The sequence below is a fragment of the Gobius niger genome (genome assembly GCF_951799975.1).
Source record: "Gobius niger genome assembly, chromosome: 7".
NCBI classification, from domain to species: Eukaryota; Metazoa; Chordata; class Actinopteri; order Gobiiformes; family Gobiidae; genus Gobius; species Gobius niger.
This window is the reverse complement of record NC_136858.1, coordinates 12,120,019-12,176,979: the sequence shown is the minus strand read 5'-3', so window position 1 is coordinate 12,176,979 and position 56,961 is coordinate 12,120,019. Positions and strand designations below refer to the sequence as shown.

The window sequence follows — 56,961 nt, the reverse complement described above, 5'->3', positions numbered from 1 at the left end:
TATTTGCGCGCACAAACTTTCCCGCCTTTTTTTTGTGTGGAAACAAATCACGGCTTGGGCAAACACTCTGACATCTGCTTACCAGTGGACATCCTCTCATTGTCAGCCGCCACAAAGGGAGAGGCCGAGAGGAAGTTCTTCCCACTGCTCCACTTTCTTAGACCACCAACAGTTACACATTCAGGAGACACAGAGACAATGGATTTAGACATAACGTTTGCATAACATTGGGGGTATTAAAGGGCCTATATTATCCTAAACCGACTTTCTTTTGGCTCACTTTGACCATGCTATAATATCACAAGAACATACATGGAGTTTTGTAATTGTTTGACTCATGTTTGAGCAATGCTGCATTTAGTTGGTCTTTGCCTCCAAAATATTTCTTGAAAATAGCAAAAAAAAAATTTTTTAGAATAATTTAAACTGAATCAGGTGTTTTATATCCTCATAAATTTGGGCTTAGCTACTTGTAACAGTTTATACATCGTTTCTTTGTCAAAAACAAACCTGGAGATGTTTTTTCCCCCTCTTTTTTCACTGTAAATGTCCTATTGATTTGTATTTTCTGGATTTGTTGTTTATCAGATAGTCTAAAATCATTCACCGGAGCCGCCTATTACGCCGCCCTTGATTTGCTAGCATGCTGTCACCCTGAAATGAAAGCTTGTAAAGTCAGACAACTACCACGGGTGCCTGCCGAGGGCGTTCCAACCAAACAATGGTATGCAAAACAACACAGTTCCTTGTGATAAAGAACCATTTCCGTACACAGACACTGGATGTTAACAAAATGAAAAGAATTAACGCTGAAGTGCAGGTTTACAAGCCCGATTATGCATAACATGGACACTTTTCTACAAAACACGTCCAAAAGTATTTTCCAAAGCCAGAGTTTAATGTAGGCCCTTTGAAGCCACTGCAATGTTGTCCAAATGTCACCAATTCCCGTCTTCCGCCGCATTTACCTGTCACCCTCCTCTTCGTCGGTCTATTTTAGTCCAACTAAAAATGGCTCCGCTGTTGACGTCACTCGACACATTTCAGCGTGAATCGTAGGGCATGCTTTTTCTGAATTTCAATGTTTCTCCCCTCCCTCCTCCTTTTAAAGCTTTAGCAGCCCCCGGAGAAGTCTTCCTCATAATCCTGCTCCTACTGCTTTAGCGGTAGTGAGATGGCATGCCTGCACGTCTTTATATCGGGAGAAGTAGGCGACCAAATGCACTGGCGGTTCAGAGAGAGAGAGGGAAAGAAAGGTTTTATTTTACTAAGAGTATATGGGTGTAGTGACAAAGGAATTCTGTATAATGGAGGAAATGTTGTATATTTTTATATAGCAGTTGAAGATATTTTGTCGTAGTGCTGGTATCCGTGTGGGTTTACTACAAATATGAAGAGTATTCTACAGTATCTATTGCATTAATGTCACAGTTCAATTGAAAGGTCACTGAATAAAAAGGAAAGGGTTGGACTAACACTTTTGCAAGCTTTCTTACAACAGTTTTTCCTGATAAGTTCTGCAAAAGTCTGATTCATGAGCTGCTAAACTAATGCAAGGATCCCATGCATCTAAACTCAAGTCCCAATAACGACCGAATGTTTTGTTGGTTCTAAAGGACATTGCACTGCCTAAATATATGCAGTTTTTGAGATTTGATATTGCAGCCATTCAACTTGCAATTCCAATACAATTGAGATGAACGTCAAAGTCCTCAGTGGGAGAAAGAGAGGCTTTCAGACCTGGGTTTGAAATCCGCGTCACGACCGTTTGGTAGGATTCAAAGCATGTTGTGATAGAGGTGCAGGTGTAAGAAAATATAAAGAAAGAAAATATATGAAACTGTTTGCAGCTGGTATTATGGGCGCAGTTCTGTGGTGCCTAACTGCCTTTTCACAGGCAATGTTATCTCTCCATGAAAAATGTACAAATATTTGATTTTATTCATTTAAAAAAAAAAAAACTGCCTCATTTGACCCATCCTTCGATACCGCTAAAGACGTAAACCTTTCACAGCAAGAAGTAAAGCGATCATTGTTTGTAGCTTATAGGAAACTGTCCTAAAGCGATGCACAATGAGGCTAAATGCGCTAAGAAGCGTTGTTAGCAGCCTCCAAAAGGACTGCATTAATCATTCAGAAGATCGTTGTTATGCGTATCAAGCAGGAAGGTGAAAGATCTACTGCTGACTTGTGCTACTGCAAGTGAAAAGAAGGGAAGGAGTTGAGCAGGCTGTGTGCGTTCGTAAGGAAGCTCGGCGAATTTCAATCCGAGGTCTGAAAGCACCTGCTCGGACGATCAATGATCACGGGCGTTTTCAGTGACCGCTCATTTGCCGTCATATCACAACTCCTTCAGCATTCTGTTTTTGTGCACGTTATGAGTTAAATAATTGCATGTGGGACTTCGGCACATGATCGGGACATTTTCGTTTGGCCTGGACGGTAAACTAATCATTGCAGCCTCAGTTTTGTGCCTCAAATAGGTTGGATTTTGGGGTCAAAATTTAAGATAGAGGGAAGAGGTCAGTCTCTTGTCGCTGTTGTGAGAAAATGATTTGACCATTTGTGCTGACAGAGATATTAAACTTGTAGCAGTTTTGTTTTGTTTTATGTGGATAGGCAGTTCAAAGGCAAATTCTGGTGTAAAATGTGGCGGCCATCTTGTGATTGTCTCAGTTACCAAATTCTAATTGAGGAGAGGTTATTTCATTTAATTAACATTAAAAAAATCAAATCAAATACAGGCACAGTTGTGGTTTGCTTCTGATAACGTATTCAGTCTTTTTTTTACAAGTCATTTCCGCAAAACAAGAACATGAGTTGTAGCCCAAAAACACGGCACTGGACTCATGTTCACTTTATGGCTACATCCATCGATAATCAATACATTTTACACCAATTTGTATGAAAGCTGACTTTTATATACTGATATTCATATATTTTCCGAGGTATTATCGCAATTTTATGGTTGAACCTGGATGTTAGATGTCCACAACATGGCCGCTAATTCTGGAGTTAGCCACTTTTAGTTTTTGGTGTTGATTTTGAATAACTAATGAATCTTTTAAAGTTGACCTTTCATATTTTTAGAAAAGTAACCGGAGGCAACACCATACATACTGTTATGTTTTTCTTATATACAAAATGGGCAATTGCGCTGTTCATTTAAGGCACAAACTGAAGCTAATGTTGCTAATGCTATCGCTAACCTCAAACAGACTGTTACACAGATGCAGCACAGCTATATTGTTTTAAAATGAATAATCAAGTATTACCACTAAAACACTGTGCGCTTCTACGCCATTTCTGTAAATATGTAAAACACGAAATAGTATATCAGAGCGGACATTGTATTTTATTTAGACAAAGATATATTTCAAATGTAGCCACTGTGACTAGACCAAAGCGACTTTTGTTTCTGTGGCATTCGCTCATCGAGTCCATCTCCATCAACTCATCATGTCTGTATATTTTTATGTGCATATTTCCTGTACAAATACTGTGTTTTTAATTAAATAAGTTGTCACAGCATAAAACGCCTTGTGATTTATTTTCTTTTAGCCATTGGGAAAACAGTAAATAAAGCTGTTTAGGTCGGCCTGTTAGGTTAGGATAAGAAACCAAAAGAGAACCATTTAGAGTTGTATTATGATTGTGAGTGTGAAGGCATGACAGAGGCTAACAACTATGTGCTAAGTACAGAATACTGTATGAAACATAAATTATATAACTTTATATGTGAATAGTGTATTTGACTTTTCAGTGATTCAGCAGCTGTATGAGAGGTCAGTATGGCACCTTTGTTTTCCATCACAGTAGCCTGGTAGGTTTTCACTGCTGATGGAACCATCTCCATGGTTACGCATACATTTCAAACCTATCAGAAACCCTAAAAACAATTGATCCTTGAGAGTTGTAGCAGCCAGTGTGATGGAAAGCAAAGGTGCCATGGTGACCTCTCGTACAGCTGCGGTGTCACTGAAAAGTCAAACACTCACTAATCATTTCTGCATAAGAAGTTATATAATGCACCTTTAAATTACTGAATTGATCTGAAACTTTATCAATCTAAAAGCATGTTGCATGTGGATTGTGTATTTAATGTTATGTTCATGTGGAACAGGGAGCTAGTTTTCCCGAGACGTGACATCATTGCTCCCAGTTGGTTTGTGCTTTTTATGTGGGAAAGTGGGGACGTCATCAAATAAAAATGGACTCTTCTCACTGTTTAGGCCTTAACTCAGCTAATCATATAAATGTGTTGTTGGCATCTCAAAAGCTTAACCGTAGTTTGTGAATAAAAAAAAAAAGTCATATAAATTCACTTTTTGTAAGCATTGATGTCAAGCATTTCACTAACAATTTTGTTGGGGTCAGCCCTATGTTCCCCCGTCCATAGAAGTGGGGGAACATAGATGTATTGAGATTAGGCACCAGCCCACTGTCCTTAAGGTTAGTGGCTAGGGCAGGGTCAGGGTTAAACCGATTGATATTTGTATGACGTTTCACTCTCTCATGACTTGTGATTGGTTGATGTACAAACTCACCTACAAAAAAGAATTTGCACACAGGGAACATAGGTACATTTTGTTACTCACACTTTTACTGTACGTTTAAAAAAAAACAATTCAGGCCCGGAAGTCGGGAAGCTCGTTTTGACCCGAGTTTCCCAGCCGTTTTCCTTGGTGTGGCGGTGCAGCGGTTAGCACACATGTTTCACAGTAAACAGGTCCCGAGTTGATCAAAAATTGCTAACAACATGGAACCAACATGTTCACTAATGGCCATAACTTTGCAGATTTTGTTAAGTCTAATCCAGTAATAAAAACATATGATTGTGAAAGTTGAAAACATCACACACGATGCCTTGTGATCGGCTGTACTCATTTTAGATGCAAAATATTGTTACCAAATCTGCAACGCACTTTGATAAACCACCTGAACTGACTGGTGTATTTTTAGCCCAGTGTGGTGTGCAGAAACAAAGGCACTTGTTCTCTCTTCTGTCCCATCTCCCTACCTCCTCATGGCTGCTCAGACAAGTGTACCACGGGCCGGGCCGGTGTGTCCCGCACTGCTCCCTGACATGCTTCTCCTCTGCTCCATCTCTGCATAAGGCACAAGCCCCTCCAGCCGCAACATGGTGTAATTAAGCCTCTAAAGTGGCGGATTGTACTAAAAAAAACTGTCCTAGCATCTCTGCCAATGTGAGCACAGAAAATACTGAGCAGCAATTTGTAATAATCCCCCTGGACATCCGCTAAATTCTGACATAGCACCCACGAGCTCAATCTGAGAATAAATCTATAAATCTGGTAATCTCGCTCTGGCAGGACAGCTTCTGTAGATGTAGATAACTAACTTGAGTGTCACAAAGTAGTCCAGGGTCAGGATAAGGTCATGACTTGTGGCACCGTTTGAACTAAAGACAGGTTTATCTGCAGCACTGATTAGACCTTGGCCTGGCTGGGTACATCGGGTCAGTTGTAGATGGATAAAATGTGAGAAGATTGTCTGAAGTATTAGTTAAAGTGGACATTCTGTATCATGCAAATTCTACTTTTAAGAGCTTCAAACCATGGTACTGTATACCCTAACATGCTCTCGTCATACCGGGAGTAGTTCATTGTCATATCGCCCGGCTGATATTTGGGTATAATATCGGCAATCATCCGTTTCAATGCCGATAAAAGATTCAAGATTCATAGATTTTATTTGTCAATTCATTTCACAATGAATCAAAATGGTTCATTCTCTCCTTTGTTGTGGAGCAACACAAGACCAATATCTCCGGAACAGATAGAAACTTCCCATTTTTGCATCGGAAAGAGCTCAGTTAGAGCTTTAAAATGAGCCACCTACAACTTCCTAGGCCACAAAGGAGCCGAGAAACACTGCAATGAAAATTGTTCACAAGTTTGTACACCTGTATTGTATTTTTTATATTTTTATGTTGGAGACTTATAATTATGAAACGATAAAGAGATCGAGACTTACCATTTTTTGTTTTGGAATCTGCTGTCTTTAAAACTAGCTCTGAAGTACAGTTAGATATCCCTTGCATCTGTCATCCAGTGCTGCACTGATGTTTCTGCTTTGTGAGTCATGAGGAAAGCAAAAGAATTGTCAAAGGATCTGCAGAAAAGGTAGTTGAACTGTATAAAACAGGAAAAGGGTATAAAAAGATTTCCCAGGCGCTTAGTATCAGCCGTGTTCAAACTCTGATAAAGAAGTGGAAGATTAGGGATTCTGTTGAAACCAAACCACGGTCAGGTCGACCAATAAACATTTCAGAAACAAGTGGCAGGAAAATGATTCGGGATGCAAAGAAAAACCCACAAATAACTTTCACACTCTTAAAAAAAAGCAGTTTTAAGATGCACAATAAGGGGACACTTGATGAAAAATGGGCTGCATGGCCAAAAAGAAAGCCATTACTTTGCAAATGCCACAAAGTATCCACTTACAATACGCCAAACAGCACAGAGACAAGCCTCAACATTTCTGAAACAATGTCTTTTGGAATGATGAAACCAAAATGGAACTTTTTGGCCTTAACCATAAACGTTATGTGGCAGCACGGGTGGTTAAGGTGGTAGAAATTAAACATAATATACTTAAAAGTAACTAAAAGACCAACAACGCCAGCTTGAATAAACAAGCACTAAAGGACACACAGGTTCGTAATTGAATAAGAGGCGTGGACAGTTCCATTAAGAAAATATAGTATTTCATTTATTTACTTTGTATTAGGTTCAATAAATTATTTTGTTTCATTTGTTCCCTTATACCCAGTACCATAAAAACATACAGTTCACAATCTCACGTTGGTTTGACAAACGTGGGCACCATCGTTCATTTAGTTTGTGGTAGTAGCAGGTACAAAGCAGGAGGACAAAAAGGCGAGAAGGCGAGACAGCCATGGTGTTGGGGTGTAGATCTATTCAAAAAAAGAAACATTAGGCTACGAAATTATCACGTTTACCACGGCCTTGATCAAAACAAACACGTACCTCCTCCGAGCGCAGAGGCACGCGCTGTCAGGACAACCGGAGGAACACACACGAGGACAAAAGCTAGGCCATCGGCCACCATAGCCAGCCTCTGTACACCGCGGCGCAGGCCGGAGCTAAAATTGATACAATCGCTTGAACAACTAGTAAGATACGATAGTTATGAAAAAGAGAGCTATACTGATTACCTGTGAGCCGCCCGCAGCTAACGCTCCGTGACTACCCGGAAGAGGGACGGTGAGGCGGCGTATGTGGGGGCGGTAACAGTGAAAGCAGAGGACGGTAAAGCTAAAGCAGGGGCTATTTATATTTTAGGGCTGGCGCCATCTAGTGGCAAGTCCAGCCTACTACAGTTACATTTGGAGTCAACAAGGCGGTGGATCACTGATGTTTTGGGGATGTGTGAGCTTCAGGGAACTTGGTGAAAACTGATTTCTGGATGAATGCAGCATGTTATTAAAGAATATGGAGGAAAAGCATCACTCATCCGCCTGGAAGCTGCACATGGACGTTCCAACATGACAACGATCCAAAGCACAAGGCCATGTCGACCTCTCATTGGCTACAGCAGAATAAAGTGAAGGTTCTGGAGTGGCCATCTCAGTCTCCTGACCTCAATATCTTTGAGCCACTCTGGGACTCCCCAGACGTACAGTTCATGCAAGACAGACCAGGAATTTACAGGAACTGGAGGCTTTTTTCCAAAAAGAATGGTCAGTTTTACCATCCAGGGAAATAAAGAGGCTCATCCACAACTACCACAAAAGAATTCAAGCCGTCTTTGATGTTAAAGGGGGATGTACATTTTTGATCGGGGTCATTTTGGCAGTTTCTTTTTTCATTATAAGTCAGTTTTTTCACACAACCACTAACTATGAGTGAAAAAAAATTGTGTTCTCTTTCATATTCTTAGAAAAATCTAAAATTTGGCCATGGTATGTTAACTTTTGTGCACAACTGTATCTAGATATGAATGTCCTAAATAAATCATCCTATGCCCCTAATACAGCGCCCCCTGCTGTCACAGTTCAACACTGACACATTTTACAGTTTAGAAGCATCATACACAGGATTATAGACATTTGGAAAAAATACCGGCCGTGCGCATCGGCCTTAGAAAAACTCATATCGATCGACATATCGGTTCGACATTATCTCAGTTTCTAAAATGTCAATGTTGCAGAGCCCATAAAGTATGTTTCCAAGCCACAATAATGCAGGACTTATACTGTATTTCATCTATTATTTGACTACAAAATGCTCCTATAAATCTATTCTGTCTCACCAACAAACATCATAGACACTTTCCATACATCTGCAGTTATTGTGTCCCTCGGCAGCCGGCTGATTTATGCCAGGGAGCATTGGGACCGCGCCGTTACTTTAATATATTCAAAGCGAAGGCCAGTCACGAGCGCGCACATAAAGTCTCCCCTTCAGTACAAGGTTGTTGCAAACGGAGACTCGCGGGTGAGGCGGGAGGATACCAGTGAGAAGCGGAGAACGGGTAAAGCCCAGAGGAGCCCAGGACTTCCTGTGATGTCACGGGAGGATACACCTGCCTCGCGCGCTCACCGTCACCAAAGGCCAGCGGTCATTGTGCAGAAAACGTTCACTCCTTTTCCTCTCTCTGTTTCACTCTTTCCTTGTTATTGTTATGTTGAAAAGTGAAATGCTGCTGAGCTGGACGAAGGAGCAGGTTTGTGGTGTTTGTGCCGGCTGCTAGCAATAAGTGAAGCATGCTGACAGCAATATAATAGCAAAAGCACAAACGGAACCTGAACTCTATCAAAAAATATTTATACTCACGAAATGGTCTCAAGAGAGATTCAGTTCCATTTCACCAAACTGGCGATTATACAGTACGTTCGCTCTTAGTTGAAATAACCACATTAATCTGCACTGTCCACTTCCTCTGGAACCATTGGAAAACACATCCCCCAAAATATCCTGGGTTGAAACAATGCGGCTGTTACAATGTAATTCGACCTCTTAAGCGAGTGCATTTTCCCCAGTTCCACTTTACCCAAATCTAAAAACTTCTTGTGTGTAATGTCTCATTTGAAAGCTAAGGCCTACAAAACTGATCATAAGTTTTATGTCACATTGTCGTCGGGTTTTTGTCCCATATCAAGCGTTTTCGTCATGTTTTTGTTGCTTTGTTGCTTTTCTGGCACGCTTTTGTCATTCTTTTGTTGCTTCTTTTGTCAATCCACCAATCAATATAAAATCTATCAATCTATCAATCAATGGCCCAATATCACAACAGGAGTTGCCTCACAGGGCTGCACCGAACATTATGGCAATAAAACAGAGCAGTAAATAAGACATTGTAAAGTTCAGACAAATTAAGTATCCAGGCATGTCCGATGTCCAAAAAAGCGTCGGCAGCAGGTGGCGACGACGGCAAGGAAAAACTCAAAAACCGAGGGGAAAAAACGAGAAATCTCGGGGAGAACCACAGAAGGAGAGATCCACTCCCATGGACGGACACAGGGCCAAAGGGAGTCCCTCACGGGCCAAGATCTCAGAACGTCCAGTCCTTGGTGTCCAATTCCAGGCAGGGTTCCTCTGTTCAGCCGAGGTCCTCCGTTCCATCTAGACAGGCACTCCCGAGGGGGGGTGGGACATAATAGTGATGAACAGACTACAGATAAAAGAAATGTATCATAATAAGACAAAGTCTGCAGTAAGAAGAAGAGGACAGCGCTCAGTGGACCGTACATCCCACAGCAGTGTCTCTCCTAAGGCAGCTTTACTTCAGGCTGTGGGTCAGAACTGACCTGATCATGAGCTAATTCGAAGACGTACATTTTGATGTAGGGACTGTGTCTGCCTCTTTAATGTGACAAAAAGTTTATTGTCAAACTGAAGAAACTATCCTTGGTTCAGGTGGGGATAAAGAGGTTAAAAAAATGTAACTGAACTCATGTATGTAACTAAAATGTAAGTCATGTAACTGAAATCTTAAAAGTGCTCCTCCATATTGATTAGCATTGACACTAACTCAGCATTCATCATGCCTAACTGCTGCAGATGGATGATGTTTCCAAAGGATCACCATACTTTCTCTGTATTCATTACGGGCCCTCCTATAGCTGAGGAGGCTCGGCGCTTGTCCTCACATGACACGCTGCAGAGGAGCGGAGTGTAGAGGGACAGTCTAATCCTCGGGGTCTGCACACGCTCAGACAATGGCCTGATACGGAGTTATCATATGGCGCGGCGGAGACAGGAGAGTGCAGGTTTAACGCCGCGCTGGCCTGAGCTGACTTCCCCCCCGTGCAGATAAGTGCGGGGCCGAGCTCAGATATGGGACAGCTGCGCACGGGAGGTGTGAGCAGGAAGGGGAAATCTCCTTTTATAGTCTGCTGTGTTGAAATGTAGCGCACTGTATCTAATACGGAATCACAAATGTCCTTTGGCTATATAAATGAATCTAAAAAAAGTAGTATATTATGGTTTATTTTCTATTTTAGAATTACTTGATAGGCTACACGTTAGCCTGTAGTACAACTTTAAAGGGACTATACAGCGTTTAAAAATGTTAAAATGATGTATTTTCCTCCCCCTACATGTTCCAGCCATGTCCTAATGTGTAGAATGAGCCCAGACCTGTTCACCACAACTGCCTCTAAAATCCTGCACTGACACTCAAAAAGTTGTTATTTCAGGTCTGAAGTGCCGTCATGCACGAGCTTAATATAGAACCTGCAGTTACGCCAAAGACCTGAGGTGGCAGTAGTGAGCATAAAATGGCCAACTTGCATCTAGCCACTTTAAATAACACATTTATGAGGAAAATGCCCCAAGGTCTAAAGATGTTATTAAATGTATGGTGCGAGATATTCGCTAACATATCCGTCCGAATATGAAAGCACAAGTTGAGTTTTCAAAGGTTTTATATGAAATATAAATCAGACATTGAGTAAAACAGTTAGAAAAGTGCAGTTTAAATCATCCTCTTTTGTCTAAACCAATCAGCACCAAAACATGTAAGCTATTAACCATATCAACTTCAAGTCAAAAATATTAGTATTTTTTTTCCGCTAGAACTGAGTTGATTATAAAAAGTATTGCGATACATGGATTCTGACATGTATCATGACAAAGACGATATTTTGTCCCCGCCCTTTTCTACAGTGACCACCACTGAACACACCTCGCTAACACTGCTAAACCCTTCTGGGTTAATGCCAGCTAAAAACTGTTCACACTATGTCATAGAGTGGTCTTTTTAGTACATTGACCACTAGGGTTGTCTTGATTATTATTATGTCAACTTATCGTTCAATAAATGACAGATAAACAATGCTACGTAGTAAGTTGTGTCTCGGTGTATTTCATGTTCATTGTGGGATATTTTAAGATCAAGTACATTTCGAATAGAGCTTTAGAGTTAGTTTCTGCATTAAAGGGTCTTCAATAGCATCGCGATAGTTTCCTGCCTCAATATATATCGAAATTCAAATTTTGTTTTCTGACAGGCCTAACCACCACTGCTCCTTACACCAGGTCGTTTCCGTAGAGAAACGAAAATGCTTTACTTTGATAACTAAAGTAGCAATATGTGGAGGATCATGTTTGCACATTGCCGGCGTGTTCGCGTCTGTATCAGAGTTTTAGGGCACGTTAGGGTCGTGTTCCGCAGAGTGGCTTTAATATTTCACAGCCAACTCATTTTACACACTAATCTCCCCCACCAGCTTTGAGAAGTGTCTGTGGTCAACTGCATAGACAGAGGGTACGCAGATCCTAGTTGAATAGTACGGACAAATCAAATTATAACACAAGAATAACATTGCAGACATGGCCACTTTGCTATGTTATGACATCACATGCACGAGCTGAGCAATACATTAGCAGGACTGTACGTGTGCACCTCATCAATAATGGAGTGCATGGAGCTATTGGAGATGCTTCCCCTCCACTCATCGAACTCATCTCCGCTCTGTTCCTCACTTCAGCCCGCTGTCAAAGGCCCAGTGCTTAGAACCACAGCTCAGAAGCACATCTAACTTTCACTTTGCTCTGATAGCTGTGTGGATGAATATCAAAAATTGAAGCCTTCATAATTTCAAAGGTTTTGTATCTATTCTCTTAAACAGAGGTATTTGGATAGTTGAAAACTACTGTAAGCATAAATAAATAGATCAGATTTTCACAACATATGTAATTTAATATAATACATATATTTGGGATTTTCCCAATAATCCTTGTGAAATCTGTGACGTTAGAGCAGCGGATGAAAAAACACATGCTGTTGCCCAGGTGTCCCGGGCCGTGGTGTGGAGGGGCGTCTCTATGCAGCTTGTATGAAAATAGATCAAAGTCTGTGAATATGCTCGCCATAGCCTAGTTTTATGCATAAAGCACCAATACTGATTATATGGAAAACAGCAATCCATATCCTGCTGTTAAACACCTTATCCTGTACGGTTTAGCAGTTGAAATGGATTTAAGACCAAAACAATTACAAAGGAACATAATAAAGGAACATAATAAAGACTGTAGGTGAGTCCGGGGCTATTTGTCAGGAGGTGTAATTTGTCAAATTGCTTTTCTTAGCCACACTAGAGGGCGCTGTACTGATATATAATATATGTAGTGGTATTCTTCTTCTCTTCCAATCATAATTTTCGTATTTGGACTGAAGACATGAGGAGAGGACAACTTTGAATTCTTTTTATTAGTTTTTAATTAGTCTTCATTTAACTTTCATTTGAAGTAGCAAATGCTAACCGCTGCAAAACTTAACTAGATTTGGGAGCCAGCGCACAGAATATTCATGTAGCAAGGTTAATTAGTCAAAGTTTATTCATTGACAACACTTAAGTTCATACAGAGCTTTTCAATTTATAAAAAACAAACACTAAGCCGGCCACAAATACCCTCAACATAGAACCGACATGTTCATTAATGATTTTGCTAAATCTAATCCAGTAATAAAAACATATGACTGTGAAAGTTGAAAACATCAAACACGATGCCTTGTGATCGGCTGTACTTATTTTAGATGCAAAATATTGTTACCAAATCTGCAACGCACTTTGATAAGCCACCTGAACTGACTTGTGTATTTTTAGCCCAGTGTGGTGTGCAGAAACAAAGGCACTTGTTCTCTCTTCTGTCCCATCTCCCTACCTCCTCATGGCTGCTCAGATAAGTGTACCACGGGCCGGGCCGGGCCGGTGTGTCCCGCACTGCTCCCTGACATGCTTCTCCTCTGCTCCATCTCTGCATAAGGCACAAGCCCCTCCAGCCGCAACATGGTGTAATTAAGCCTCTAAAGTGGCGGATTGTACTAAAAAAAACTGTCCTAGCATCTCTGCCAATGTGAGCACAGAAAATACTGAGCAGCAATTTGTAAAAATCCCCTTGGACATCCGCTAAGCCCGACTATCAGTTCTGACATAGCACCCACGAGCTCAATCTGAGCATATATCTATAAATCTGGTAATCTCGCTCTGGCAGGACGGCTTCTCTCAGAGTCACAAAGTAGTCCAGAGTCAGGATAAGGTCACGACTTGTGGCTCCGCTTGAACCAAAGACGGGTTTATCTGCAGCACTGATAAGACCTTGGCCTGGCTGGGTGCATTGGGTCAGTTGTAGATGGATCAAATGTGGGATGTAAAAGTCCACAAGCTGATCACAAAAAGTGTTAGTTACTGCAAATTACATGTTACGGTTATTGATCTTTTTTAGTTTGGTCCAAGTTCTAGGCTTTTGGTTTTTGGTTATAACTGTAAGGGGATTGCATAGAAATACTAAAAATGCTCTTCTTTCTACTCAGCCTTTAAGTTCTGATTTTCCATTGGTGAAAGCCTTGCATAGAAGCTTTTTTTTTTAATCATTGGAGTCTGAAATATGAACTGCTCGATAATGCAAGGATCACAACATGTTTGAATGGATTTAGGGGATAAACCGGCTTTTATACACAATACATTTTAATGGAGACCAATTTAAAGACTAAAGAAACTGCAGCCTTGGCAAGTGAAGCCCCTTTTTCTTATTTCAAGTAAAATACAATTTATACATTATTTTGCAGCAAATGAGATATTTAATGTTATATTGTGCAATGAGATGTTTTTTTCTTTCTTATTTTACACATGAAAAGATGTATTCCATTGGCAGAGAAGTTTCCTTACCTTCTCAAATATTGTTATATAAAGAAAATGTAACTTCATTTGATTATTGCCGAGTGTTGTCAGGTCTCAGAAGCCAAACCCACCAAAGAACATATGACGCTGCAGGAATTTTCAAAGTACTTTTCTTGTTTACAGAGACGCTGTGCTACTCGATATTTTGTATTTGAAATTGTGATTTTTATCAAGAAATAAGATGAAAACAGATTTTAAAGCAGAATACTGAATACTATTTTAAAGCAGTACTAAGTAACTCATGCCCCTAGAGGCCACAAGCCCCACTGCAGGTGTCGTAACATGTTACGTTATTTTTACTCATTAATTGTCCGTGAGAGTAAATATTACACTGACAGAAAATGCAAAGGGAGAGAGGGATATTGTACATCCAATTACACATTTTTTTCACTCAAACTTGGCTGTAAATGCTGTTTAAGTGGCACTAGCCTCAGTTAGCCTGTTAGCTTCTTCTCCGTGATTCTATTAGTGTATATTGCGCCTCCGACCCGGAGCACGGAAAGCTGCAAGTGTGTTTTTCTGGGCGAGAGAGACACCAGGGTGAGACCCTCCAATGATCCCATTAACACTTGTATTACCCCCAGAGGGACTACGGAAAGGATTTATTAAGGTAAACAAGTTACTTAGTACTGCTTTAAATAGAAATCAACATGGGAAAATCTGAGAAAGTCGTCCAATTCCCTACTAAAACAAGTAGCCTTTTCTCTAATCCAGCGATTAATCAAAACCTCCTTTGATGAATGTTTTGAAAATGACATCAGACCCATGGTCATTGCAGCCCCGTGTCTGCGTAGGTGTCCTCTGGGCACTGTGGTTTCCCCTACCACTGAAAACAGGTTCCAGGAGTGGGAGACAAAGGATGCAAATTAGCCCATGGCTACAATCCAGTGTGGTGTGTTCATTAACATGCACTGTCCCGCCCAAAGAAAAAAATAATAAATAATGTTCCCAATGCTAGTCAGTCTTGTTTCTCCCCCCAAAAAGGTAGAAATTAATTGTAAAAAATGTTTGCTGCTTTAGGACGTCCAACCAGGTAATGAGGAAATACTACTATAACATTAACGATAACAAGTATGAATGATTAAAAAAAAACATGAAAATATATTGTGTCTATTCATAAATAGATGCATTGTCACAAATCTTCCCAATAGAAAAACACAATCTGTGTATACTTAATAAAATACTGCAAGAGCTAAAAAAAAAAAACATGTTCAGTCATAAAAAAGTTGTGTCCATTTGTTACTGTGATAGCTGTCCTCCCCTTGGGGCCAATCCATTCTAACTAATGTCCCATAGCACCTTTGGGCGTCCTTTTTGCTGTAGTGCCACACAAAGGCACCCTGAGGTCAGTCGGCTGGTCTCCGGGGGCTCTTGGGGGTGCTGGGGCCCCGGGGCACCTTCACTACAAAAATCATGGGGTCTTTGGCCTTATTGCTGAAGGAGCGGCGTATGACGTCCACCGCTTGCTGGTGAGTGGCTCCGTGTAGGCTCTCTCCGTCCACTGACAGCAGCTCATATCCGGCCTGCAACGGAAACATGAGGGTCAAAACATGAAGTCGAAAAAAGAAAAAGCTCAAAGGAACAAATGAGCACCTCACAAAGCACATCACAAAGACACAAAAGAAGGAAAGCTTTATGACAACACAGTAGCTGTCGTATGAAATGCCTTTCCTGAGCTCAGGCATTCTGTAGCGGCAGAATGAACTCAAACATCGAAAACTGTTCAGCCTGAGGTCCTGGTTAGCTTCAACACTTCCACAAAAAGGAGCTCCACCACCTGTCTGTAATAAAGATTGGCTCATGATCACCTGGCTCCACCTCCTGGGCACCACCCAACAGACCCAAACAGTAACTTGTAATCCACTAAACACATACATAATTCAATAAAGTTATGAAAACACAGACACTATCGTCAAACCCAGAGTTTTTTTTACTCAGGAGTGAACCAATGTGAGCAGAGGTGGATAGACTCACCAACAAATTTACTCTTACTTAACACCTAAAGAATTCTAAAGATATTACTGAAGCCGTGGATAGAAGAGGCAGTGAAGAGGTGGAGGTGGGTCGCAGCACAACTTAACTGTGCGGACGTCGAAGTACTCCAAAGTACTCCAAAGGTATTATTACGCCATACAATACATTGTCGTTCCTGACTGTGATAGGGGGCCGGGCCGGGTTGGCTATAACATAGAAATGTATATGACCCTGACCAAAATGCAGCAGGCCTCACTGTGAAGTAGAGATTACTCGCCTGGCACAGTCGTCCCCACTACTATATCCACAAGATCAACACTTGATTCCAGGCACATATTTGTTTCACTGTAGTGGTTTGCAAAAATAGTAATCAAGTCTTCACACTTTGTTTCAATTTGAAATATGTTTATATCCTGTTCTCTTATGTCAGTGGCCCTGCTACACGTGTGGAATTCTTTTTTATTTATCTATGTTGCCCCCTAGTGGCTGGAATGGGTATACTGGTTATTTAGTAAAAAATCATAACTCCACACAGGAATGAGCTAGAGACTTACTTTTTTTTTTGACATACTCAGGGATCTGTGCTCTACAAGTCAGGGGCCGGATTAAATCATCTCACGGGCCGAATTTGGCCCGCGGGCCGTAGTTTGAGGACCCCTGCTTTAGATTATGAGAAACAAGTAAGTTAGTGCTTTTGACCACCATGTTTTTGGAAGTATAGGGGAAACCATAGCACCCGGAGGAAACCCGGCTGGCTGCCGTAAGTGCTTCTGTGATCCTCTGACACGGTGCAGCGCCTCTTGGGTTTGTCCCGGTTTCAGAGCATGGTGTCCTGCACTGGTCAGCTCCACCTCCTTCCCATCCCTCCTGCACAGCTCCCTCCGCGCCACAACAGTCTTTCACCATCTTCTGGGAGGAGCTTAGCAATTGATCTGTTTTATTCTACAGTGAACATCCATTAGCCAGAACCATAGAAGGCATGTGTGGATTAGCTGTGAGTCTTGCCCGGATACCTCCTCGTTTGTCCCTTTTTTGTTTCCTGTAGCGCCCCCTGTTGTGAGTGGGGGGCTCTTGGTGTCTCTTCAGTGTTCAGTCTCCAGTGTAGCTGATTGTTTACTTTTAATCAATATGAAGAATTACGTGAACAAAACACAAAATTCATTCTTCATACTTCGAGTCAAAATAAAGATTCGTCACTTAAAGATTTACTCACAGTACCACAAGGTGTTTTCTTTTACTCAAGTACCAGTACAGATACTTCATTTTATTATTACAAGTAGAAGTAAAAAGTACTGTAAGGCAAAAGAACAGTTACTTCAACAGGTAAATGTAACGGAGTACTACCCACCTCTGCATGTGAGCGACTCATTGCAACCGTTTTAAGTGACCAAATAGAAGCGGTAACGCGAGTCGACCGGTTAGGTGTGTGCGCACCTTAAAAGCATCCCTTAAATAGGACCTTTATTACATTTTGGTAGCGATGGTTACCTTAAGCTCCTCGTTTGTCGATGCTGCTCCGCCTGGGAAGACCTTTTCGATCTTGATCATAGGCTGCACTTTGGACTCGATGCCTCCAGATACACTAATCCCTGTAGGAAAACACAAAGGATAAATAATGTAAGATCACATCATGAAAGGCAATGATATCAATGGCTGAGAGCTTCTATGTTTTATACTTCTCATCCATAATCTATGATTTACAGTCCGTGTGCCTGGCTCTCGCTTAGTAAAGAGAGCACTGACCTCTACTGGTCATCCAATATAACAAAGCAAAAACAACATGCAACTTAGATAGTGCTTACAGCTGATTTTTCTTTATTTTCAGTCCTGGTTTAGGTATTATTTCGCCCACTTCAGGTTTATACACAATTTAGACTTAATTTAGTCTAACTCTGAGCTCTTGAAATAGCTTTTAGACACAGTTTTTCTCCAGGGAATTTCCTCCGGAACCAATGAAATGTCTTGAATGAGAGGCAAAATGTTTCGAATTAAACAAAAAACAACAACATACTTCAGATGACCACTGTGCTGCACACATACTGACCCAGTGACTGCTTGGCTTTAGGTATCGTCAGCACAGTGATGTCATAGTCCTCAGCCAGGACAGGGGGGCTCCTTATCACCATGTTGGGCACGTGTCCATTGACCAGCAGGACGTCCCCTCTGCTCCCGGCTGGACTCCTGTCTCTGAGCAGGACGTCCCCTCTGCTTTGGGCTGGACTCCTGTCTCTGAGCAGGACGTCCACTCTGCTTTGGGCTGGACTCCTGTCTCTGAACAGGACGTCCCCTCTGCTTCCGGCTGGACTCCTGTCTCTGAGCAGGACGTCCCCTCTGCTCCCGGCTGGACTCCTGTCTCTGAGCAGGACGTCCCCTCTGCTCCCGGCTGGACTCCTGTCTCTGAGCAGGACGTCCCCTCTGCTCCCAGCTGGACTCCTGTCTCTGAGCAGGACGTCCCCTCTGCTCCCGGCTGGACTCCTGTCTCTGGGCACCTCGAACACGTCTGCTATGGACGCCCTCTCTCTGTGCGATGGCGGGGGCACGTGCACGCTCAGCTCCGTGTAGCCCCTGTATCGTCCCTGTACGCCCTCGTCAGGACTGGCCTCTCTCACGGTGCTCCTCCGCACAGGCGAGCGACCGCGCTCCGGGACGGTCTCCCTTTGCTCCAGCCTGGAAACCTCCTCGTAGGTCCGGAAGGCGCTGCTCTCCCTGCGCTGCGGGGACAGGAGCGGCTGGCCTCTGTAGGAGCTGTAGGCGGAGTCGCTGTGGAGCGGGCTGGGGGAAGGGGAAGGGCTGAGGGACCGCGAGCGCCCGTAGCTGTCCACAGGTACGTCCAGCAGGGGGGTGAAGAGGCGGGACGGAGACGGGTGTCCCGGCTGCTGGCTGGAGATGCGCAGTCGCTCCAGCTCCTCCACCAGGTGCCGCTCCCTCTGGGGTTCTTGTATGGGCTGGAGATGGAAGCCGCCCTGGTAGTCTGCAAACACACCAGACTTTTTTTTAAACAATTGAATAATACATAAAAGTACATTAACAGAATAAAAACATAAATGAAGATTCATGAACGTGTCATTCACTCATCTCATTCACTCAAGGCTCTCGGTTTGCTGTGCAGTAAAGCTTTCCTCCCCTTGAGCCGATTAAAGTACATTTCTCCTCGCCTCGTATATCAGGAGTTAACCACGAGAGAAGCGGACATTATTAGATTCTTTATTGTCCCTTGTGGGAAATTTGTTTACACAGCCTGTCAAGTCAACACCATCACATTCAACGTTTAACACAAAAGGGAGGGGGGGGGGGGCACAGAAGTAAACAAAGAACATAACACAAGGTCTGACAGATAAATTAGTGAGGTAGCTTGTTGAGAATGGCGAAAGCTGATGAGACAAAACTCCTGTGTCTGCATCCAGAGGGGAGGAGCTGGAAGACTTTGAGGAGAGGGTGCTCAGTGTCTGAAACTATTGATTTAGCAAGTCGGGCTGTTGCTCGGTCATTGAGTTCTGAGATGTCGGGTGTGGGAGAGCGTGTGATTTTAGATGCAGCGCGAGTGATTTTGAGGAGCTTGTTTTTATATGAGACTGACAGCATGGTGTAAAAACAGGGTGAGCAGTACAGCAGGATGGACTGAATGATGCTCTTGTACAGCAGCAGCAGAAGATGAGCGGCGACGTGGAGAGCACTGAGTGTACGGAGAACATGTAGTCTTTATCGTGAGCGTTTATGGAGGTCTCTGATGTGGTGTTCAAAAGTAAAGTTATTGTCCAGGGTCAGAGGAATTTGAATGTAGTCACCTGTTCTATTGTGTTAGCGTTCATGTAAAATAGGTTCAGACTTCAGGGGAGTGACGGCGCATTGACCGGTTGATGCCTGTTGTCACTGGAATAAGTTCGTTGAACAGTCACTGAACTAACTTTAAAGTAAAGTATTTATTTACCCCACTGTGAGTTTAAGAGAGAAAGTACATCCACGGTTTTCATGTGATTCATTTGTTCTTCCAGATGCTGCTCTCCTGACCTGAGCACTGCACATGAGTCTCTCAGTACCAGCCCATGTGTCTTTAGTGTCACTGTGGGACATTGTGTCGTCTGCTCAGAGACACTTGACTGAAGTGCTTTTGGTTAGGTGTCACTCTTATGTGCAGTGCGTCTCTTTTGTGTGACCAGTTCACACACAAACACAAGTCCGTGTGAGGACACGCGACACCAGCAGGTGCTCAAGAGCCGGGGAAAAGTGAGGTCAATGGGATTCTTATATAAGTGTTCACAACAAAGTACGTGGGTTTTAATAAAATATTGAAGTATTTGTGGGGAAAAGAGTATAGATAGAATAGTAATTGCAAAAAAAATTATAATAATAGCAAGTCAACAGACAGTGCACCTGGGATTGGAGTGACGAGATGGCGGCGAGGCGTTCCCCCTCCAGGAGAGCGCAGAGCTGGAGACCGCACTGAGGTACAATACAAAGAAAACATACATTACTACCCACATGTAACACTTTAGTGATGTAGGAACAACATCGTGACATGTATGCACTTGAGCAGATGTTACTGACAGGAGCGGCTCTTGAGGACGTCGTAGGCCTCCAGTTCAAAGGGCATGACCATGCTGTCGAAGCGGCTCAGGTCAGAGGTGGGGATCAGCATCCTGCAGACACAGAAACACATTTACACACACAAAAAAAGAAAAGACAAAGTGTTTTTCAGATGCCCATGTGGGATGGTGATCTTGCCTGATTTCTCTGAGGAGCAGCAGTTTCTCTGGTCGGTCCAGGATGGCCAACAGGGGTCGGATCAGGTCCTCCAGCACGTGTTCTGAGAGAAACTGGAAAACATACACGAACCCATCGAATGCACAAATGTAATTGTTTAAAGTGATAGCATGTAAGTTTAAATGTTTTACAAATTTAACAGATTGCATATACTGCAATTGTGACTGCAATTTGGCACAATGTAAATTAAATAATAATATTTTTTCCCTCCCTTTGCTTAACTCAGCAACTAATCAGAATCCCTGGTGCCATCACTGTGACCAATGAAACAAGCTTTCCATTGAACCGGCCTGTCAGGTGCAGTCAGGAGGGGAGGGGGAGGAATCTTTTATTTTTATTGATTTCTCTAACCTTTGCAAATGAAGAGTGGTTTTCAGGTTCGATCAGGAAGGAAGAGAAAGGTAACTTTTATTCATCCTGAAAATTTCCTCTCCTCATTTTCTTATAGACTATCGCTTTAAGGTGAGACTTACATTTTTTTCTAGTGATGGACATAAATGTGTTTTGTTGAGTTTATTTCGTCTAAAGCAGAGAATTTTGTGGTCCGTTGTCGGTTCTGTGGGGAACGAGACGTTCTCATCACAGATTACTTTTGAAATAAAGCCATCAAAGTAACTAGATTATTTTTAGAAGGAAAAATCAGTAATTAGTAGTTAATTACTATTATTATCAGTAGTTAACCCTCTGAGACCCATGAAGTCATGTTTAACTCTGAAGATATAGTTTATGTTTATTATGAAAGTCCAGGTCGTCCTGATAAAAAGGCATAATACTTGAAGGGTACATTGAAAGGAGGTGTTTTAAAGATGTTAAAGGACAAAAAAACTCCAGGCGGTTAAATTAACGACTGCTCTGGCACTAATCAAGTCTTGGCAATGAGGGGATTGTGGAAGTAGGTGAGAGTCCCTGTATGTTCATTTCCAAACTAGACTTTAACCCTCTGTCAGGGGCTCGTTCTGCTTTCTGATTGGATTCACTTGAAAACCAAACAAAAATCTTGATCAGATCTGGAAACAAAGGTAGGTCATATTTTATGAATTCTGGAATATCCTCACATAAAACGGCTCCTGTATTTAGAGCTGATAAACTCTCGCCTCCGTTGTTTTTCTTTATGGCGCTCATTAAATATTTATGCAGTTTTTTTTAAGAAGGTCACAGTGTCCACAGTGTTTAATTACAGAGCAGGAAGCGGTGGAGCTCGATGATATCAGTAATATCTGATCTAACCACAAAAGAGCTGAGCCCACAGCAGAGATCAGCAGACACAAGAGCTTTATCAGAAATGACGGGCTAAATCCATCTTGTGTCCCGGCCACAACTGGACACCTTAATGACTGAAGATCTCATAATGCGCTAGGACGCTAGCGGCCTTCACGCTCTGTTCAGCAGCTCCGGAATGCCCACACGAATTTTCCCAAACTGTAGGGGGCAGCGCAGAGCATCTACAACATCCGTACTAAGCATTACCTTCGTATTCCTGCCACAAATTGTTGTCCTCCGCCATTTTTTACGGACCCCGATGTGGAAAACTGAGCCATACTTAAGTATTGCACCAGGCTTCCCTCATCATTTGTACGGGAATGCTCAGTTCAAACGGGTCCAGGTGCCATTGGTTAACAAAATGTATGCATTTTTAGGAACAGGCTCAGATAGCTAAAAGCATTTCTACTTCCTACTTTAAAATAAAATATAATTGAAAAACATTTTTATAAAAATGATTTCAGATGGTGGTGCTATTCTAACCTTTGTTAGCGTCAAATTAGCATTAGCTTTTAAGTTTAAAGCTAACACACTTACAGTTACTGTATAAGTATTTACATCCCGAGAAAAGATTTGAACATGTTGCAAAGCGATTATCCAACAGTTGCTTGTTTTCTGCCACATACCGTTTGAATTTTTATTTATTTCTCTCTATAGGAATAAAACTAGAACAGGAAACAGTTGTTATTGTAGGAAGTTAGCATCATGTTGTCAAAACTGGAAGGGAGAACTGACCCGTTTGCAGTGCCTCATGACGGCGGACACCTCGTCGGGGCTCAAGACTCTCTTGGCCATGTCCTCCACGTACTGCAGAGTCTGGGGGTGTGGCTGAGGACTGCTGTCCTTTAGCCCTGCGCGGGACTCTTTAGGGGACGACAGCAGCTTGAAGGGACGTCTACGCTCTTTGTCTGGGAGGACACACGTAAGAAGAGACGTAGGACATTTTTAAGTGAAGCAAATCCCGTCTCTTAAAAAAATATCGTCTATTGCTGGGGCTGGCTGACCAGGGGACCAACTAAAAACATGGTGCTCAAGTGGATTTGGTTTTGATGGGGGGGTTGCAATAAGATGATTTTGAAAAACGCAAATGTAGTTGTCTTTCATTCTGCTCTGGCTTCTTGTGAGTGGAACTAAGTTATGAAAGAAAGTACACAGACAATTTCTGACCATTTGTGACTAAAACATCTTAACTCCATCCATCCATCCATCCATCCATTTTCTTCCGCTTTATCCGGGGCCGGGTCGCGGGGGCAGCAGTCTCAGCAGAGATGCCCAAACTTCCCGATCCACACACACCTCCTCCAGCTGTTCTGGGGGGACCCCGAGGCGACACCAGGCCAGCTCGGAGACATAGTCCCACCACCGTGTCCTGGGCCTTCCACGAGGCCTTGTCCCACTAGGACATGCCTGGAACACCTCCCGCGGGAGGCGACCAGGAGGCATCCGGAACAGATGCCCGAGCCACCTCAGCTGGCTCCTTTCGACGTGAAGGAGCAGCGACTCTACTCTGAGCTCCTCCCGGGTAACTGAGCTCCTCACCCGATCTCGGAGGGTGCGCCCAGCCACCCTGCGAAGGAAACTCATTTCGGCCGCTTGTATTCGCGATCTTGTCCTTTCGGTCATGACCCAAATCTCATGACCATAGGTGAGGGTGGGGACGTAGATCGATCGGTAAATCGAGAGCTTTGCCCTCCGACTCAGCTCCCTCTTCACCACGACAGACCGATACAGCGACCGCATCACTGCTGACGCCGCACCGATCCGTCTATCGATCTCACGCTCCATCCGTCCCTCACTCGTGAACAAGACCCCGAGATACTTGAACTCCTCCACTTGAGGCAAGGACTCCCCACCGACCCGAAGAGGGGAAACCACCTTTTTCCGGTGGAGAACCATGGCCTCGGATTTGGAGGTGCTGATCCTCATCCCGGCCGCTACACACTCGGCTGCAAACCGCCCCAGTGCGTGCTGAAGGTCCTGGTTCGTTGAAGCCATCAGAACAACATCGTCCGCAAACAGCAGAGATGAGACTCTGAGGCTCCCAAACCGGACACCCTCCGGCCCCTGGCTGCGCCTAGAAATTCTGTCCATAAAAGTAATGAACAGAACCGGTGACAAAGGGCAGCCCTGGCGGAGACCAACACGCACCGGGAACAGGTCTGACTTACTGCCGGCAATGCGAACCAAGCTCCTGCTGCGGTCATACAGGGAACGGACAGCCCTTAGCAGAGGGCCCCGGACCCCATACTCCCGGAGCACCCCCCACAGGGCACCACGAGGGACGCGGTCGAACGCTTTCTCCAGATCCACAAAACACATGTGGACTGGTTGGGCGAACTCCCACGAACCCTCGAGTACCCGATGAAGGGTATAGAGTTGGTCCAGTGTGCCACGACCAGGACGAAAACCGCATTGTTCCTCCTGAATCCGAGGTTCAACTATCGGCCGGATCCTCCTCTCCAGCACCCCGGAATAGACCTTACCGGGGAGGCTAAGGAGGGTGATTCCTCTGTAATTGGAACACACCCTCCGATCCCCCTTTTTAAAGAGAGGGACCACCACCCCGGTCTGCCAATCCAGGGGCACTGTCCCCGCCCGCCACGCGATGTTGCAGAGACGTGTCAGCCAAGACAGTCCTACAACATCCAGAGACTTAAGGTACTCAGGGCGAATCTCATCCACCCCCGGAGCCTTGCCACCAAGGAGCTTTCTCACCACCTTGGTGACTTCAGCCCCGGTGATGGGCGAGCCCACCTCCGAGTCCCCAGCCTCTGCTTCCTCATTGGAAGACGTGACGACGGGATTGAGGAGGTCCTCGAAGTACTCCTTCCACCGCCCGACGACATCCCCAGTCGAGGTCAGCAGCCCCCCACCCGCACTGTAAACAGTGTTGGTGAAGCACTGCTTCCCCCTCCTGAGGCGCCGGATGGTTTGCCAGAATCTCTTCGAGGCCGACCGATAGTCTTCCTCCATGGCCTCCCCGAACTCCTCCCAGACCCGAGTTTTAGCCTCCGCGACCGCACGAGCCGCAGCACGCTTGGCCTGCCGGTACCTCTCAGCTGCCTCAGGAGTCCCACAAGCCAACAAGGCCAGGTAGGACTCCTTCTTCAGCTTGACTGCATCCCTTACTTCCGGGCGCCACCACCGGGTTCGGGGATTGCCGCCGCGACAGGCACCAGAGACCTTACGGCCACAACTACGAGCAGCCGCATCGACAATGGAGGAGGAGAACAGAGTCCACTCTGACTCCATGTCCCCCGCCTCCCCCGGAATCTGGGAGAAGCTCTTCCGGAGGTGGGAGTTGAAGACCCCACTGACAGAGGGATCCACCAGACGTTCCCAGCAGACCCTCACAACACGCTTGGGCCTGCCAGGTCTGACCGGCTTCCTCCCCTGCCAGCGGATCCAGCTCACCACCAGGTGGTGATCGGTTGACAGCTCAGCCCCTCTCTTCACCCGAGTGTCCGAGACACGCGGCCGGAGGTCAGACGACACAACTACAAAGTCGATCATCGACCTCCTGCCTAGGGTGTCCTGGTGCCACGTGCACTTATGGACACCCTTGTGCTCGAACATGGTGTTCGTTATGGACAAACCGTGACTAGCACAGAAGTCCAATAACAGAACACCACTCGGGTTCAGATCGGGGAGGCCGTTCTTCCCAATCACCCCCTCCCAGGTCTCACTGTCGTTACCCACATGGGCGTTGAAGTCCCCCAGCAGAACAATGGAGTCCCCAGTCGGAGCACTATCTAGTACCCCTCCCAGGGACTCCAAGAAGGCCGGGTACTCTGCACCGATGTTGGGCCCGTAGGCCGAAACAACGGTGAGAGACCTGTCCCCGACCCGAAGGCGTAGGGACGCGACCCTCTCGTCCACCGGGGTGAACTCCAACACGTGGCGGCTGAGCTGGGGGGATATGAGCAAACCCACCCCAGCCCGCCGCCTCTCCCCGCGGGCAACTCCAGAAAAATGGAGAGTCCAGCCTCTCTCCAGGAGTTGGGATCCGGAACCCAAGCTGTGCGTGGAGGTGAGCCCGACTATATCTAGTCGGTATCTCTCAACCTCCCGCACAAGCTCAGGCTCCTTCCCCCCCAGCGAGGTGACGTTCCATGTCCCGAACGCCAGAAGCTGTGCATGCGGACCAGGTCGTCGAGGCACCCGCCTCTGACTGCCACCCAGTCCTCTCCGCACCCGACCCCTACGGATCCCTCTGCGGGTGGTGGGTCCACAGGAGGGCGGGCCCACGTCGTCCCTTCGGGCTGGGCCCGGCCGGGCCCCGTGGGCAGAGACCCGGCCACCAGACGCTCGCGTTCGGGCCCCAACCCCAGGTCTGGCTCCAGGGTGGGGCCCCGGCTGCGCCATGCCGGGCGACGTCACGGTCCTTGAATGTCGTACGTCCATTGGGGTCTTCTGAACTGCTCTTCGTCTGACCCGTCACCTCGGACCTGTTTGCCATGGGAGACCCTACCAGGGGCATAAAGCCCCAGACAACATAGCTCCTCGGATCAGACAACATAGCTCCTCGGATCAAGACAACATAGCTCCTCGGGGTGCAATGCACCCTTTTGACATATTAACTTTGAGATTTACAGTTTGCGATCACAATTATTTAACATATCATCACAAATAGTGTATTCTCGATAATCATGAAACTACTACATGGGCTCAGAATCTTGTACCCTGTAAGCAACTGGGTAATAATCAGTGTGTCATGTTTTGTAAAACATACGCAGCCATGGCACAGTAGCTCACCTGTGTCTCCGTGTCGGGACGGGGACTTGGGGCTCCGGTCTTTGCGCTCCTTCTTGAACAGCAGGTTGACAAAGGTTTTGGAGCGCTGCAGGTTCGCTGGGCGCTCAGCCGTGCTCTTCTCTTTCTGCAGCTGCTTCTTCTGTCTGTCCTCTGAAAGAGACAAGAGCAAAGTGTCAGAACAAACTCAGCATTTTATCCACCCACAAAACATGTATTTTAAGTGGTTCATCAGTCTTTGAAATACCTTCTCAAACACTAGGGGTGTAACGGTTCAGTGCATCATGGTGGAAGCAAAGTTTCCTGATTTCTATGGCTTCTTTTATCCAGCGCATGAAACGGAGCACCGACACCATCAACCGTGACGAAGGAGCGTTTCTCCTGTCCCACACCTGGGACACCCTCCTCCAATGATTACGCCCCCTGTCGCCCTGAATACACCGGGTGGCAGGGGGCGTGACCAGTCTGTCGGACCTGTTGGGACCGTCAGACTGGTCACGCCTCGGAAGTAAGAACAGCTGATAAGTGACACGTCACCGCACGTCGGTGATACTTCTGATGACGACCTGCAGATTAGCGGCTGAAACATGTAAAGGTAAAAGATTTTTAACATCTCTAACCCTAGTGTCTGACAAAATGAACCCAAAAAGTGATACTATAACACAAGTAGACACAATGAACGTCACGAAGTTTATAGCTCCCTCTCTAGATACATGCCTCTTCATATACACGTGCACATTCATCTCACACAGAGCATGTTCCAGCCATGTCCTAATGTGTAGAATGAGCTCAGACCAGTTCACCACAACTGCCTCTAAAATCATGCACTGTCACTCAAAAAGGTGTTACTTCGGGTCCGAAGTGCTGTCATGCACAAGCTTAATATAGAGACTGCGGCTACGTGAAAGACCTGAGGTGGCAGTAGTGAGCATAAAATGACCAACTTGCATCTAGTCTCTTAAGTAACGATGGTCGGTGTGTCTTCGGGATTATTCTGCTCACACACAGAGTTCTCTATGGTGCACACAGGAAAAGGCCTGCTGGCTAGTCTGCCCTGGCCAAAGTGATTATGCTGCCCACACTCCAAGAATTCCCGTGGGGCCATGGAGGCGAAGTGAACGCTCTCCTGGCGGCCGGCCTGTCCGTTCGGTCATTACCCAAACCTCATGACCACAGGTGAGGGTGGGAACGTAGATTGAGGCCCCCCTGAGTCAGCTAACAGCAGAGCACCCCTCGAGATTGGGTGAGGAGCGCCATTACCCGGGAGGAACTCGGAGTAGAGTCCCTGCTCCTTCGCATCTGTTTTGAATGCTGCAGTTGCGCATAAACCTTCCATCCGGGCCTCCCCTAAACTGTTCATTGAGTGTTCATGAACAGAAACGGCTGCAACGGGCTCAGAAATACATGAAGACTCATTTTCAAACAGTCTTGCTCACTGATGAGCTCCGTGTAACCCTGGATGGTCAAATCAATGGAGTAGTGAAGAGTTAGTGAATGGCCACAATGTCCCAACAAGTTTGTGACGTCAGTAATGAGGTGGCGGAGTCATGTTTTGTGCCAGAATCATGAGGAGAGAGCTGGCCGGCCCCTTTATGCCCTTTTAGGCTCCCTGAAGGTGTGAAAATGACCTTTGAAAAATATGTGGAGTTTCTGACTGACCACTGTCTTCTATGGTACACAAGAATTTTTAAGCTGCTGTCACACAAGGGCTCCTTTGGTAAAATATAACTTGACCTGTTAATACTTTTTTGATTGAAATAGCTTTTGATTTCCGTAAATATGACCTCCTAATGCTAGAAATTCGACAAACAACCATTTTCAGTTAATTACAAGCTTTAAAATGTATTGAAACGACGAGTTGCATAATAATTTGGAACAGTGGATTTTGAGGTTTTTACTAAATTTATTTTTGAAAAAAATACTGTTATGGCTGGGAGATTTTTCCAACCACATTTAAATGATCCTCTACCAGTTAAAGACTTGAAAATTATGCTGACTCTAATTTGAGTTGACAATTTAGAAAATCTTAGAAAAATCTCATTTGCATAATAATTTGGAACGCAGTGTATGTCTCCGAGCTGGCCTGGTGTCGCCTCGGGGTCCCCCCAGAACAGCTGGAGGAGGTGTGCGTGGATCGGGAAGTCTGGGCATCTCTGCTGAGACTGCTGCCCCCAAAAACTTGCACCATGTTGCTTTGCACTGCAGACAAATCCTTGTGCTAATCTGGACTGGTAAATTTCAGGACGTATCGACAGTTGTCAAATGGATTCTGCCCTTCTATAGTGGTTTTAACTATAAATGAGAGTGTGAATGGGTGACTGGTTCCTTGCTGTAAAGCACTTTGGGCCTGATGAAGGTAGAAAAGCACTAAGTTCAGACCATTTACCAATCACGGACCCCCCTCTGGTCAAAATACCCCCAGGTGCCTTAGCTCTATATGGACCATGAGTAGACTATCATGCCGTAACACCTCTCGGTGTGTCTTTGGGATTATTCTGCCCACACACAAAGAGTTCCCTATGGTACACAGGAAAGGGCCTGCTGGCTAGTCTGCCCTGGCAAAAGGGATTATCCAAGAATTCCCGTGGGGCCATGGAGGCGAAGTGAACGCTCTCCTGGCGGCGGGCCTGTCCGTTCGATCATTACCCAAACCTCATGGGTGAGGTGGGGAACGTAGATTGAGAGCTTTGCCCCCCCAAATCAGCTCACAGCAGCGCACCCTTCGAGATTGGGTGAGGAGCTCCGTTATACGGGAGGCGCTCGGAGTAGAGACGCTGCTCCTTCACGTCAAAAGCAGCCAGCTGAGGTGGCTAGGACATCTGTTTCAGATGCCTCCTGGTCGCCTCCCACGGGAGATGTTGCAGGCATGTCCTATAGGGACAAGGCCTCGTGAAAGACCCAGGACACGCTGGTGGGACTATGTCTCCAAGCTGGCCTGGTGTTGCCTTGGGGTCTTCCCAGAACAGCTGGAGGAGGTGTGCGTGGATCGGGAAGTCTGGGCATCTCTGCTGAGACTGCTGCCCCCGAAAACTTGCACCATGTTGATTTGTACGGCAGATAAATCCTTGTGCTAATATGGACTGGTAAATTTCAGGACGCATCGACAGTTGTCAAATGGATTCTGCCCTTCTATAGTGGTTTTAACTATAAATGAGAGTGTGAATGGGTGACTGGTTCCTTGCTGTAAAGCACTTTGGGCCTGATGAAGGTAGAAAAGCACTTTATAAGTTAAGACCATTTACCAATCACGCACCCCCCTCTGGTCAGGGCAGAGGTGGGGGGGCTATTGGGTGAACTCCGTCAAAATACCCCCAGGTGCAGTAGCTCTTTACGGATCATGAGTAGACTATCATGCCGTAACATCTCTCGGTGTGTCTTTGGGATTATTCTGCCCACACACAAAGAGTTCCCTATGGTGCACACAGGAAAGGGCCTGCTGGCTAGTCTGCCCTGGCAAAAGGGATTATGCTGCCCACACTCCAAGAATTCCCGTGGAGCCATGGAGGCGAAGTGAACGCTCTCCTGGCGGCGGGCCTGTCCGTTCGGTCATTACCCAAACCTCATAGGTGAGGGTGGGAACGTAGATTGAGAGCTTTGCCCCCGCCCGAGTCAGCTCACAGCAGCGCACCCTTCGAGATTGGGTGAGGAGCTCCGTTACCCGGAAATAGCTCGGAGTAGAGTCTCTGCTCCTTCGCGTCGAAAGCTGCTAGCTGAGGTGGCTAGGGCATCTGTTTCGGATGCCTCCTGGTCGCCTCCCACGGGAGGTGTTCCAGGCATGTCCTATGGGGACAAGGCCTCGTGAAAGACCCAGGACACGCCAGGTGAAGTTTGTCAAAACAACATGGGGCCATGGAGGTGACGCGAATGTCTCCCATAGCTGAACTTGGCATTATAGGCTGATGGTCTACAGTCCTATGAGGCTCGGAATGATGACCTTGCCGTTGCTCTTGGCAACACTGTCAGAAAGCAGGAAGTAAACCCTGTGCACGGAATGTTGAAGCTATGCTAATTCTATTGTTAAGTGATGATGTCATTGCTCTGAATGCATATATCTTTCTGCTAAATAAAGATACAAAAACATGGAGAGGGGCAAAGAGGTATCAGCCCATGGTCAAATATTAGCCTAATGATTCTAGTAAAGTGGGTTCAGTGAAAATTGTAAGTTGGTGTTTTTGAAGAGGGAAATGTTTATTGGATATTTTTCTGACATCCGTGAGGGCCGTTCGATGCCGCTTGTGGCTTTAATTTTACTTGGGATTCTATAGTTGTTTCAATTCATTGCTATTTCTCAGAGGTGGATAGAGTAGCTAAAATATTAACTGAAGAAAGAGTAACTTTACTGACCAATTTAATTAAACAAGTAATAGCAAAAAAGTACCCGGGGAAAATACTACTCGAGTACTGAGAGTAACTTTTGCTGCTTAAAGATTTTCTCTCTGTGGAACTCAAGAGTACAGATACTTCATCATAAAATTATTCGAGTAGATGTGAAAAGTACTATGGATACAAACGGCATCGCGTCATAGAAGAGGGCGTGGCTTCGCCACGAGTGAAAATAGAATCTTTGGGAAACACATTTTTTTTACTCTTTTAAGCCGTTTTCTGGTGGAATATGAACTAATTTATCACACATAAATAAAGACAAGTGTAACTTGGGCCCATATAGATATTTTCTCACAGCAAATTGTTCAGTAGAAGTGAAAAAACGGAGAATGCTAACATGTAGCATCCTGTTAGCATTCTCTGTTATTTATGTATTTATGGGCTGCTGAAACACTTTGTTCCTCTCTTTGTACCTTTATGTAGTAGAAAACTATGTTCATGATTCAGCATTTGTTAAAGTAGTTTTTGAATAATTTGAGAACCGATGACACCAACGACACCGGCGACGACAGCTATTGGGTGAACTCCGTCAAAATACCCCCAGGTGCATTAGCTCTATATGGATCATGAGTAGACTATCATGCCGTAACACCTCTCGGTGTGTCTTTGGGATTATTCTGCCCACACACAAAGAGTTCCCTATGGTACACACAGGAAAGGGCCTGCTGGCTAGTCTGCCCTGGCAAAAGGGATTATGCTGCCCACACTCCAAGAATTCCCGTGGGGCCATGAAGGCGAAGTGAACGCTCTCCTGGCGGCGGGCCTGTCCGTTCGGTCATTACCCAAACCTTATAGGTGAGGTGGGGAACGTAGATTGAGAGATTTGCCCCCCGAGTTAGCTCACAGAAGCGCACCCTTTGAGATTGGGTGAGGAGCTCCGTTACCCGGGTGGAGCTTGGAGTAGAGTCGCTGCTCCTTCATGTCGAAAGCAGCTAGCTGAGGTGGCTAGGGCATCTGTTTCGGATGCCTCCTGGTCGCCTCCCACTGGAGGGGTTCCAGGCATGTCCTATGGGGATAAGGCCTCGTGAAAGACCCAGGACACGCTGGTGGGACTATGTCTCCGAGCTGGCCTGGTGTCGCCTCGGGGTCCCCCCAAAACAGCTGGAGGAGGTGTGCGTGGATCGGGAAGTCTGGGCATCTCTGCTGAGACTGCTGCCCCTGAAAACTTGCACCATGTTGCTTTGTACTGTTGACAAATCCTTGTGCTAATCTGGACTGGTAAATTTCAGGACGTATCCACAGTTGTCATATGGATTCTGCCCTTCTATAGTGGTTTTAACTATAAATGAGAGTGTGAATGGGTGACTGGTTCCTTGCTGTAAAGCACTTTGGGCCTGATGAAGGTAGAAAAGCACTACATAAGTTCATACCATTTACCAATCACGCACCCCCCTCTGGTCAGGGCAGAGGTGGGGGGGGGGCTATTGGGTGAACTCCATTAAAATACCCCCAGGTGCAGTAGCTCTTTACGGATCATGAGTAGACTATCATGCCGTAACATCTCTCGGTGTGTATTTGGGATTATTCTGCCCACACACAAAGAGTTCCCTATGGTACACAGGAAAGGGCCTGCTGGCTAGTCTTCCCTGGCAAAAGGGATTATCCAAGAATTCCCGTGGGGCTATGGAGGCGAAGTGAACGCTCTCCTGGTGGCGGGCTTGTCCATTTGGTCATTACCCAAACCTCATGGGTGAGGGAGGGAACGTAGATTGAGAGCTTGATGTGTGCTATCTGTTTCAGATGCCTCCTGGTCGCCTCCCACAGGAGGTGTTCCAGGCATGTCCTATGGGGACAAGGCCTCGTGAAAGAGCCAGGACACGCCGGGTGAAGTTTGTCAAAACAACATGGGGCCATGGAGGTGACGCAAATGTCTCCCATAGCTGAACTTGGCGTTATAGGCTGATGGTCTGCAGTCCTATGAGGCTCGGAATGATGACCTTGCCGTTGCTCTTGGCAACACTGTCAGAAAGCAGGAAGTAAACCCTGTGCACGGAATGTTGAAGCTATGCTAATTCTATTGTTAAGTGATGATGTCATTGCTCTGAATGCATATATCTTTCTGCTAAATAAAGATACAAAAACATGGAGAGGGGCAAAGAGGTATCAGCCCATGGTCAAATATTAGCCTAATGATTCTAGTAAAATGGGTTCAGTGAAAATTGTAAGTTGGTGTTTTTGAAGAGGGAAATGTTTATTGGATATTTTTCTGACATCCGTGAGGGCCGTTCGATGCCGCTTGTGGCTTTAATTTTACTTGGGATTCTATAGTTGTTTCAATTCATTGCTATTTCTCAGAGGTGGATAGAGTAGCTAAAATATTAACTGAAGAAAGAGTAACTTTACTGACCAATTTAATTAAACAAGTAATAGCAAAAAAGTACCCGGGGAAAATACTACTCGAGTACTGAGACTAACTTTTGCTGCTTAAAGATTTTCTCTCTGTGGAACTCAAGAGTACAGATACTTCATCATAAAATGATTTGAGTAGATGTGAAAAGAAATAGAATCTTTAGGGAAACACAATTTTTCACTCTTTTAAGCCGTTTTCTGGTGGAATATGAACTTATTTATCACACGTAAATAAAGACAAGTGTAACTTGGGCCCATATAGATATTTTCTCACAGCAGATTGTTCAGTAGAAGTGAAAAAACAGAGAATGCTAACATGTATCATCATGTTAGCATTCTCCGTTATTTATGTATTTATGGGCTGTTGAACCATTTTGTTCCTCTCCATGTCTACCTTTATTTAGTAGAAATCTATGTTCATGATTCAGCATTTGTTAAAGTAGTTTTTGAATAATTTGAGAAAGTTTAGATTTTTCTCCAAATTGTTTTCCCCCTTAACTGTTTTTTAAAACATGAACATATTTGGGCCATTCCAGAGATGCCGTCTGTATCTATATAGTAAAAGAAGAACAATTATTTCAAAAGTTACTTGACTACTTGAGTTAACATAGCGGACTACTACCCACCTCTGCTTTTTATTTCATGGTAACTTTTCACTAATGGGGTAAATTTCTTATTTTAAGGTAACATAAGATAACATTATTACCAGTCAAAAAAGCCATGAATCCAGATACATAATCAAGGCCCTATTAGTTTATCAATCTTAACAAGTTAAAACTATTCAAAACAAGTTTATTATTGTGAATTGAAGTAATTATAACCTATGCGTGACAGTAGTTGAAGAAACACACCTAGAGTAGCGCTAAAAGGCAGCAGCAGAAGTTCTCGTACCCCTGTTTGGGGGTACGAAAAAAAACCCAAACGAACACCTGAGTAAAACTTTAGCGCCCACCTGAGGCCGTGATGTGACTCTGCGAGCGCCTGATTGGCTTGGGCGGTCCGCTGAGGGCCATGAGCGCTGCCGTTTTGGGCGAGTGGTTGGCCGTGTCCCGATCCCCCGACACCGACGACAGCGGCCTGGCTCGGCCCCGCCTCCTCTCGTCGGCTCCTCCCGTCTCTTTGGGCCCCTCCCCCTTTCCCCGAATCACCGAATCCTTCAGCAGAACCGTCTCTCCGAAGGTCCGGCTCGTTTCCCCCACTGGGATCTTATCCGGGTAGGTGATTTCAGAGGGGGGCAGCTCCTCGGGCAGCCCGGGCCGGGGAGGGTCGGTCTGTATGGCGATTTCGGTCGTCCTCTCCGCCCTGCTGTGGTATCTGGAGTGGTCCTCCGATGCTATGGCGACGTCAACCATATCATGGCCGAAGACCGGTGGGTAGAGGACTTGGGAGAGTCCACTCACGGAGCTTAAGGGGGTGCCCGAGGACAGGGAAGACGCGGAAGAGTTTGTCTCTGAACCATGTGCCCAAGATGCTGGGCCCCCATTGGCCACTGCAAAATATGATTAAAACACAAGATTTAGAGAAGGAAAAAAAATCAACACCAAATCTGCAACAGTGAACCAAAAATAAATGTTGTACAAGTCTTGCTTTGTTTTGTTTTCACACATGCTGCTGTCGGGATTAAATCACAGTGACCTCATCTGCATGTTAATCCGCTCTGCTTTTAAGAGAGGGAAAAACTACTAAGGGCTTTTTTTTGTCTTCGGGTGGATAGAGTACACAGACCGGAGAGGATAAGGTCACACTCTCGTCCAGATGACTCAGATGTGTGTGTGTGGATTAATTCTGAGAAATAGTGAATCTTAAAAAAAAAAGAAAAAAAAAAGGAAGTTAGACAGAGGCAGAAATAGTCGTGATAAAACTGAACAGGATTTTAGTGGTATAAATTGTGTAATGATGATGATAATAATAGGCCTGAAACTTGAATAGCTATTTTTCTGGGCGGAAAATCAAAAATGTTTTACATGGTGAAACAATGAACTGTGATATTATTTACACAAGGAAGCTGCACAAATCGATTTGAATTGCAGGATTTAGACTATTTTCTTTCTAAGATCTTCTAAGATCTGCCCTCTTCAACTGGCATGCTCTACACCGCTATAAAAAAAAAATATATATACATATATTAATAATAATAATAATAATATAAAAATGCACATAGATTAATATTGTGTTGAGCAAGGTAATGACAATTGGAGCAACAAGATCACGGAGTGTAATATATATGTATAGTAATGTGCCCTTATGTCATAAAACAAGTGATTATGGGTGATATTTGGCTTTGGTAAAGATCTGAAAGAAATATATTAATGGTCGCTTTTTGTTTCTTGCTTACATGAAACAAGACCGTTCTTGTAATAGTGTTTCATTCTGTTAATCATATGACCAGTTCAAACAGTGGTTGTGAGTTGGGTTTGAGTTAATAAGCTGTTCTGAAAGGTATTAAGTTCTTCATCTTTTTTTGCTATTGTTCCTTGTTGTTTTGTTCCCTTTTATATTGATTGTACTATTGTGAAATGAAATGTTTTGTCATATTGAGTTGGGGGTAGGCGCTCATAAGCTTCCTGTTTCGGCTCACTCCTTTTGAAAAAAATGTATGCTGAAATAAATAAATAAAATAAAAAAATAAAAAAAGATTTGGCCATGTGTGCTAAAGTAGGCTAAATATTATAATTAGAGGTGGACCGATTGGGTTTTTCTAAAGAACTAAGAGATTTTTTAGCTGTCTGTCACACACTGCTCTTTGGAGGTTTATCCACAGATCTTCAATGATGTCAAGGTCAGGAGACTGTGAAGACCACGGCAAAACCTTCGAACGACACCTTTTGATGAAATCCAACTTGGATTTTGAGCTGTGTTTATGATCATCATTCATTCGAGGAAGTCATTTGCTTTTCACAGATGATGATTTGATCTCCTTTGAGAATTTGTTGGAAATTAATTTGATCCGTTCTTCATTCTAGCCATGAAATAGCCCTGATTTAATTATTTCATGTCTCATTCAACTACATGCCTTTTAGAGATGATTTCATCTTTCCCTTGCTTCATCGTTCACATTAACTTCACTCCTCACCCTGTGTTCTGTTCACACTCTAGTCCAAAGGAAAGACAGATGTCTCCATCTACTGGAGGCCTGTAAGAATCAACTCAAAATTGCAATATTTTAACCAAGTTTCCTTTTTCTTTTGTGATGTAGCACTCACATTTGTTGAGCCAACCATACTCTGCCACCACTTCCTTGTACGCCGGGTATCTGCCAGCCTCCTGTGAATGAGAATGGAATTTAAGTGTCTGGACTTTATAATTATATGACCTTTGGGTATTATTCCAACAAACATCCTGTAATCCATAGCTACTGTCATACTGCGGGGATCCCATAAAATTGTGCTTTCTGCTGATTATAACTTGATCCCTGACGGCTTGTGAATAATGGACGCGCTGCTGGCTGTTTTTCACACATGGAACCCGAGAAGTGAGCGGTAAACTGAGCAAGCAGCAATGTTCGAGAGCCACGGCCCGCTCCACCAAAACACAGGCGGACACAATACAGCCTTTTATGACGGAACGACACGGGTTAAGTGCATACAGTCACACTAAGCCAACGGTCCCACACTAATGACATTTATTATTAAGTCACGGCACTCAGGCCATAAGTCAACTATGTTTTGACACTGTATATGTGAAAGGAGACAGGGGAAAGTCTAAAGTACAGTATACTATAACTTACTTTGATGGTTAGCATGACGTGTGTGTGCCCCTTTAGCACTTCAACCGCGTTGCTGTGGCTGATGTCTTCAAAGCTGACCCCGTTGGCGGCCAGGATCTGATCACCCATTTTGATGCCGTGCTGCTCAGCGAGACCACCTGGATCCAGCCTGTTCAAAATATACGGCACGTAAATTATATTGGGTTGGTTGCGCCAGTAAAAGTTTTGGGTCACCCCTTTATGATGACAATTTCAACTATACATCCACTATATATGCAGACTGCTATTTACTTCTTCAAGAACCATACATTTTACAAAAATGGCGGTTAATGCCACAAAGAAAAGTAGTCTTAAATAGAGTCCTAGAACAGGTTGTAGAGCAGCTGACTGACTTTGTCTTATCCATGTAAATAGTTTTCCGGGCTTTAGGTCCCAGCACTACTTAGCTTGACAAAAGACATCCGCCTGAAAACAGAACAGGCCAAACTATAGTTTTGCTGGATCTAAGCCTTTGACCCAACAAACCACATAATCTTGTTATTACAGAGACTGAGAATCTCTTATACTACTTTAAACTGGTACAAGTCCAATCTTAAGGTGGAATTTTGTTCAAATAGCCGCATCCTATGATGTTCCCCAGGGGTTGATCCTGGGACCCCTCTTATTCAATCTGTACACGTTTCTGTTAGGTCAGTTAATCCACAGCTAAAAGGTGTAATATGCATACAGTAAAGGCCTTCATAATCATTTTAGTCAACTACTCTCCCACAAAAATGCCAAACATTGCAAATTGCGATTTTTTTTCCAAAACCATTCACCGCTACACCACACTTACTCTACCTTGGATAGATGACAGGATGATTGAAGATGATTACACATGTTGAACGCACAGGGATATGCTAGTAGAGGTCTAAATGCTTGTCAGGGCATGTCAGCGTGCCTTTGTTAGCGTAATGGAAATAAATTACAGGCATAATGATCCACATTGTCACGGGCGGACAATGTGTTAGCCTAATAAGAGCAACACAAATCCTTTAATGACACTGGAGGTCATTACGTGCAATTACGTTGATGTCTTGGAGTCTGGCATGCACACGCTAAATACTAGAGACCTTTGGAGAGGACTTGGAGAACAACTGGAGAAGCTGACACCTACCACTAATGCTGCCAAATATTATAGGATTATTAAGTAGTCAAGCTATTTCAGAAGCTTAGCAGCTGGTTAGTGCCTGGGAGTAGATGTAAGTGTTGTGTAAGTGAGTTGTTGGTGGCCTCACTTCTAAAAACCTTTTCAATCTCAATATACATTTTCTTAAGAACCATAATGCAATATAGACAATATTGCTGTGCCGTACCAAAGCAATCAACAACAGCATGTGCTTGGGAATCAAACCAGTGACGCTGAGGGCGACTGAGTTGAATACATAGCTGAATGGATCTGATTTGTATAAGGGGTAAAGTAATAAAGTAATTGATACAATACATTGATTTTAGCCACTTTTTAGTCTTACTTGAATCCCGTTTGCGTCCTGATTTAGATCTCCTGATTTAGATCTCCTGATTTAGATCTCCTGATTTAGATCTCCTGATTTGCAACTTTTACATTCTTTATATAAAACTGCTATTACGCGTCGCAGTACTCATTCGTTCACTTTCGTTTCACAAAGTTTCATATACTTTGCACTTAAGTTCCGCGCGACTTTTTCCAAGCTGCCATGACTCTTACTTGGACACGTATATGCCCAGCCCAAACTCTTTGCCCCCTCTGATGTTGAAGCCCAGGCAGTAGTCGTCCGACGTGGTGAAAAGGTGCACTATTCTCCGCAGGGCGTTGCTGTCCGAGCTGACTATGGAGGGAGTCCCGTCATTCTCCTCCACCACCATGCGCCGGTGAATCAGGTCCACCCTAAGCACAGATAAATGCTCATTCATATGTAATGGTCGCAGTTATTTACTGGTATTTTTGGAAAGCTGTCAGTGTCTGGTTATCAAACAAAAGGTCAGGAAGGTGATCCGTCTACTGGTGCTACCTGAGACCAGATACCGTATAGCCTATTAGAAAGATAAGTGGCACGAGCAAGTGGCTACACAAAAACAAAGCAGGCATGAGAAGAGCAGGTGTAAGGAACAAGCGACAAGTTCTCACAATACAGAAAACGTATGAGCAGGTGGTTGTTGTGACCTATAGGAAAAAAACATAAAAGGATATTGGCGAATACTTCTGAGCAGCTTTATTTAGGCCTATTGCTTTAGGACAACCTAGCCTTGATTATTTGTTGTGTAACTTCAAATAATGTGTCTAGAAAATGCCCGGATAAGTTCAGATATTCTAAAATGCAGTATACTTGACACCAGAAGAGGGTGCTACACCTGCTGCTACTGCTACCCTGAAAATGATCCAATATCAACGCTAGCAAAAATTTACATAGAGAAGAGAGTTTGGCTATGGGGCAGAGTCAGAATAGGTTTGGTGAAAGTGTCTGAACTTTAAAACTCAGTGGAGCTTCATGGCTTACTCTGCCCCGACGTACACCAGAGTGTGGGCTGGCATTTAAGCATTTTAACCTCTTAACCCTCACCTGAACCAAGCACATTTTCTCCAGTTCGGCTTTACCCAGATCAAAACGCTTCGTGAAAACAGCGTCAAAATAGCGACGAAAACAAGGATGAAAACACAACAAAAAAGTAACAAAAAACAGAAGACAACACAACTAAAACGCTTCAAAAATGTGACAAAACCGCACCAACAGCACCACGAAAAAGTCACACAATTCTCACTTTATCATCGCTATTTCTGTCATGTTTTTGTCGCTCTTTTGTCGCTTTTTTGTTAGATCTACATAACACCAAATTGGAGAAAATGTGCTCGGTTCAGGTGGGGGTTAAAGCAGTACCAAGTAACTCTTGCCCCTAGAGGCCATGAGCGCTGACAGGAAAGGCGAAGGGAGAGAGGGATATTGTACATCGAATTATACAATGGAAGTCATTTTTTCACTCAAACTTAGCTGTAAATACTGTTTAAAGTGACATTAGCCCACAGTTAGCTTTGCCCGTTAGCATGTTCTTCTTAGTGATTCCACTAGTGTGTATTGCTTGCTCCGGTCCGGTGGCAGTCAAGTTGCAAACATGGTTTTCTGGCCAGAGACACCAGGGGGAGAAGAAAGACCTTCCAATCATCCCATAAACACTTGTATTACCCCCATAGGGACTACGAAAAGGATTTATTAAGGTAAAAACGTTACTTAGTACTGCTTTAAGAGGTTAAAGCTAAAAAAAAATCGATTCTACATGAATTCTTTAGTACAGGGGCAGGCCCGGGCTCCAGCGCAGAACCTCTGGCCCCCAAGATGTTTTTGAGAAATATTATTATACAAATAAGAGATCAAAAACCGGTTAAAGTACCCTAAAAACGTGAGAAATAGTGTCAGTATTTTAAAAATGTCCTGGCAGAAGTTCCCACTTGGTCATATTATATGAAATGTAAAACGGGGATTCTAGACCCAAAAGTCTAACCATTTTCAGTGGGTCGCAAGTCTAAAGGGAACTTTTATTCAACATTTTCCATCTGAAACTGCATGGGAACACTAACAGAGCTTGTTATTGGGTTGTTTTGATCATAATTTCAGTCTTGTTCAACAACGACAAATTACAGTTTTGCTTTAAGTCATCCTGGGGTAATGTTGGGTCCCGAAGCCATGCCACTTAAAAACTACGGATGTAAAACATTGGCATTTGCAGAAAAAAGTTATTTACTTTTGGCTACAATGGTGAGGTTCGGCTCCCGATGTTTTGGCAAAGACGCAAACTCGCCTAACCCCGCTTTAGTACTTGAGAAAAAATGAATAAACCAATAACTGGCCCTGGACATTAACGTTAGTAGCTCTATCTGCCTATCATTTCTTTATATTTCCCTTCATGCCCATTCATCCCTAGATAAGAGGCCATTCCCTCACCACGTGGTCTTCTCCTTGGAGTAGCGTATGCCTGGTATCTTGCCCACTCTGCGCACCACCATCCGCAGCCTGTTGTTCCCGGTCAGGACTTTGACAGCGCTGCTCATGGTGATGCTCTCCATACTGACTCCGTTCACCTCCACAAGTTTGTCTCCCACCGCCAGACCGGCCTGCACTGGAGAGAGAGAGAGAGAGAGAGAGAGAGTGACAAGTCAGTGTCGCACGAATACACCATATTTGTCTAATACCACACCAGAAAAACACATGTAACAGTGTAATAGGCTCTGCACAGGGAATGTTTCCAGCTAACTTCCTGTTAGCCTGTGTCAGGTAAAGACTACTTCTTGTCAACATTTTAACATAATCAAGTATTTACATCCACGGTTCATGCAGTGTTACTTTTAATATATGCGGGTTTGTGTTGGCAAATTGAGACCCATTTTTAGGGCTGGGTTTGATTCACATTGTGTCGAGTTGGGCAGGGTCTGAATAAAGGCATAGTTTGTACCTGCAGAGCTGTCATCCTCCACTTTGCTGACAAATACGCCCAGCCCGTGTTCAGACCCCCCGCGCACGCTGAAGCCCAGCCGCCCATCCACGCTCTTATCCACAGTCACCGTGTGGAGGTCCTCGCAGTCGTCTCCAGCTGTGAACACACAAGAACATACAAGAGGTGTCATTCTAAAGGATCTGAAAACATCAAAACACAATAGTGAATAAAAGATTAGGACATATGTTCAATGTTTTTATCATTATTACCAAGTTTGATGGAACAAAGCGAGTGGGAAGTATTCATCAAAGGTTTACACAAATCAAGTGGTAATTTTATGAAAAGGAGTATATCACGTGACATAAGAAGAGGGATGATTTGATAATCCAAGGATAGGGCAGGGGCATATTGTATGTACAGTATGGATGTCAAAGTTAACCTCTCGATATGTCACATCCTGTGTCCATCTCTAATAAGTAAGTTAAAATAATGATCCTCAAAGAAAATGTGTAACCAGAGAAAAGTGGATTGTGTTTTCTTTTTTTCTATATCAAAATTGTCATGTGCACTTTCAAGTCCAAATCTATAGATCTCCATTTATGTAAATTCTTTAAATGAAATGTGCACAGACTGAGAGAAGTAAACAGTGTCTGTGCCACTCACCATCTTCAGCAGTGTTGATGAGGATGACGCGGCCCATAGGGGAGTGGGACTTGTGCCTGCGGTGGTGGGGCTGTTTCTTCCCCTGGTACCTGCTGCTGTGGGGCCCCCCATTAGAGCCTCCGTTACGGAGATGAGGGCGCCCCTCTCCATTTGTCATCTCCCTCCAGTCAGAGGGACCAAAGGAGCGAGCCATGCTGCGCTGGCTGTACTTCTCCCACTCATCCAGGCGCAGGAGGTCGGGCAGTTGGGCAGAACTGAAGCACACTAGGGCTGGGCTGGAGAGGCCTGGGGAGAATATTGCAGAATATAACACATTAAACAAGCGTGGCTTTTCAGAGAGAGACACCTTAGGCAAAACTACAGTAAGTTTCAGATTGATATATCAAAATAATCTTCATCCTTATTCACCTGCAGGACTCGCTGAGCGGTGAAGGTTGTTTTCATTTCAAACTGGCACATCCAAGTTTTCCGAGCATCAGTTGTTTCTCGCAGCAATAACCATAAGTGTTTATCCTGACTTGTTCTTCAAAAGCATATCCGCTTCCATGTCCATGTCATCCATCCATGTCTCCCCTTGAGCGCCATGTGCTGTGCAGTCACCGGGGCATGGACATTCCCTGGGGTCATGTTTAATTAAAGGGATATCTGCGGAGAAGAGGACAAGCTGTCACTACTGAAAGTGCACACAGAAACTCTTTATCCCCATGCATATGTTTCGCTATAAAACTTTGCAAGGTTGAAAAGTCACATTATGTCACTTGAGCAATATCGACCTGCCACAATAATGACTATATCAAGTTATCATTCAATAAATGACAGATAAACAACATATTTTGGGGCCCAGTATATATTCAGTATTTATTTGCATTGCATTGAGCCTATTTTTGTCATACTTAAACAATGTTGCCAAAGTAAATAATGTTTCCTATGTTTTATGTTTGTTGCAACTCTTTATTGTATGTTAATCCATAAGTTACTTTTAGAACAACAGATTGCCAAGTACATTGGTCTTCATTAATAGGCTATTGTTTAACGCAATATTTTACTGCCTCAATATCAAGACTGCACAATATATTGCCAAAGTATTGTTATTGCAATATTAGGTGAAGCAATATCCATATCGCAAGAAGTCACAACATATTGAAAAAATTCACCACGGTCTTCCATCCGACTGAGATTTACACACCTTTCACTAACACAGTTCAACACAAACAAAACAACAACAGAGTAACTGAAAATGTTCCATTTCCCAATTTCATGCTATTTTAGCCTTGTTTTGCTCTTTTTCAAGTCTCGTTTGGCAACATTTTCTGTTAATAAATGAAATAAAACTTCACTTTTATTTAATCGGTAAAAAAGAAAACCTGTCGGCATTATGGGGTTTGCAGATATTAGCTTATCAACACATGCCTTAACATTTTTTGCGTAATATCGCAATATGTCGAAATCGCAATAAGACAAATATCGCGATTTTCCCCCCATTTCATTTCATTGCACTTCAAATTTTATTATCGATATCCAATTTCTGTAGCAGCACCATGGACAGCGACGTTTACTTCACCACATGGTTCGATTTAACACCAGTATTGCTCTGTGTCTAAAAAAAAAAAGGCTACATGTGCATAGCCTAGGAGTTAAAACAGCTGGGACAGTAAATTATGTTGAAAGCACGTGGTTACACCTGAAATGGGCTTTGCTATTTAATCACGTGGCAAATGTCTGTGAAAGGAAAGCAACACAGGAAAACTTGACGTACAAAGCAAAGAGTGGGGCCTAATGTTGTGTTACCTGGGTCGGTCCATGTCGCGTTGTTGACCTCAGCGGCCGTGTTGAGCGCAGTGAAAAGAGCACACGCAGGTCCGCCGCTCCTGCTGACGCACACTTGAACACCTCCGGAGAATTACTCCCATCTCATTTGGTAATCCAGGTGACCGACATTAAAGCGCTTTGCTCAGTAAGCCCCGAGCCCCTGCTGCTGCAGCTGTTGCCTTCGCTGGACCTTTGGGGTGAACGCAGTGCGTGTACTTGTTTGGCACGGCGCGTCTCGGTGTGAGTCATTTGCATCAGAAAAGGTTCGGGTGTCTCATCTCGGACGCACCGATGGGCAGAGTCAGAGTTCACTTCAAGTTTGAGATCGAGCTGGAGAGGCACGGTCTACGACGCCACCCAGCGGTCGAGGAGCTGACGACATCTTTTGGAGTTACATTACGCTGTTATTGTATTCCTGTTCCTTTCACAAATTTCACAGAAATTAATGGGATTTTGAGCAAAATTTAGAAAATAGGATACATACGACTACTAATTTTACACATACATCTCTCCTCTCCGTCTTCTGAACGCGTGTTTACTATATTTTGTGATATCCTTGATTTCATTATGTATGCTTTTTTTTTTTTCTTATGGGGTGCAGTCTGTTTAATTCCTTTTAGGCCCTTTAAACAATTTTATTTTAGATATTTTAATTTTACTATAACTTTTATCATTAATATTAACATTAATATTATTATTATTATTATACATTGTATTCTTATTATTTATCAGACACCTTGCAGGAATAACAAGCGGTGACTGTATTCTCTCTTCTGTCAAATCTGTTGGCCCTCTGAGGGCCCCTGCTGGCTTGGGGGCCCAGGCAGCTGCCTGCCTTGCCTAATGGCAAGCTACGCCTCTGGGAGCGCCATAACTAAGTGGCTGGTATAGTGGACAGGAACATCTGTGCAGAGTATGGGCTGGAAACCCCAAGATCAAAGTGGGAAACACCTCCAAAGGTGGTAGAGAATGACCGAGCCAAGATCCTGTGGGACTTCCAGATACAGACGGACAGAATGGAACCAACCGGACATTGTGGTGGTGGACAAAGAGCAGAGGAAAGGCATTGTGGTCGACATAGCAATAACAAGCGATATGAATATCAGGAAAAAGGAACACGAGAAACTAGAGAAATAACAGGGGCTCAGAGAAGAGCTGGAGAAAACCTGGAGGGTGAAGGCATCAGTGGTGCCCGTGGTCATTGGGGCACTCGGGGCAGTGACCCCCAAACTGGAGGAGTGGCTTCAGCAGATCCCAGGAAATACATCAGACAACTCAGTCCAGAAAAGTGCAGTTCTTGGAACAGCAAAGATACTGCGCAGAACCCTTAAGCTCCCAGGCCTCTGGTAGAGGACCCGAGCTTGGAGGAAAAAGAGACCGCCCGCGGAGATTGCGGAAGAGTAATATACACTGCTCACAAAAACTTTGGGCACACTCAAAAAACACATCCTAGATGTCAATCAATTCGATTTTTCGGATGAAAATCTTCATTCATAGTGCAGGGCAAAGTGTTGAGAACAAAATAACATAAGAATGATAAATGGAAATCAAATTCTCAGCCCCTGGAGGTCTGGATCCAAAATTATAGTCAAAATCAAAGTGACAAATCAGGTCACTGGTTGATCCAAAGTCTGTAGAAATTCCTCCAAACGAGTCTGTATCATCCTCAGTAGTGTGTGTGGCCTCCACGTGCCTGAATGCACTGCCTAAAACGCCTGGGCATGCTCCTGATGAGACCACGGATGTCCTCCTGAAGGATCTCCTCCCAGACCTGGATTAGAGCATCAGTCAGCTCCTGGACAGTCTGTGGTGCGACGTGGCGTTGATGGATGGACCGAGACATGATGTCCCAGATGTGCTCTATTGGATTTAAGTCTGGGGAACGGGCACCAGTCCAGAACATCAATACCTTCATCATGCAGGAACTGCTGACACACTCTTGCCACATGTGGCCTGGCATTATCAGGCATCAGAAGGAACCCAGGGCCCACAGCACCAGCATATGGTCTTACAATAGGTCTGAGGATCTCATCCCGGTCCCCAATGCCAGTCAGGGAACCTCTGGCTCGCACATGGAGGGCTGTGCGGCCCTCCAATGAAATGCCCCCCCAGACCATCACTGACCCACCACCAAACCGGCCATGCTGGATGATGTTGCAGCAGCAGAACGTTCTCCAGGGCGTCTCCAGACTCTGTCACGTCTGTCACATGTGCTCAGGGTGAACCTGCTCTCATCCGTGAAGAGCACAGGGCACCATTGGCCAATCTGCCAATCACTGTGTTCTCGGGCAAATGCCAATCGGGCTGCACAGTGTTGGGCAGTAAGCACCGGCCCAACTTGTGGACGTCGGGCCCTCATACCACCCTCATGGAGTCGGTTTCTGACCGTTTGAGGACCAACATGCACATTTGTGGCCCTCTGGAGGTCATTTTGTAGGGCTCGGGCAGTGCTTCTCCTGTTTCTCCGTGCACAAATGAGCAGATAGCAGTCCTGCTGCTGGGTTGTTGACCTCGGTCGGCCCCCCCCAGGTCTCCTGGTGTACTGGCCTGTCTCCTGGTATCTCCTCCAGGCTCTGGACATGGCGCTGGGAGACACAGCAAACCTTCTTGCCACAGCACGAATGGACGTGCCATTTTGGATGAGCATCACTCCCTGAGCGACTTCTGTGGGTTGTAGATGCTCCTCATGATACCTCTAGTGGTGAGAACACTGGACAAATGCAAAAGTGTTCCAAAAATACGGTACAAAGGATGAAGACAGGGAAATGGTCTGTGGTCACCACCTGCAAAACCATTCCTCTTTGGGAGTGATCTTGCTAATTGCCTCTCATTTCCACCTGTTGTCTGTTTAATTTCCACAACACCAAGTGAAATTGATTCACAATAACTGGACTAACTGGACAGTCTGATATCCCAGAAATTTGTTTGACTTGGAGTTACATTGTGTTTTTTGAGTGTGCCCTAAGTTTTTGTGAGCAGTATATATATAAATACATACATATGATGATATATATTAGATTATTATATTATTTGTATTATTATTAAATAGTAATACGTTACAAACACTTATGCTGGGGGTTAAAAACAAAAAATGACAGAAAGAAATAAACACAAAAACAAAACTCAGGGACAGAGCCAGCACTTAACAGCAGTTGAAAGCACCAAGAGTCTTTATAGCTTTGGGGTTTGAAGAGGAATATTGATTATTGTTATTGTATTATTTCGAGCAGTGTTGGGCAAGTTGCATAATAAAAAAATAAATAAAAAAAATCCATATTAGTGATTACAGCTCTAAAAATACAATAAGTTTGTATTACAAGTTACTGGTTCAAAAATGTAGCTGAGTTACACCTTTGGCAAAATATAAACTGAAAAAAGTATAAAGCCACTGAGCAAAAGTCAGAGATTTCCTTTTTTTTCTCTCTCCCCGATTCTCCTGTGTTTTGTTTTGAGGACATTAAATACTCACACCTGCAGATCTTATACACCAGTGTCCAACTTCATTTGGCATGTTGCATTCTACCGGAGGGAAGTTTGGTATTTTTTTGTTCAAACACTGACATGCACTTGTAACTTCAGTTACTTGAATTGTAATAACTGTATTCCCGTATATTGTGTAAGCACCGGCGGCGCCAGGGGGGGTCTTGGGGGGTCTCAAGACCCTCCCAAAAAACGCCCTGACCCCCCATTAGACCCCCCAACCCCTTCTTGATTAAATACATGTAAATCCCTCCTCCGTGAAAATGACGGGCCTGATCTCCGCAGCTGTGAGCGGCTGTATGCGCGCTGCTGTGTCTGTCTTTCGTGCGCAGTGACTGTCACGTTTCTTTCCATGCGGTGAACGCCACGAGTGGCGCATGTCTCGCTGTTTACAACATGCGCTGAGCGCGGGGCTGACAGAGGGAGAAAGCAGTTGCAGCGACATTAATGAAAGTGCACCGGGCGGATGGAAGTCTGTAAACCCCACAGCGGAATCAGGATCTGGTCACGCACAAACCGCGTGTTCATTTAGACTCGTTACTGTCGCTGACCGACAGTGTTAATTATTCCTAGCGTGCAGGGATCGAGGAATACAACCCACAGGATATATCAATACGTCTAGTTACTATTACTTGATTGCACATTTCCTGCCTGTTTTTCACCCTGATGTAGTTGTAGATGTAGTTTGTGTTGATATACATTATTCTTATTCTAAGGGCATATGAGACCTACACATTTCTTCTTCTGAAACACTGAAGTGGCACCGAGAGCCCCTCACACCTGCAGCACAATGGAGGCATCACAAGAGGAGCTACAGGAAACAAGGAAGGGACAAAGGAGAAGATGGTGAAAGACTGTTGTGGAGCGTAAGGAGCTGTGCAGGAGGAAGAGGAAGAAGGAGGAGGAGGAGGAACTGACCAGTGCAGGACACCATGCTCTGAAGCATTGTCAAAGGAGGAGACGGTGCACCATTTCAGAGGACTGAAGGCAGTCAGCCACCAAAACCAAAACTACCTCCAAAAACATGCCGGTCAGGTTGGCCCACATGGTGGCGCTCAGGACACAATTTCGTTGTATGGTTGTACAATGACAAAAACGGCACTTACTTGTTTTTTTACTCACTTCTAGCATAGTGCCTTTTCAACTAGAAAAGGAAAAAGGGGTGGTGGGACTGCCTCTATAAGCATAAACACTCTTGCCACAAAACCTATTTTATTTGATTAATACTTGAGCTTCGAGCACCACGCAATTATTTTCAGTAGCCCCCCGATTTTATGTGTCACTATCTATAGACCGCCCGAAAGATGTCCCCTCTTTATTAATGAATTCTCAGAGTTTCTATCAACTTTACATAGCTCTTTTTGTAATGATAGGCATACTATGGTGTAACCACAAGGTGGCAGTATAGCCTTTACTGTGTGACGCTAACTAGATTAACTAGATATACGAAGTACAGACTGTTGTCAGAGAGACCACGTTCATGGCTCTATTAAAAAATAAATAGCTTGCAGCTCACAGAAGCTAGCAGCACAAATGTTCATGAGTGACTTCTTGAATAACAGAAGGCAGAACATTACACTTTTAATCTGATAATTCTAACCAGTGATTTTAATCTACACATAGACAACCTCTTAGACCCCATTTCAACCGAATTTCTGAATGTTCTTATCTACATGGATTTCACACAACACGTCACGCAGCCAACTCACGAGAAAGGACACAGTCTGGACCTGGTCATCACGTATGGCCTGTCCACTACTGTGTCCTCCATCGTCGACTTGGCTGTCTCTGACCATTACTGCGTGTTTTTTAATGTCACCGGTTTGATACAGCGAAAGTCCTCGGCAAAATTCAAATATTTTGTATTAATTATTATTATTATTATTATTATTATTACTATTATTATTATTATTATTATTATTATTATTATTATTATTATTATTATTATTATTATTATTATTATTATTATTATTATTATTATTGTTGTGTCATGACTCATGGCCTCAGCGTCGTTGGCGTCATTGCCATTGGCAACGGGCGCACTATTTAAACCGCAACTGGAATGTCATTTTTCACTGTCACTTTGACGACTGCGGTAAAGTGGCCCGCCACTTCCAAACCCACGGTAAAGTGGCCCACACTTGAAAAGATGTTGCGCCTTTTGCCGGTTACTTACGGTAATAGCAGATTTCCTCGTCGTACAGCTTGCCTTTTCCGTGCAATTTCGCTATGAATAAAGTTGTGATCATCACTCTTTTGTAGCTAATGATGTGTGTTCATTAATTTAGGGAAATAGAGTTGCGCGCACGCGCGCGTTTGTTTGTGTGCGCGCGCGCGGTGGCTAAAACTTCATATTTCTACCACTGTAGTGGTCACGTGACGGCACGGACAGATGACCAGCGTGTATTGAGAATATAGGGAACTATTCATAGTCATTGTCTTTTATTCCCTACTTCATGCAGTTTTATTATCATTATTATTATTATTATTATTAAAAGATTATAAATATTATAATCATTTTGACAGGGCACCAAGGACGCTCCAAATGGAACAAAATTCAGGTTTTCAAAAATTCTTTAAAAAAAACCTTAAGAGGTTTGCAACTAGTTTCACTGCAGACATGACCTCAGTGCTGCCCTCTATCGCCCTGCCAAAACAAAATCCACCTTTACTGTGGAAATCTGAAGAAAACTGAGGTTGAAAAAGGCCAAAATGGAACAAAATTCAGTTTTTCAAAAAATGTTTAAAAAAAATCCTTGAGAGGTTTGCAACTAATTTCACTGCAGACATGGCCTCAGTGCTGCCCTCTATTGCCCTGCCAAAACAAAATCCACCTTTACTGTGGAAATCTGAAGAACTGAGGTTGAAAAAGGCCAAAATGGAAAAAAATCATTTTTTTTTAAAATATATAAAAATAAAAAAAATCCTTGAGAGGTTTGCAACTAGTTTCACTGCAGACATGACCTCAGTGCTGCCCTCTATCGCCCTGTCAAAACCAAGTCCACCTTTACTGTGGAAATCTGAAGAAAACTGAGGTTGAAAAAGGCCAAAATGGAACAAAATTCAGTTTTTCAAAAAATGTTTAAAAAAAATCCTTGAGAGGTTTGCAACTAATTTCACTGCAGACATGGCCTCAGTGCTGCCCTCTATTGCCCTGCCAAAACAAAATCCACCTTTACTGTGGAAATCTGAAGAAAACTGAGGTAGAAAAAGGCCAAAATGGAACAAAGAACAGTTTTTCAAAATTTTTAAAAAAAAAATCCTTAAGAGGTTTGCAACTAATTTCACTGCAGCCATGGCCTCAGTGCTGCCCCCTATCTCCCTGCCAAAACCAAGTCCACTTTTACTGTGGAAATCTGAAGAAAACTGAGGTAGAAAAAGGCCAAAATGGAACAAAATTCAGGTTTTCAAAAAATGTTTAAAAAAAATCCTTAAAAGGTTTGCAACTAGTTTCACTGCGGCCATGGCCTCAGTGCTGCCCCCTATCGCCCTGTCAAAACCAAGTCCACTTTTACTGTGGAAATCTGAAGAAAACTGAGGTAGAAAAAGGCCAAAATGGAACAAAATTCAGGTTTTCAAAAAATGTTTAAAAAAAATCCTTAAAAGGTTTGCAACTAGTTTCACTGCAGACATGGCCTCAGTGCTGCCCCCTATCACCCTGTTGAAACAAAGTCCACTTTTACTGTGGAAATCTGAAGAAAACTGAGGTTGAAATTGGCCAAAATGGAACAAAATTCAGTTTTTCAAAAAATGTTTAAAAAATATCCTTAAGAGGTTTGCAACTAGTTTCACTGCAGACATGACCTCAATGCTGCCCTCTATCGCCCTGCCTAAATCAAGTCCACTTTTACTGTGGAAATCTGAAGAAAACCGAGGTAGAAAAAGGCCAAAATGGAACAAAGAACAGTTTTTCAAAAATTCTTTAAAAAAAATCCTTAAGAGGTTTGCAACTAATTTCACTGCAGCCATGGCCTCAGTGCTGCCCCCTATCTCCCTGCCAAAACCAAGTCCACTTTTACTGTGGAAATCTGAAGAAAACTGAGGTAGAAAAAGGCCAAAATGGAACAAAATTCAGGTTTTCCAAAAATGTTTAAAAAAAATCCTTAAGAGGTTTGCAACTAATTTCACTGCAGACATGGCCTCAGTGCTGCCCTCTATCACCCTGCCAAAACCAAGTCCACTTTTACTGTGGAAATCTGAAGAAAACTGAGGTTGAAAAAGGCCAAAATGGAACAAAATTCAGTTTTTCAAAAAATGTTTAAAAAAAATCCTTGAGAGGTTTGCAACTAATTTCACTGCAGACATGGCCTCAGTGCTGCCCTCTATTGCCCTGCCAAAACAAAATCCACCTTTACTGTGGAAATCTGAAGAAAACTGAGGTTGAAAAAGGCCAAAATGGAAAAAAATCATTTTTTTTTTAAATATATAAAAATAAAAAAAAACTTAAGAGGTTTGCAACTAGTTTCACTGCAGACATGACCTCAGTGCTGCCCTCTATCGCCCTGTCAAAACCAAGTCCACTTTTACTGTGGAAATTTGAAGAAAACTGAGGTTGAAAAAGGCCAAAATGGAACAAAATTAAGGTTTTCAAAAATTCTTTAAAAAAAATCCTTAAGAGGTTTGCAACTAATTTCACTGCAGACATGGCCTCAGTGCTGCCCTCTATCGCCCTGTCAAAACCAAGTCCACTTTTACTGTGGAAATTTGAAGAAAACTGAGGTTAAAAAAGGCCAAAATGGAATAAAATTCAGTTTTTCAAAAAATGTTTAAAAAAAATCCTTGAGAGGTTTGCAACTAGTTTCACTGCAGACATGGCGTCAGTGCTGCCCCCTATCGCCCTGTTGAAACAAAGTCCACTTTTACTGTGGAAATCTGAAGAAAACTGAGGTTGAAATTGGCCAAAATGGAACAAAATTCAGTTTTTCAAAAAATGTTTAAAAAATATCCTTAAGAGGTTTGCAACTAATTTCACTGCAGCCATGACCTCAGTGCTGCGCTCTATTGCCCTGCCAAAAAAAATCCACTTTTACTGTGGAAATCTGAAGAAAACCAAATTAATCTAAATACTCCCACATTATCCCACTCCTACCCTCCCTCCACTGGCTCCCAGTCCATCCATCCATTTTCTTCCACTTTTCCGTTTCCAGGTCGTGATCACATTGCACCAGCCCCCTATGGCCTCCTGCAGGAATGGGTCCACGGAAGGACGGCCTCATGATTCAAACCGGCCTGTTGGTCTCTCATAAGGGGCTCCCAGTCCGCTTTTGTGTTTTTTTTTAAAATTTGGACATTTGTTTTTGAGACGTCGCCCAGCATGGCGCAGCCGGGGCCCCACCCTGGAGCCAGACCTGGGGTTGGGGTCCGAACGCGAGCGTCTGGTGGCCGGGCCGAGTCCCTGGGAGGAGTACGAGATGGTGCTCCGACTGGGGACTCCATTGTTCTACTGGGGGACTTCAACGTCCACGTGGGTAACGACAGTGAGACCTGGATGGGAGTGATTGGGAGGAACGGCCTTCCCGATCTGAACCCGAGTGGTGTTCTGTTCCGCTGGCGGGGGAGGAAGCCCGTCAGACCTGGCAGGCCCAAACGTGTTGTGAGGGTCTGCTGGGAACGCCTGGCGGATCCCTCTGTCAGTGGGGTCTTCAACTCTCACCCAGATTCCGAAGGAGGCTGGGGACATGGAGTCCGAGTGGACCATGTTCTCCTCCTCCTTTGTCGATGCGGCTGCTCGTAGATGTGGCCGTAATGTCTCTGGTGCCTGTCGTGGCGGCAATCCCCGAACCTGGTGGTGGCGCCTGGAAGTAAGGGATGCCGTCAAGCTGAAGAAGGAGTCCTACCTGGCCTTGTTGGCTTGTGGGACTCCGGAGGCAGCTGAGAGGTACCGGCAGGCCAAGCGTGCTGCAGCTCGGGCGGTTCGGGGAGGCCATGGAGGAGGACTATCGGTCGGCCTCGAAGAGATTCTGGCAAACCGTCCGGCGCCTTAGGAGGGAGAAGCAGTGCTTCACCAACACTGTTTACAGTACGGGTGGGTGGCTGCTGCCCTCGACTGGGGATGTCGTGGGGCGGGGGTAGGAGTACTTTGAGGATCTCCTCAATCCCACCGTCACGTCTTCCGATGAGGAAGCAGAGGCTGGGGACTCGGAGGTGGGGTCGCCCATCACCCAAGCTGAAGTCACCGGGGTGGTGAGAAAGCTCCTCGGTGGCTCCGGGGGTGGATGAGATGGAGAGATGACCTTAAGTCTCTGGATGTTGTAGGACTGTCTTGGCTGACACGTCTCTGCAGCATCGCGTGGCGGTCGGGGACAGTGCCCCTGGATTGGCAGACCGGGGTGGTGGTCCCTCTCTTTAAAAAGGGGGATCGGAGGGTGTGCTCCAAATACAGAGGGATCACACTCCTCAGCCTCCCCGGTAAGGTCTACTCCAGGGTGCTGGAGAGGAGGATCCGGCCGATAGTTGAACCTTGGATCCAGGAGGAACAATGCGGTTTTCGTCCTGGTCGTGGCACACTGGACCAGCTCTATACCCTTCATCGAGTGCTCGAGGGTTCGTGGGAGTACGACCAACCAATCCACATGTGTTTTGTGGATCTGGAGAAAGCGTTCGACCGTGTCCCTCGTGGTGCCCTGTGGGGGGTGCTCCGGGAGTATGGGGTCCGGGGCCCTCTGCTTTGGGCTGTCCGTTCCCTGTATGACCGCAGCAGGAGCTTGGTTCGTATTGCCGGCAGTAAGTCAGACCTGTTCCCGGTGCGTGTTGGTCTCCGCCAGGGCTGCCCTTTGTCACCGATTATGTTCACTACCTTTATTGACAGAATTTCAAGGCGCAGCCAGGGCCCGGAGGGTGTCCGGTTTGGGAACCTCAGGATCTCATCTCTGCTGTTTGCAGACGATGATGTTCTGATGGCTTCAACAAATCAGGACCTTCAGCTGCCCTGGGGCGGTTTGCAGCTGAGTGTGTAGCGGCCGGGATGAGGATCAGCACCTCCAAATCTGAGGCCATGGTTCTCCACCAGAAAAAGCGGAGGAGCTCGGAGTAGAGTCGCTGCTCCTTCACGTCGAAAGAAGCCAGCTGAGGTGGCTAGGGCATCTGTTCCGGATGCCTCCTGGCCGCCTCCCGCGGGAGGTGTTCCAGGCATGTCTTATTAGGACAAGGCCTCGTGGAAGGCCTAGGGCACGCTGGCGGGACTATGTCTCCAAGCTGGCCTGGTGTCGCCTCGGGGTCAGAACAGCTGGAGGTGTGTGTGGATCGCGACGTCTGGGCATCTCTGCTGAGACTGCTGCCCCCGCGACCCGCCCCCCCCGGACAAAGCGGAAGAAAATGGATGGATGGCATTTGGTTTTTAAGTCTCTTCATGGACATGCTCCTCACCATCTGTCTTAGTTTCTGGACGTCTACCATCCAAGCAGAGCTCCTCATATGGTATTCGATGTCCCCAAGTATATAAGCAGTAGGGGGATTGTGCTTTTAGTGTGGCAGTACCAAAACTGTGAACCTCACTCCCAGTCAAACTGTGAGTCATCACTGACTTGCTGTTGTTTAAGTGTAGACTAAAGGCCTTTTGTGGCAATTATGACCATGTTTGAACTCCATGTTTTGAACTTGATAGGGGGCAGCACTGAGGCCATGACTGCAGTGAAAGATCTTGCACAGCTTCTTTTAATATTTTTTAATATGATGCCAAATTTGTCATTTTATGTCCATTATGACCATGTTTGAACTTAATTTACTCCCAATTTCTGCAGTAAAAGTGGCTGGTCTGTTGCAGGTAGGTAGGGGGCAGCACTGAGGCCATGGCTGCAGTGAAACTAGTTGCAAACCTCTCAAGGATTTTTTTTAAACATTTTTTGAAAACCTGAATTTTGTTCCATTTTGGCCTTTTTCTACCTCAGTTTTCTTCAGATTTCCACAGTAAAAGTGGACTTGGTTTTGACAGGGCGATAGAGGGCAGCACTGAGGCCATGGCCGCAGTGAAACTAGTTGCAAACCTTTTAAGGATTTTTTTTAAACATTTTTTGAAAACCTGAATTTTGTTCCATTTTGGCCTTTTTCTACCTCAGTTTTCTTCAGATTTCCACAGTAAAAGTGGACTTGATTTAGGCAGGGCGATAGAGGGCAGCATTGAGGTCATGTCTGCAGTGAAACTAGTTGCAAACCTCTTAAGGATATTTTTTAAACATTTTTTGAAAAACTGAATTTTGTTCCATTTTGGCCAATTTCAACCTCAGTTTTCTTCAGATTTCCACAGTAAAAGTGGACTTTGTTTCAACAGGGCGATAGGGGGCAGCACTGAGGCCATGTCTGCAGTGAAACTAGTTGCAAACCTTTTAAGGATTTTTTTTAAACATTTTTTGAAAACCTGAATTTTGTTCCATTTTGGCCTTTTTCTACCTCAGTTTTCTTCAGATTTCCACAGTAAAAGTGGACTTGGTTTTGGCAGGGAGATAGGGGGCAGCACTGAGGCCATGGCTGCAGTGAAATTAGTTGCAAACCTCTTAAGGATTTTTTTTAAACATTTTTTGAAAAACTGAATTTTGTTCCATTTTGGCCTTTTTTAACCTCAGTTTTCTTCAAATTTCCACAGTAAAAGTGGACTTGGTTTAGGCAGGGAGATAGGGGGCAGCACTGAGGCCATGTCTGCAGTGAAATTAGTTGCAAACCTCTTAAGGATTTTTTTTAAACATTTTTTGAAAAACTGAATTTTGTTCCATTTTGGCCAATTTCAACCTCAGTTTTCTTCAGATTTCCACAGTAAAAGTGGACTTGGTTTTGACAGGGCGATAGGGGGCAGCACTGAGGCCATGGCCGCAGTGAAACTAGTTGCAAACCTCTTAAGGATTTTTTTTAAAGAATTTTTGAAAAACTGTTCTTTGTTCCATTTTGGCCTTTTTCTACCTCAGTTTTCTTCAGATTTCCATAGTAAAAGTGGACTTGGTTTAGGCAGGGAGATAGGGGGCAGCACTGACGCCATGTCTGCAGTGAAACTAGTTGCAAACCTCTCAAGGATTTTTTTTAAACATTTTTTGAAAAACTGAATTTTATTCCATTTTGGCCTTTTTTAACCTCAGTTTTCTTCAAATTTCCACAGTAAAAGTGGACTTGGTTTTGACAGGGCGATAGAGGGCAGCACTGAGGCCATGTCTGCAGTGAAATTAGTTGCAAACCTCTTAAGGATTTTTTTTAAAGAATTTTTGAAAACCTTAATTTTGTTCCA

General features: G+C 44.4%; 1 protein-coding gene across 1 annotated transcript; it reads right to left on the bottom strand.

The window, feature by feature from the left end:
* Positions 1 to 15,341: 15,341 nt before the first annotated feature.
* On the bottom strand, positions 15,342 to 42,657 carry pdzd7a (PDZ domain containing 7a; the record flags this gene model as incomplete). The annotated part of the gene is made up of 15 exons (XM_079559996.1): positions 15,342 to 15,696; positions 17,636 to 17,736; positions 18,192 to 19,118; positions 20,519 to 20,587; positions 20,693 to 20,784; positions 20,870 to 20,961; positions 22,904 to 23,076; positions 26,924 to 27,073; positions 34,605 to 35,141; positions 36,856 to 36,916; positions 37,380 to 37,527; positions 39,085 to 39,264; positions 41,312 to 41,486; positions 41,820 to 41,957; positions 42,465 to 42,657. 15 exons carry the CDS (start codon positions 42,655 to 42,657, stop codon positions 15,520 to 15,522), a joined length of 3,213 nt encoding a protein of 1,070 aa, XP_079416122.1. The 3' UTR covers positions 15,342 to 15,519.
* Between the last annotated feature and the right edge of the window lie 14,304 nt (positions 42,658 to 56,961).